The 72,089-nt window shown below is 39.7% G+C and overlaps 1 protein-coding gene across 2 annotated transcripts; it reads left to right on the plus strand.

Annotated features, from left to right (window-relative positions):
- The first annotated feature begins 11,483 nt into the window (after positions 1–11,483).
- LOC100495467 (cyclin-O protein B-like) lies at positions 11,484–35,597 on the plus strand. 2 transcript variants are annotated; one of them, XM_031892113.1, is made up of 4 exons: positions 11,487–11,752; positions 19,205–19,253; positions 30,216–30,260; positions 34,821–35,597. In XM_031892113.1, exons 1-4 carry the CDS (start codon positions 11,624–11,626, stop codon positions 35,228–35,230), a joined length of 633 nt encoding a protein of 210 aa, XP_031747973.1. In that variant the 5' UTR covers positions 11,487–11,623; the 3' UTR covers positions 35,231–35,597. The 2 variants fall into 2 exon arrangements, with proteins under 2 accessions (XP_031747974.1, XP_031747973.1); XM_031892114.1 differs by lacking the exon at positions 30,216–30,260 and having other exon boundaries at positions 11,484–11,752.
- The last annotated feature ends 36,492 nt before the right edge of the window (positions 35,598–72,089 follow it).

Here is a 72,089-nt window from a genome sequence, read left to right on the forward strand (position 1 = left end):
TTTCAGTAAACTTAAGTTATGGATATCTAAATTACGGAAAGATCCCTTATCCGGAAAACCCCAGCATTCTGGATAACAGGTCCCATACCTGTACAAAGCTTATTAGTAAATAATTTACTAATGCTAACATATATCCTAATGCATTCTATGTCAGAATTGGGATCATATTATTCAGCCCAAAAGCACTGATTTCTATAACAGATTCAACCTTACTTTCTACTATAGATCATTACTTTTACTCTTACTGTTATCTAGATTGGAAGCTCTACGGGGCTTATTTATTGTTATACTTTGTATTTATCTATTATTATTTTAATAACCCCCTGTTTGTATTAATCTATTCTACTGTACAGCGCTGTGTACATAAGTAGCGCTTTATAAATAAAGCTATACATACTGTACATACATATATACTGTTACAGGGCAACTGATCCAAAGAGCTTTTATAGGAAATGTAGTATACAAAAAACAGCATTTTTAGTTTTCTTAGGCCTTAGTTGTTGTTTAAATAACATATCAATACAACAATTACATATCATATAAACTGTGATTTCAATACATATGATTATGTTAAAAAAGGCCCAGTTGTCCCAGGTCTAGTAAACAAACACTCAGCTGTTCAGTAAATGCTAAACCAGCAGCAACTTGTATATTACTCACTTATATGCCTAGAGGCAGACTTATCAAAATTTCGAATTTGTGTAATTTTCGTGGATTTTTCTACCACAAGTAAAATTAAAAAAAAAAAAATGTAAAAGGCACAATTGTTGACTTACTTATTTAAAGATCTGAATATATAAAACACAAATGAATACAAACGAATATGAATAAGAATACAAAAACTGAATGTCCATTGTTTTCTAAAGAATCAGGAAAGCCTCTAGAACCACATATTAAATAATGTTACAGTTTGCCTTGGACAGCTCCTATTGACTTCTAGTGTTTGTCGTGGTCTTTACACTTGATAAATAATGAAAATAAAAATTGTGTTTTTGACCCATTATTTAAATACTCAATTTTTAGCGTTAAAATACAATTTTGGGAAATAAAAAATTATGAACATTAATAAATCTGGCCCTTCATGTTTGTAACTGTGTATATTTATATATATTTATTGCAAAGTATCTATAAATAAAGATATGCATTTATCCCTACAGAGGTTACCTCAGGAATATTATCTGAACGTGATAGTTGGGCCTGGGGTTATTATGCACAGCTTTTAGCATCTTCAATAAGGAGATCAAATGTCTTAATGCTAGATAATGTTATATACTAATGCTTAATGTATATACCATATACTCCATATGCAATAGAAATGTTACATTAGCAACCAGACTGGCAACTTGTTCAACCTATTCTTATATAATATGGTACTGCTGATGCAGTGAACCTAGTTTGTGGCTACCTGGGAAAGCTGCTGGCAGTATAGCTGGTTGGCACAGACCCATTCTGCAAGTTGATGGCGTGTGTTGCCCCTAACTGGCAGATCCCCAGCAGATATTTCTTTGCCAAGAAGGCCGCCCCTGCCCTCCAACAGCAGGTAGTGGAGAATGTGCCCCTGTGGCTGGATCACACTGTCTCAGCATTGCATTGCATGCCACTTCTCAGGCCTTCACTACAGCTCCACATATTGAGCAGACAGGCAATAGCAGCCGAAGTCACCCCCAACAGCAGATAGACAGGTGTTACAGACTGTATTGTATAGGAGCACGTAACTGCCAGGAGTAACCTCGGTACAGGAGAGCCCTGCCAACCCCAGTATTCGCCCCAGACTTTCTGCAGCAAGATTGACAGGGATCCTACCCACGGCCAAGGTTATTTCTGGAAACGCGCAGAAGCAAGGTCAAAGTCAGGCAGCGAAGAATCGTAGTCAAAAAGTCAGGCAAGGAGTCAAAACCAGGGAATCAATCAAATACAAAGCTTAGCAAGGATCTAGAAACAAAAAACCAGCTTGGGCAAGGAAAATAACCTGAATAGCGATTTTTAAGTGTAAATTTGGTGCCAATAGTGATGTCAGCGTGTCCATTGATGTCATGAATGGTGCCAGCATCATTGCGTATGTGCTTGCTTAGGGCCATTGCGCCGGAGCACGCTGGGGATAGGTGCGCGCTGCAGTACAGGAGACTGGGAACTGGCACTTCTCAAGGTAGGGGCGTGCGCTGGTCTCCCAGTGTTCCTTACAACAGGTCTGTGGGTGTGCAAGACCCCATCCTCAGTGATGATTATGACCCCACAACTGAGTGTAGAGGGAAAGGAAGAAGTGTTTCCTATAAGTAAAAAGTAAGCACTTTTGGAGAAAATAATTTAGTTGCATTTGTATTTTTATATTTGTTCACAGTATAGTTAATTTTAAAATGATATGCATTTCTACACTTTAAATAGAAAGACATCTATCTTTGAGTCATTATATTCCCTTTAACTAATCACTGCTTGAAGCTGTTGAAAACCTTGCGATTATAAACACAACTATTCTCAGTCTCAGTCATGTAACATTACATAGTACAGGTATGGGATCCCTTATCCGTAAACCTGTTATCCAGAAAGCTCCAAATTACAGAAAGCCTGTCTCCCATAGACTCCATTTTAATCAAATAATTCAGAATTGTAAAACTGATTTCCTTTTTCTCTGTAGTAATAAAGCAGTACCTTGTAATTGATCCCAGCCATGATATAAATAATCAATGTTGGATGCAAAACAATCCTATTGGGTTTAACCTTTTTAGTGCCACAGGACGTAGAATCTACGTCCTGGGTACTAAAGGACCAAAGTGCCACAGAACGTAGATTCTACGTCCTGGGGCACTTCCGGGTTTGGGAGCGGAGAAGCGGCTTTTCAAGCCGCTTCTTCGCTCCCCGCTCGTTCCCCAGCCTCCAGACACAAGTCAGAGGTGGGGAACGAGTGGCCCCTGGGGCGCGATCGCCCAGGGGCCCCATAGGAAATGTCAGGACACGCTGTCTATGCGTGCCTGACATTTCCTGCTCTCCCTTCCCTCCCCCCTGGCCCCCCTTCTCATACTCACAGATCGGCGTCGCAGGAAGAAGCTGCAGCGTCTCCTGGGTCCTTCCTCCCACCTTCACACGATGTCTGTGCCTGCTTGTCCCAGGTAAGTGTAAAAAAACACACATACACACACATAATACACTAATACACACTTATACTCACACTTACACACAAACACATACATTTTGGGTAGTTGTTGGGTTTCACACATTCAGAACAGTTACACTTACACATACTTACTTGCACACTCACTTGCACACTCGCACACATGCACAAAAAACACATTTTACCATGTGTACACACTCACTTACACACACTTATGTAATTTTGTATTTTTTTTTTTTTTTCTATCGCATCGTTTTTATTCTTGCCTGAAAAAAATGTTTTATTGCCTTTGCGGATAGCGTATTCGCTAACCGCACTGCGCAATACCTTTTGTGTATTATTTTGGTGTTTCTACTACATGTTCTGTGATTTTGGTGCATTTTTGGGTTTTTTACTGCATGTTTAGCCATTTTATAGCATTTTCAGTTATGCATAGTTGTTGTTCGCTTGACTTTGTCTGTAAAACTTATTTGCCCAAGCCAAAATACTCAAACTGTTATTCTGCCTGCAGATATTATTAGGCAAAAAAAAAAAATGATTTTAGTGATTTCTTTTTTATTTTTATCAATTTTAGGGCTTTTTACATTGTTCTTTGTTACTTGTCTTTGCACATGGACATTTTGTCTGCTGTATTTCAATTTGGCATCCTCTGTACCCCACATAGTTTGGTAAATCTATTCATATTGGGCATCAAACTGTTCAGTAGACCCCTGGCGTTCATAGTTAGAATGTTTTATGTTGATACGTTACTAAATGTGGGGGTACATAATGGGGTAAAATGCAAGCTTTGTGACAATTTTCAGAAATGTCATAAAAACCGTTCTGTTTAGCATAGCTTTGTAGTTTGGTAGTTTGCAGTAGAAAGATGTATTTACCCATTTTTGTTTTGTCAGAATGTGTACTTTCGGAAAATATATGGTTTTCTAGGGTCTCTGTACTGTTAGGGGATCTTATGCCGCATAATACACATACCGGGTGCAAAAACTGCATGAGCCGGAGCGTCTTATGTGAAAATTCATATGCACTATTTTTACTTGGGTGCCCCTGTACCCCACATAGTTTGGTAAATCTATGCATATAGGGCATCAAACTGTTCAGTAGGCCCCTGGCGTTCATATTTAGAATGTTTTATGTTGATACGGTACAAAATGTGGGGGTACATAATGGGGTAAAATGCAAGCTTTGTGACAATTTTCAGAAATGTCATAAAAACCGTTCTGTTTAGCATAGCTTTGAAGTTTGGTAGTTTGCAGTAGAAAGATGTATTTACCCATTTTTGTTTTGTCAGAATGTGTACTTTCGGAAAATATATGGTTTTCTAGGGTCTCTGTACTGTTAGGGGATCTTATGCCGCATAATACACATACCGGGTGCAAAAACTGCATGAGCCGGAGCGTCTTATGTGAAAATTCATATGCACTATTTTTACTTGGGTGCCCCTGTACCCCACATAGTTTGGTAAATCTATGCATATAGGGCATCAAACTGTTCAGTAGGCCCCTGGCGTTCATATTTAGAATGTTTTATGTTGATACGGTACAAAATGTGGGGGTACATAATGGGGTAAAATGCAAGCTTTGTGACAATTTTCAGAAATGTCATAAAAACCGTTCTGTTTAGCATAGCTTTGTAGTTTGGTAGTTTGCAGTAGAAAGATGTATTTACCCATTTTTGTTTTGTCAGAATGTGTACTTTCGGAAAATATATGGTTTTCTAGGGTCTTTGTACTGTTAGGGGATCTTATGCCGCATAATACACATACCGGGTGCAAAAACTGCATGAGCCAGAGCGTCTTATGTGAAAATTCATATGCACTATTTTTGCTTGGGTGCCCCTGTACCCCACATAGTTTGGTAAATCTATGCATATAGGGCATCAAACTGTTCAGTAGACCCATGGCGTTCATATTTAGAATGTTTTATGTTGATACGGTACAAAATGTGGGGATACATAATGGGGTAAAATGCAAGCTTTGTGACAATTTTCAGAAATGTCATAAAAACCGTTCTGTTTAGCATAGCTTTGTAGTGTGGTAGTTTGCAGTAGAAAGATGTATTTACCCATTTTTGTTTTGTCAGAATGTGTACTTTCGGAAAATATATGGTTTTCTAGAGTCTCCTAACTGTTAGGGGGTCTTATGCCGCATAATGCACATGCCGGTAGCTTATATTGCAGTATATACACTTTGTATGCACTAACTTCCTTTTGGGGTCTCTAAATGCCAGATACATCAGTGATCCTATGCACAATGGGCATCAAACTGTTCAGTGGACCCTTGGCTTTCATATTTAGGGTGTGTTTTCTTGGTACCTAATGTTATGTGGGAGATAAGGTGCTTGAAAGTGGAAGATTTGATGTGATTTTCAGGTATTTCACCAAAACTAGCAATTTTGGGAAAGCACTGCGACTCTGTAGTTTGGAGTAGAAAGACATGGGTACCAATTTTGAATTCGCCCGAATGTGTACTTTCCAAAAATATATGGTTTTGGGGGGTCAATGTATTTTTTTGTGTTTTTACCCCACAGAAAATGCAGTAAATGTGTTGAATTTTCAGTAGCTAAAGAGACCTCTGGGGCAATCTCTATGCACTAACTTCCTTATGGGGTCTCTAAATGCCAGATACAGTGGTGATCCTATGCACAATGGGCATCAAACTGTTCAGCGGACCCTTGGCTTTCATATTTAGGGTGTGTTTTCTTGGTACCTAATGTTATGTGGGAGATAAGGTGCTTGAAAGTGGAAGATTTGATGTGATTTTCAGGTATTTCACCAAAACTAGCAATTTTGGGAAAGCACTGCGACTCTGTAGTTTGGAGTAGAAAGACATGGGTACCAATTTTGAATTCGCCCGAATGTGTTCTTTCCAAAAATATATGGTTTTGGGGGGGTCAATGTATTTTTTTGTGTTTTTACCCCACAGAAAATGCAGTATGTGTGTTGAATTTTCAGTAGCTAAAGAGACCTCTGGGGCAATCTCTATGCACTAACTTCCTTATGGGGTCTCTAAATGCCAGATACAATGCTGATCCTATGCACAATGGGCATCAAACTGTTCAGCGGACCCTTGGCTTTCATATTTAGGGTGTGTTTTCTTGGTACCTAATGTTATGTGGGAGATAAGGTGCTTGAAAGTGGAAGATTTGATGTGATTTTCAGGTATTTCACCAAAACTAGCAATTTTGGGAAAGCACTGCGACTCTGTAGTTTGGAGTAGAAAGACATGGGTACCAATTTTGAATTCGCCCGAATGTGTACTTTCCAAAAATATATGGTTTTGGGGGGTCAATGTATTTTTTTGTGTTTTTACCCCACAGAAAATGCAGTAAACGTGTTGAATTTTCAGTAGCTAAAGAGACCTCTGGGGCAATCTCTATGCACTAACTTCCTTATGGGGTCTCTAAATGCCAGATACAGTGGTGATCCTATGCACAATGGGCATCAAACTGTTCAGCGGACCCTTGGCTTTCATATTTAGGGTGTGTTTTCTTGGTACCTAATGTTATGTGGGAGATAAGGTGCTTGAAAGTGGAAGATTTGATGTGATTTTCAGGTATTTCACCAAAACTAGCAATTTTGGGAAAGCACTGCGACTCTGTAGTTTGGAGTAGAAAGACATGGGTACCAATTTTGAATTCGCCCGAATGTGTACTTTCCAAAAATATATGGTTTTGGGGGGTCAATGTATTTTTTTGTGTTTTTACCCCACAGAAAATGCAGTAAACGTGTTGAATTTTCAGTAGCTAAAGAGACCTCTGGGGCAATCTCTATGCACTAACTTCCTTATGGGGTCTCTAAATGCCAGATACAGTGGTGATCCTATGCACAATGGGCATCAAACTGTTCAGCGGACCCTTGGCTTTCATATTTAGGGTGTGTTTTCTTGGTACCTAATGTTATGTGGGAGATAAGGTGCTTGAAAGTGGAAGATTTGATGTGATTTTCAGGTATTTCACCAAAACTAGCAATTTTGGGAAAGCACTGCGACTCTGTAGTTTGGAGTAGAAAGACATGGGTACCAATTTTGAATTCGCCCGAATGTGTACTTTCCAAAAATATATGGTTTTGGGGGGTCAATGTATTTTTTGTGTTTTTACCCCACAGAAAATGCAGTAAATGTGTTGAATTTTCAGTAGCTAAAGAGACCTCTGGGGCAATCTCTATGCACTAACTTCCTTTTGGGGTCTCTAAATGCCAGATACATCAGTGATCCTATGCACAATGGGCATCAAACTGTTCAGTGGACCCTTAGCTTTCATATTTAGGGTGTGTTTTCTTGGTACCTAATGTTATGTGGGAGATAAGGTGCTTGAAAGTGGAAGATTTGATGTGATTTTCAGGTATTTCACCAAAACTAGCAATTTTGGGAAAGCACTGCGACTCTGTAGTTTGGAGTAGAAAGACATGGGTACCAATTTTGAATTCGCCCGAATGTGTACTTTCCAAAAATATATGGTTTTGGGGGGGTCAATGTATTTTTTTGTGTTTTTACCCCACAGAAAATGCAGTAAACGTGTTGAATTTTCAGTAGCTAAAGAGACCTCTGGGGCAATCTCTATGCACTGACGTCCTTATGGGGTCTCTAAATGCCAGATACAGTGCTGATCCTATGCACAATGGGCATCAAACTGTTCAGCGGACCCTTGGCTTTCATATTTAGGGTGTGTTTTCTTGGTACCTAATGTTATGTGGGAGATAAGGTGCTTGAAAGTGGAAGATTTGATGTGATTTTCAGGTATTTCACCAAAACTAGCAATTTTGGGAAAGCACTGCGACTCTGTAGTTTGGAGTAGAAAGACATGGGTACCAATTTTGAATTCGCCTGAATGTGTACTTTCCAAAAATATATGGTTTTGGGGGGTCAATGTATTTTTTTGTGTTTTTACCCCACAGAAAATGCAGTACGTGTGTTGAATTTTCAGTAGCTAAAGAGATCTCCTGGGCAATTTGTATGCACTAACTTCCTTATGGGGTCTCTAAATGCCAGATACATTGGTGATCCTATGCACAATGGGCATCAAACTGTTCAGTGGACCCTTGGCTTTCATATTTAGCGTTTGTTCTTTTGGTACCTAATGTTATGTGGGAGATAAGGTGCTTGAAAGTGGAAGATTTGAGGTGATTTTTTAGAATTTTCATAATTTTTTATAGAAAATGCTAAATTCAGTAAAGCATTGCTGTTTGGTACTTAGGAGTTGGAAGACATAGTTACCCATTTCGGATTCGTCAGAATGTGTAGTTTTCAAAAATGTATGGTTTCCTGGGGTAAACCTAATGTTCCAGGATTTTTGGCTTTGGAATGTAAAGTATGCCGTATTCTGCTGTAATGCTTTGAAAATTTAGTAATTTACTGCTGGGAGTTTTTGATCTATAGAAGTCAGAAATCTCAATAAAACTATACATATCAGGTATTGGCACGTTCGGGAGACATGAGGCTTTCCAAATCAGTTGAATTTTTGTCCATAAAATAAAATATGTTTCTGGTAGAAATCCTTATATCATGAAAAATAGCATTTTTTCTTTTTTTTTTTGTATTTCAAGCTCTAAATCTTGTTCCAGAAGTGGAAATACACAAAAACTCAGGTAGATTTGGAAAGCTCATGTTCTCCTGAAAAAAACAATATATAGTTTGCCTACCTAAACTTAACCCTGCCCCCAGTAAAAGCCCCTACATTGAGAGAGCACAGAATGTTTACAAAACGTCTGGCACTGGGGGGAACTGAAATGACGAATTCGGCTGGCACTTAAAGGGTTAATTAATGTTTTATTGATTTTTTAGTAGACTTAAGGTATGGAGATCCAAATTACAGAAAGACCCCTTATCCGGAATACCCTTGGTCCCAAGCATTCTGGATAATGGGTCCTATACCTGTATTTCAGATTGAACACGCTTACAAACAAATATATAGTTTATTCATTTTGTTTGAGACACAAAACACACAGATATTATCTGTTGAATTTTTTTTGGAATATATGTTTTGAAAACTAACAATATATTTAATAAACTACAGGTATGAATGGTACATGTTTATTAAACAGCAAGATTTCTATTGCAGGTTCAACAGCCGGTGTTATTTAAAATGACAATGTCATACAGTGAAGTCTGTGGAGCATTTAAGTAGACTGGGGGCCATTAAAATATATATTGAAGGGCCAACCTGGTGCATGGCCCCCAGTTGGACAGCCCTGCAATTTGCAGCTGTTCTTTCTTTTTGATCCTTCTTATTTTGTTTTTTTTCTAGCTCATTTAACATTTGGTAAAATGGTTTTGATGCTTTCAGATTCTCCTCTGCCTTTCTAGTAGGCTGGTGACCATGGAACACCTGATACCTCAGCATTACAACATTGCATACATACAGAACAGGCAGACTTAGCCAAAGTACATATTTCTGTATATCCATTCTCCTACTGAAATCAATAGTGTTCTGTCTGTACAATGCACTATAAAAACCATTAAAGTCTGCTACACTGTGTATGCTTTACTGATCATATAAATCCATATGTATTGTCTCCACTAAATACTTGTTGGTACTGGTACCAGCTGCGCATGAAACGCATCAGGCGTAATGCTTTTAATGGATCAATAGAGCCGATTTTTTAAAAGTGGATATCCTGCTGTCCGGCATGTTTGGAGACATCTCTTTGTTTATGGTTTAATTCCCTTAGCTATGGGTTCGGGGCTTCAGGTACCCGGACCATACTTGGGACACAGTGAGTTATTTTCTGACTCAAGTAATCGTTAACTGTGCTGGGAATCTTGACTTCTGCTAATTAGCGACGGACCCGGGGTGTATACACCTGGGTCTTCCTTCTTACTTGGTTTGACCTGCCTAGCACTAATGGTGGCTGTATTCATTTAAATTAATTTCAACTGTTTGTTCTGTTTCATTCTTACGTTTATTTCTTTTCTTTGTTTGAATTAGCACTGGAACTGAGCACTGAGCAAAATGGCACCATCACCAAGAAATAAAGCAGCAAATGCATGGAAACGTCCAAATTATAGACAATTTAAAGAAATGTCCTCATTCTGATTCTGCCTCGCTAGCAACCCATTGTGCACGCACTATAAAATGGATCAAAGAAGTTGTCACTAGTGAACCATTTTTTCCTGCACAAGCATCACAGATTAAGAAAGGTAGCATGCAACTTTTTCCACCACATCTCACGCAAGCAAAATGTTCTGTAAATATTAAGGAACATTCTAAAAACATGTTATCGTTGATTTCTAAGAATTAGCAACAAACCAGATTCCTACCTGCAGTTCACCAGGGAAATGGCGTAGACCAGAATGTAATAACGCATATGACAAACCATAATGCCTATCTTGCTGTGCCATTTCAGTATCATAAAGGAGGACATTCTTCTAATGAATTTGGTGTCAAAGAATTTGTGAAAATATCCAACCATTGTACCCACCGTAAAGAAATCAACCAATAGCTATCAACCAAAAGGTTTTACATTATATAGCATCTGAAATCATTATGAAATAATAAATAAGGCTGAATACATACTTCCATCAGGTTCAACCCTACAACAATGAATTGCTGTTGAGTAAAAAAGAGGAATGTTTAAAATAAAAAAAAAGCGTAAATTATCATTCAGCGTGGCTTTTCTCTTTTTTTGTATTTGTGTGACTTTATGTAATAAAACAGTCAGGTCTTGTCTGATGAAGGAGATTATGGTGGATTAATCACAGATCAATTAACTCCATGAATCCATTACATAATTCATTATTTTCTAAAGGAAATGATTCCATTACGCAAGACACGTCTGCTGGCAAAAAGCTACTTTTTTACAAACTAGTTAGTGCCTTTACCTACAACTAAATTGCCATGTAATGACATGTCTTTCAATACTGATTTAGGAGTGACTCACAAGTGGATACCACTAAGTGACATGATCCTAATCTGAATTTATAATAAGTGGAATCACACACAGGGCACTTTCATCACTGTGGGTCTCTCAGGAAGAAGTGCAATCACCTCTCTCTTCTGGAAACTCTTTTCCATTCAACTGTAGGCAGGTACAGTAATTCTCAGAAAAATAAAGGCTGAATTCATAGAATATTTATATTTATATTGGCTTTCATATACATTCAACCTTCTATCTATTTATCTATCTTTCCCTACTATATTTATTACCTTTTTATCTTAGTCATGACATAAGCCATTGCATAATGGGATCCCATATATGAGCAGGACAAACCTGGAAAAAAAATGGAAGTAGGCAGATACTTTTTGACCAAACATCTTCAGGGAAACTTGTAAAATATTTCTTTGTTCCTTTATTTCTTTCTTTCTTGCTTTTTTTTTTTATAAAGGTTCTTTAGTTTTTAAGAAAGAGGTGGAGAAACCAACCAAGGAAAAGGGTGTTTTGATTTCTTCTAAGTAGAACAATGATCTGGGTAGATAAGCTACACTGTGGGAGTTTATATGGTGACTGTTTCTGCTGTTGGAAGACTAAAATAGCTTATTGCAAAACGTATCTTCCTGCACAGAGGATCTTCAGAAGCTGAATATAATGGAACCACAAGGCAACGTAAGCCAGGAGCTGCGTGCAATGAAAAAAACACTGTGCTTTATCAGCATCATTGTTTGTGCAGTTTGCCTAGCCTGCACTGCTGCCACATTCACTCTTCTATGTCGAAAGGTAAGATTTCCCCTTCTTCCATAAAGACATACATTTTGGATAACATTTCTTTAAGAATGTTCATATTAAACAGCACTCCTATATTTGCCACTAACTAGAAAAAAAGCATACTCTAAAATTTACAAATAAACATTTATAATATTTCATTTTTCTGTATTTATGTGGGACTTTTTCAACTCTAGAGAATATTTCTGACATGCAAAGCAAATGTATTTTGAAAAAGCAGACTCTAGGTTATGAGAAGTGTAGGCAGCATTAACAAGGCTTGTATGCAGTGGCAAATATACAAATCCCCAGCTCTCCCTTTGACCCACTGCAGAGTTTTGCTGTTTTTAATGGAGAGTTGGGTCTAATACATCATTGGCCCTTCCTTCTTTGCATAGCTAATATATGTGATTGTTAAGGTGGCCATACACAGGCCAATAAGCTGACAACTCTGGCCGTGGGGCCCTCAGAGTTAGGTCTAATACATCATTGGCCCTTGCTTTTTTGCATAGCTAATACAGGTATAGGACCCATTATCCAGAATGCTCGGGACCAAGGGTATTCCGGATAAGGGGTCTTTCCGTAATTTGGATCTTCATACTAAAAAATCAATAAAACATGAATTAAACCCCATAGGATTGTTTTGCATCTAATAAGGATTATTTCTATCTTGGTTGGGATCAGTTACAAGGTACTGTTTTATTACTACAGAGATAAAGGAAATCAGTTTTAAAATTCTGAATTATTTAAATGGAGTCTATGGGAGACAGGCTTTCTGTAATTCTAAACTTTCTGGATAACGGGTTTCCCGGATAAGGGATCCCATACCTGTATATGTGATTGTTAACGTGGCCATACACAGGCCAATAAGCTGACACCTTTGGCCGTGGGGCCCTCAGATGGACCTGCCTGACCAATATCTGGTAAAAAATTGGGCAAATGTTGATTGGGCAGGTTTAAAACTCCTGTTAGGGCAAAGAGCGCATCGGCTTGTTAATACAGTCGTCACCCCCACGGCCTGTGTCCCATTAAGTGGGCGCCAAACAAGAGGATCTTTTAGTATATGACCAGCTTTACCCTGGCTAGTAAAGAGAAACTTGATTATTTCGGAAACAATGCCAAATCTTACATTGATTCTATTGATCTGATGATATGAATGAAATAATCATGTCTTTTCATGGTAGATCCCCTTTCACAGTATGTGGCGCACATAGTTCACTAAATCCAACCACGGTGGTCCATTTTGATAATGACTACACCTCTTTTATTAAAATGTTTGCTATGACGTGATGTAATGTCAAAACCAAAGTTTCCTCTATGTGTTTCCTTGGATTCCTGTTCACAATGGATGTGTCACATCCATAATCGCTTTGGGTCTCCTTTAGGAATAGTCAGAAAGCAATTTTCAGAATGTCAGGAGCCTAGTGGGTATGAGCAAGAATGCACACCAGTCCTGTGTAGTTATGCCCCTACTTTTATATCATTGCAAATACTATATTATTGTGATCAATATTAACTCTCTCTGATTGCATTCTGTGGTCCTTTAAAGTTCAGTTGGTGGATCCATTGTCAAAGGGATTTGTTTGCCTTTCTTCTTATCTTGTTAGGCATAAAGGGAAGGCAGAACTTGATCAAGCAATGCCTTTTTTAAACCTCTTGTGTCACAGGGGTTAAAAGGATATTCTCATATGTAATAAAAGACTCAAACTTTTGTCCATGCTCAGTAACCTTTAGCAACTAAGGGTTTGCTTTTAATAAGGTGATTGCTACCTGCTGATTGGATGCCAGGGGTTACTGCACCCGGGCTAACCTTGTTCATGTATTACATAACTATAATACTATAATAAAAATTTGTCCTTCTCTAGTAACCTATAGCAATCAAATGTTTGTATGTTTGTTTGTTTTTTAAATCTGAGCAATAAATGCTACCATAACAGGTAGCAAACTTAAAGGAATACTGTCATGGGAAAACATATTATTTTCAAAACTAAATGCATCACTTAATAGAGCTTCTCCAGCAGAATCCTGCATTGTAATCTGTTTTTTAAAAGTTTGAACAGAATTTTTTTATATTTCATTTTGAAATTTCACAATTTTCCAGGGTGTCACAGTTATGTGACCTGTGCTCTGATAAACTTTAGTTACACTTTACTGCTGCGCTGCAAGTTGGAGTGATATCACCACCCCCCTTCCCCCCAGCAGCCGTTTAGCAGAACAATGGGAAGGGAGCAAGATAGCAGCTCCCAGTAGGTATCAGAATAGCACTCAATAGTAAGAAATCCAAGTCCGGCTTGGGACTCCTCCTACCTGAAAGCAGTTCTAATGTGTAGTGCTGGCTCCTGAAAGCTCAGACTCAGGCACAATGCACTGAGATGGCGCCTACACACCAATATTACAGCTAAAAAAAATACATTTCTTGGCTCAAGAATACAATTTTAAATGGTAGAGTGAATTATTTGCTATGTAAACAGTTTAATTTAGAAATAGAAAATACACCATAAAACCCATGACAGAATCCGATAAAGACCATTTATTACATTACCCCACTGTATTTCTTTTTACATTGGCCTCAGCTGTAGTCTTTATAATTACATTTGCAGTCCCTTTGGAACAGGTATAGGATAGATTATCCAAACTGCTTGGGACCTGAGGTTTTCCAAATAATAGATTTTCCTGTAATTTGGATCACCATACATTATTTAAACATTAAATAAACCCAATGGGATTGTTTTGCTACCAATATGGATTTTTTAAAGAAAATTTGTTTTTAACAATTAGAATTATTTGCTTAATATAGACTTTCACTAAAACCTTTTATTAGGAATCTGGCCAAAAGACCAAATATGACATCTGTCATCTGCCAGTTACGATTCTTACAGAATCTTTGTTGAAAAGAGCTTATATCATGAAATAAAATGTCAGCATACTGAAACAGAAATACTTGGTATGGTTAAATTCAAATTAGAATTTTGGTTTACATAGACTTCATTTTCCTATAAAGCTTCAGTATAGAATGCTGACCCATGAAGTTCTGCCGTGGGGTTCTATCTCAAAAGTGTTATTTATGAGCTCCAGCACAATGCTGAACTTTGTCTGGCCAAGTTGTGACCCTATAGGGCCGATTTATCATTCTTTGTATTCTGCTTTTACAAGTAGTACTGCCTATAAATAAATAATAAAGCTTAATGATTTAACAGACTATTGGATGCCTTGGATTAGTTTGTTCAAGCACAGAAAGTAAACATGTGAATCTTGAAGACAAATGCATTCATACGAATTGGCCCGCATTGTCTCTTCCTTAAAAGTTCCTTGGCTGCCAGGAGAGTGATGTTAAATTATAAAACCTGAAAATATTGGACTGATGAGAATTTGAGAATTCTTCTGAATTCCTCAGCTTGACCTTCGTAAACAGTGTCGGACTGGGCTGCTGGGGCACTGGGAAAAAACCTGGTGGGCCCTGGCCCTAGTTGGCCCTAGCGGGCCAGACCCGAATGCGGGTCGGAGGGTGTTGGGGGCTCCTGCGGGGGAGGGGTGTGTGAAGGTGGCAGGGGCCATTGGGGGGTGCAGGGGCCCCTGAGGCTGTAGCCCTGCACCCCCCAGTCCAACCCTGTTCATAATTCAGCACCTTTCATTGGTGGGGGGATTTGTTTGACCGAACTAGTAAAGCTACTGTATATACCTTATTTTGTTTGAAACTTACTAAATATAACACTACCTTAAAGGACAAGGAAAGGTATAATCATTGATTGATGAGAAGGGGTTAGGCACCCCTCCAGCACATGACTAGAATTACTGGGGGGGGGGGGGGGGGGTAACAACTTAGCATCATCCATTGATTTTACCTTTCCTTGTTTTTTAATACCTAAAGAGGCCACCGCTCCTTGTCTTTTTTCTCAGCACCGCACCACCATACTGGATTTTTGGAAAAAGAGGAGCGCTAACTCTGGGTCGGATGTTAGTAACTGGAATCACTACCAACAACTTGGCACCCCCAGTGATTCTACCTCCTTGTCCTTTAAATCTGTATAATTTTATAAAAACCTATACAGGTATGGGATCCCTTATCCGGAGACCCCTAATCCAGAAAGCTCCAAATTACGGAAAGGCCATCTCCCATAGACTCCATTATAAGCAAATAATTCTAATTTTTAAAAATGATTCCCTTTTTCTCTGTAATAATAAAACAGTACCTGTACTTGATCCCAACTAAGATATAATTACCCCTTATTGGGGGCAGAACAGCCCTATTGGGTTTATTTAATGGTTAAATGATTCCCTTTTCTCTGTAATAATAAAACAGTATCTGTACTTGATCCCAACTAAGATATAATTACCCCTTATTGGGGGCAGAACAGCCCTATTGGGTTTATTTAATGGTTAAATGATTCCCTTTTCTCTGTAATAATAAAACAGTACCTGTACTTGATCCCAACTAAGATATAATTAATCATTATTGGGGGCAAAACAAGCCTATTGGGTTTATTTAATATTTAAATTATTTTTAGCAGACTTAAGTTATGGAGATCCAAATTACAGAAAGATCCCTTATCCGGAAAACCCCAGGTCCCGAGCATTCTGGATAACCCAGGTCCCATACGTGTATACACATATTAAAGATATAATACAATAAGTCTTTAAGTGCAGCATTAACATAACAAATTATTGCTTTGAAATTACCTACTGGAACTGCAATTACCCAAGAACTTCAAAATATATATATATATTAAATTGACAGGCTAAATTGACAGGCTATTTATTTCTATTCCGTACAAAAAAAGTAGTCCTATCTGTGTTTACCATAAACTTCAGTATGTATTGCCTATGTAAGCCCTACCTGTTCTATTGTGTTTAATGGGACCCTTACATCATATGAAAACAAACGTTTCCAGCATGTCTAGCAACCCATAGCCACCAATCCAATGTTTGCTTTTAAACCACTAAATCATTACTACTGGTTGGTATTATTACTGGCTGCAAATGTTATTACATTACCCCATTAGATTACTTAGAACAAGCACACACAAAATCTTACATGTACACCTATAATTCGGCAGCAGTTGCTTGGAATTCTGTACATGCAGCATTTTAAAAGTATCTACAAGAGTTTAATAAATTAGAATGTTGTTTCCAGTAACTACCAGAAAGATCGCCTAAAATGTTAAAGCTTGTGGCATATTTTGGTGTCAAACACAAAAGCAATGGTTGCCATAAAAATAGGGATTGTATCCTCTATGTGTATTCTCATAATTATATTTCCATGAGTACCTCTCCTAGTTCAACAAGCAAAGGTTGTAGAGTTTGGTGTTGTCACTATGGCAACTGCCTAAGCTCAACTGATCCTACTAGTATTGAGAGAGAATAATCATAATACTTGTAGGGTTTCCACCAGCCAGACCAGTACAAATGATGCTTGATGCCAGTGTTATTAATAGGGAAGAAATATATTTTTTTTACAATAGGCACCCCTATTAAGCAGTTGCCTCTATGGCATTTTACACCTGCCTTAAAATAGGTAGAGATCAGGAACTACAATTAGATTGAGAAAGGACCTGGTACCTTCACCACAATACCAGTCACTAGTATGATATGAAAGTGTTAAAATAAACAAGTGTTTGAAGTAGTAAAGACATGTTCAGACTTCACACCTTATGGGGTTTATTGTCAAGAAATGGAAGCAAATAAAGGAAACCACATATGAGCTTTTTACTGCAGCAGCTGACTGTATTGTGACCTTAACCGCAGGAACCAAATGACATCACCATGATGCCTGGAACATAACAATGCTGAAACCTACTTTAAAAAGTGCTTGTATTAAAGGAAAACTACAGCTTAAGTAGGCTTCAAATGAAAAATGATTTGGAATCATTAATGGGAAAGGCAACCTATTACAGCCCATGCAGTTGCCAGAGCTTAAGGAGTCACTCATTATATAAAGTATATATTAGTAACAAATTCATAATTACATACCATTATATTCTGTATCAGGATTTATAAGAAGCTCTAAAACTTCTTACTCGTGAGCCACAGTCAAATGTAAAAAGACTTGGAGAGCAACACAAGCATCATAAAGGTTCATGGAGGTGCCAAATAAGGGCTGTGATTGGCTATTAGGCAGCCTCTATGCACACTATCAGCTTACAGGGGGCTTTATTTGGTAGTAAATCTTGTTTTTATTCAACCAAAACTTGCCACCAATTCAGGGATTCAAAAATAACTACCTGGTTTGGGGGCACTGAGAGCAACATCCAAGGGGTTGGTGAGCAACAAGTTGCCCCTAAGCCACTGATTGGGGATCACTGCTCTAAAGCATCACCTTCTATAACACAGTACTCTGAGCACGTGCAATGTCACCGACACTCAAAAGGTAGGCTAACAAAATCCAAGATGGTGAACTCCTGGATTATTACTGATTTAGAGCTGCTGAATCCAGTCTGCTGGTAAAGTAAGTTCTGTAGATCAGTAGTAAGTTCAATAAGCACTGTTTGTAAGGGTATAATGGCTTCAAGGATATTCATGGCTCTTGTATATGTGCATATAAATGTATATATATATATATCTTATGTAGTATGTATATGTATGTATATATATATATCTGTACAAACTGGAGTGGATTTGGAGTGGAGTCTGACAACCTAGTCCGTAATTACAGACAATGTACATAGAAAAAACAAAACGGTCCAGACTTATGTGATGAAAAAAGGAAAACTTTACTGCATCATGCAGATCAAATACAATGTTTCGAGGCTCCAGCCTCTTTGTCAAGTAACAAGATAATGAACAAGTAGCACACAGGGTATAAATAGGGGCAAGTTCATAGACAACTCCCCCAATTAAAGTACTAAATGTAAAAGGAAACTTTGCAAATTTTGTATATATAAAGTATCCATACACCAGGGTTACTCATATCATTAGTCAGAACACAAGCCAAAAAGGAAACAGTATAGCAATCATAACCTAACCTAAAAAAGAAAACATTATACCATATATTAGTACCCTGGTTGAAAATAGTCAAAATGTAAAGTCATATATAACAACATCCTGTACATTTGAAAAAATCCCAAAGGAATTATATGTGAATAGCTCAACACACTCAACATAACCATCATGTTGGAATAAAGAATTTTTCAAATAAAAGCATTCAAGTCATATTCTCTATTAAGCCCCAATCTCTCTCTCTCTCTCTCTCTCTCTCTCTCTCTCACTCTCTCACTCTCTCACTCTCTCACTCTCTCTCTCTCTCCCTCTCCCTCTCCCTCTCCCTCTCCCTCTCCCTCTCCCTCTCCCTCTCTCTCTCCCTCTCCCTCTCCCTCTCCCTCTCCCTCTCCCTCTCTCTCTCCCTCTCTCTCTCTCTCTCTCTCTCTCTCTCTCTCTCTCGTGTGGTTACTAAGAAGGTGCAGAAGAAACACCAGTTGCCTCCTGAAGTTCCTCATAGCAAAAAAGTGTTGATTTTTTTATTCTTATTCTTAGGACTTCTCTAAGGAATCGATTGGAGCAGCCAGTGCACAAACAGTTCAAGGTAAGAATGCAATCTGTCTTTCTGACTACTAATCCTGTGAAGCATAGTACAGGTATCGGACCCCTTATCCGGAAACCCGTTATCCAGAAAGCTCCGGATTACGGAATGCCCGTCTCCCATAGACTCCATTTTAATCAAATAATTCAGAATTTTAAAACTGATTTCCTTTTTCTATGTAGAAATAAAACAGAACCTTGTAATTGACTCCAACTAAGATATAATTAATCCTTATTGGATGCAAAACAATCCTATTGGGTTTAATTAATGTTTTATTGATTTTTTATTAGACTTAAGGTATGGAGATCCAAATTACGGAAAGACCCCTTATCCGGAATACCCTTGGTCCCGAGCATTCTGGATAATGGGTCCTATACCTGTACCTATTGTAGGTCTGAATACACTACAGATATTGGATCTATTATCCAAAACGCTTGGGATCTGGTGATTTCTAGATAAGTAATTGAAATTATCATTCCTCAAGTCTGCCAAAAATCATTTAAATAAACCCAATAGGATTGTTTTGCCCCCCATATGTTTTCATGCAGCTTCATTCCTATCAAGTACAAGGGACTGTTTTATTATTATTAATTGGAATTCTCTGTTTAAAATGGGCTGAATGGGTGATGGTTTTCTCATAATTCAGAGCTTTCTGGATATGGGGTTTCCAGAGATTCTGTACCTGTATATAAAATCTTTGCCTCTAAACATTAAACTGTCTGTAATAAAAACTCCCATATGTATTTGCAGCCACAGCCCATCTATGTCCACAAGAGAATCATAACTTATACTTTTTGTAACTAAAAGAGCCATTATATTATAATAATGTATAGTAATATTAATTAATATACAATGTATTATTACTCCTGTTCTGCAACTGCTCTACTTAAAGCTAAATGTGGGCCCTGCAATTTGAACTGTTCTAATTAGAATTTACAAGGATTTTAATTATCTTATATTATATAAAACCAAATTGCATGTCTCTGACATTGTTTGGAATTTGATTTTTAAATTTAAATCACTTCTTATATTTTCTGTTTCTTGTCTTCTGCTTTATCAGCCCCTTTCAATTCAGAGAGCTCAGTTTGCTCTGTACACTGGTGAGGCTGCATTTGGGGTCTCAGCACTCTCTGAGCCCCCTTGGACATACCAAAAATCTTACTTGGAACATGTATGGTTTAAATAGTACCACAGCAAAGCATGAAGTATAACAAAGGATAAAAAAAAAATCATACCAATTTCTAAATGTAACTAGCTTTGTAGTATGTTAAGGTAGCCTTTCCTACTTCAGCTTGAAATCTGATAATAAATGCAGTTTATTGCCATTCATTATAGGGTGATATGTACAGCTTAAGTGCTATGAATGTATAGGATAACACACTATCCGCCTTTTGTGAACCATGTGAGGTATCTTCATTCCTATGTACATTTTCACCCTTCCCCCCCCCCCCTTTTTTTCTGCTATATATATTTCTTTATATTTTTTCTGATATGTAGTCTGAGTGAACTATACAAAAGAGTAAGGGTTAATGAAACAGAGATCGGTATTGGGTATAAAATAAAGCAATCGAATGTGTGATAGTAGTTCTTGAAAAAGGACATGCGTGTGAAACGCGTCAAATTTTTGTGGAGTAGGAACCTGCAGTTCCAAAGGCTCGTGACGTCAGACACCAAAGGAACAGCCATGGAGAGGGAGTGGTAAAAGTGAATGAGACCTACCTAGTCCATGTAAGTTCCCAGCCAGGACATATATGCCAATTTTAAATAGGTGTTGCTAGAAAAATATTGGAGTTATCTCCATCATAATTTTATCTGATTTTACCCTATCTGAATCCATAGCGTACTCTTCTTGTATGGTTCACTCAGACTACAAATCAGAAAGAATATAAAGAAATATATATATAATGAAAAAAAGGGGGGGAAGGGTAAAACTGTGCATAGGAATGGGGATACCTCACATGGTTCACAAAAATAACAGGAAATACATTAGAGCCCAATGGATCCGGTACCTTGATAAAGGGACTTGGATACTAGACCCATGGGGGCTCTTATTGGCTGTATATGAGGCTAGCAAAATGGTCTGAATAGTAAGTAACCTCTTATCCCTGTTAAAATCAATCTGTATCTATATATACCTGTACTGTGTGGTTTCCCACTTAAAGGGTTAAACTGTGTCTGAGGTATGCCTCTATTGTGTAGAAGAAGAGAAGGCTCTATATCGTTGTAATGTGAATGCTGTATCTAGAACGTAACCAACTCAATACATGTGTTTTATAAAAAATAAAGTGACACATGTTTCTAATATATAATCCCGGTTTGTGAATTTGTTGAGAGCACCAACTCTACGTTAATTAAATGCAGTTGTGTAGAATGAGCTGCTGCTGCTTCACTGTTTGTAGAACAAGCAGGAAATCTAAAGCTAAAGGCACGTGCTTCTCTCTATAACCAGAACATCACATATGTACTAGAAACATGCAGTCCTGTCACAGGCTTTGCACAGAAAGCAGACTAATGCGACGCTTCAAGCAGCTCTCAGGATGTGGTTATACCAGGCCAGATCAAGCATTTGCCTGGTAAATATATGTCTGTAAACAATGTACTTTATAAATGTGTAGAACAATATGTCAGAAAACTCCCAGAGAGTATGCAGACCCTCAGGAGATACCAGTTTTAAGAACATTACCAGCTTTCTTGGTAATAAAACTATAAAACCATGTATATACAGTGTATATAATATACCATTCAACCATTTGTAAAGAGTTCATAATGCAGTTATATATGAATAGGACCTTCCTTAGTGAAAAGAAACAGGTGGGATAGAATCCTTTGTTCAGAGAGTTTTTGACAAGGAACCTGCCTTGCAGAGTGTGTGTTTTCCCAGTATCACACCAATGGTGACAGTGTCTGGTGAACCCTAGCTACCCAGCCTACATATAAGCAAAGGGATAAGTCATAATCATGTTTTGGATTTAAAAATAGAAAATCACATTAGTGAAGGGATGAGCCACTAGTGGTTGTATTTGTGTTTCTAAGCACATTCATGGTTCTATAGCTCAATACTTGATATCTAAGTTCAGTTGATGAGTGTTACTGGGGTTAATTATCACAGTTTTAAACATCAGTCAGGGACTCAAGTATTATAGGCTTTAGGAAGAGGTCATGTCTGTTAGTTTGTCCTTTTAGGGCTCTGGCACTCGGGGGAAGTTGCCTCGCGAGGCAATATCGGCGATTTGCTGAAATCGCCTGCGCAGTGTGTGCCATACCACCGGCGACTTACATTTTCGCCGGTGGGATGGTAGTTCGGGGAGATTAGTCGCCCGTGACAAGGGAGATTTGTCGCGGGTGACTAATCTCCCAGTGTGCCAGAGCCCTAAGAGCTGAACGTGGCAGGAGTCACATGACTTGCTGAAACATGTTTTATAATAAATAATGTACCCTTGTTTGGGGACGAGGATAGTCACTTTAAAATTTCATGATCTGTATAAAAGCACTTAGCCTTCAACCTCATTCTTTATATGGTTATGGAACTCCTTAGTATAGCCTTATATCCTACAATAGGGGGTAAAATATTCCCTATAAAATCTACAATTTGGTAATTTTTCTGTTGCTTAAACTGTAAAAGACAAACATATAAATGGTGTGTTTTGACTCATAGAACATGCCATTTATAACTTCGAGAGACACACACTGATTTGTATATGTGTTTTGTACACCAAGTAAAACCCACAACTACCCAGTGCTGCTTCCCTCCCTGCTGCCCGCCACCTCTGCCATTACTGCCCATTCCTACCACTCAGGTTTTTGGCAGGCAAACAAAAGCAAATGGAAGACAGCCTGTCTATGAGAAGAGGAAAGGAGCAGATGGCAGAGGGGAAAGGGTGATGGGAACTAGTAAACGTTGAATGGACAGACAGGTGGGAGCAGAGGTGTGAAGGGTGGGGAGGACAGCCGGGTGAAAGCATACAAAGGTTTAATTTTTGGATGGGGGAGAAAAGGTAGAAGGGACAGGCAGAAGGCAGCAGGGGGGAATAGTTGGGCATACAGAATCAGATTTGGAACAGAGCAGCCGCAGGAAGGAGAGTTAGAAAATATGGGTAAGAGTAGATGGTGGAGTTGTTGAGAACCTGGAGCAAAGGCAGAGACCTCTCATAAACACTTAAAATGTAGATCATAATGTACAGTATAATGTACCCCTTCTACACCTCATATATAATAAGCTACCTTAATAAAAACACTAGGCCTGCAGCATTTATATGGTCGCGTAATTCCTTGGTGAAATCTTATACATGGTGGCAATAAATAGGAAAGCCCTAGTTTGAATTAGCTGTCCTTTCTTTTTAACATCTGGCTCTTGTAAAAAGAAAAAAGTGAAGGAAAAAAAGTTTTTTGTAATGACAGAAGTGCAACCAGCAGAGGGCAATATTTATCATTTCAAGAAAATGCACATCTGTAGACTATACTTTTTGTTGGCTTTTGGCACACAGTGCATCACAGGAAATACAGTTACTGAATGTGACACTGACAGCTGGCAAAACCCAAGTGTGCTGCCTCAGCCCTGCGTTGTGTTTACAGGAATGGTGAGATGCTCTCCTACGTCACTGCCAACCCATGGGCATACAGGAAGCAATAAATAATGTGAATTATGCAATAGTCAGTTCTAGCAATTACACAAAGCTTCTCTATATTGGCAATAAGAAATTGTTCAGTTTGCCTGGTCAAGCAATGCATCACTTTACATACAGTTATTATCATCTCATACTTTGCATGCCCTTTGAGAATAAAGCTGCTGACTTGACCCCTCCAGATCAAGTAGGCAGCTGATCGGCCCATATATAGGCCCTTGGGAGACCTTCCTGATAATAGATATCATTTCTACTGGTCAAGGATCGATGCAAGCATGTTGATGCATGGCAGGTCTCCTTTTGCCCACTATAAGATTCAATCACTGATCTAATTGTTGGCTCAGTTTCCCATATAATCAGATCTCATTGTCTTAATTATATAAGACAACGGTAGTTTAAGACAATAACCATTTAGTCTTCAAGTTTTATTGTTTACCTTTCTATTTTGCAGCTCTCCGATTTGGAATTAAAATGGCTACCTAGTTGCTAGGATCTAGGGCCTCACAGTCACAGTCTACAGTCATGTAGATGAATAGGAGAGGGTTATAGACGAATGAGGTATTAAAAGTAACAACAACACTGTAGAAACATTTTGATTGATAACCTTCCCCTTTATTTTACAGACAAATTATATCAAAGTATCCGTGTGCCTATACATGTCCCCTTTCGTTTCAAGAGTGGCACTCCAGTACTCTGCTGACACCAGGTCTTGTGCAGTGGGGTTCACAACTGACCAAAGGGTAGGCAAAGGAGCGAAACATTTACAGTAGGAAGAGGCTGGAGTTCAGAATAAAATCACAATAAGATGTTACATATTTATAAAGCCCCATCAAGATAAATTGCACATTTATATAGCACCATAAAGATAGGAATAACATTTACCTTATTTCTTGGCATACTTTTAATACACCAGTGTAATTTCCCAGGCAAAAGAAAGTTATGGCACACTCAGAGGAATACGTGCTTTGGCAACAAAATTCTCCAATCTCAACAAGCACAAACATTGACATATTCCAAGCATTTGGTCCTGGTTACATTTACCCGGAAAAAGTCTCAGAAACAGAGAAAACACAAACTGTTCACACAACAATCCAAACAAGCATTCCGGTTGATTTTCATGGGTAATATAAAATAGTTTCAATATTCTTAGCAAATAGTGCTGGTGTGCACAACATTTTGAGGGTTTCAACTTAATTTTATTTTAGCAATATTTTCATTATAGTATTTTTTTGATGATTGCAGTACCTGTACATCTATTTGTGTCTGTGCTGCTGCTAAGGTCTGAAAAGAAGAGTATTTTATTAGGGAAGATAAATTCATATGTAATACCTGGCCTGGGCTAACTAATATATAACACCTGAGCAGATGTTACTTGTCAAGAGGATATTTGTCACTTATATATGGCTGTTCGACCAATGGCCTACTGAGCTGTGACACATGATGCTGCCGCTTTGCAGAGCGATTTGACAAAATTAGAAAACTGGGCAGCAAACTGGAAAATGAGGTTCAGTGTTGATAAGTGCAAAGTTATGCACTTTGGTAGAAATAATATAAACGCAAACTATCTACTGAATGGGAGTGTGTTGGGGGTTTCCTTAATGGAGAAGGATCTAGGGGTTTTTGTTGATAACAAGTTGTCTAATGCCAGGCAGTGTCATTCTGTGGCTACTAAAGCAAATAAAGTGCTGTCTTGTATAAAAAAGGGCATTGACTCAAGGGATGAGAACATAATTTTGCGCCTTTATAGGTCCCTGGTAAGGCCTCACCTTGAGTATGCAGTGCAGTTTTGGGCTCCAGTCCTTAAGAAGAATATTAATGAGCTGGAGAGAGTGCAGAGACGTGCAACTAAACTGGTAAAGGGGATGGAAGAGTTAAACTATGAGGTGAGACTGTCGAGGTTGGGGTTGTTCTCTCTGGAAAAGAGGCGCTTGCGAGGGGACATGATTACTCTGTACAAGTACATTAGAGGGGATTATAGGCAGATGGGGGATGTTCTTTTTTCCCATAAAAACAATCAGCGCACCAGAGGTCACCCCTTTAGATTAGAGGAAAGGAGCTTCCATTTGAAGCAGCGTAGGGGGTTTTTCACGGTGAGGGCAGTGAGGTTATGGAATGCCCTTCCTAGTGATGTGGTAATGGCAGATTCTGTTAATGCCTTTAAGAGGGGCCTGGATGAGTTCTTGATCAATCAGAATATCCAAGGCTATTGTGATACTAATATCTACAGTTAGTACTAGTGGTTGTATTTATAGTTTATGTATGTGAGTGTATAGATTGGTAGGTGTGGGTTAAGTGTGCTGGGTTTACTTGGATGGGTTGAACTTGATGGACACTGGTCTTTTTTCAACCCTATGTAACTATGTAACTATGTAACTATGTAACATGGGCCAGAGAAGCCTATTGACTGCATTCACAATCTAATGTGTTTCTTTTTTAAGTGGACTGTCCACCTAGCTGTATCAGTACCTAAATAAGCCCTTAATGCAGGGGTGTTAAACTCAATCACATAAGGGGTCCGAAATCTAAAACACAGGCTAAGCCACGGGCCAAATTTTTTTTATTAATATACTTAGTAAGATACTAAGGGGTATATTTATCACAATGTGTAAAAAGTGGAGTAAGATGTTGCTCATAGCAGCCAATAGATGCTTTGCTACTGTTGAAATCTGATTACTGATTGGATGCCTTGGACAACATTACTGGTAATGCTTCACTCCACTTTTTGCACAGCATGATAAATATACCCCTTAGTCTTAGTTACTATGTGAGGAAAATGGAAATTGATCAGGCTGGATGGTAAGGCCTATTTTTTGACTCATGAGCTTCTAAATTGGAAGCCAATATCTGCCTGTGTATGGGCACTGGGAACTTATTGGTTAAGACTCTTTTAAAACCAGTATATAGTAAGCCAATCCAGGACAAAAGGGAATCTACAAAATTTAAAGTTATCTTAAAGTTGAACGTCCTCTTTATTTTGTTTTGACAAAACTTGGTGCTCTTCCTTAATAACACAAGTGTCCATTAGTGATTGTCACTCACAGTATCCACGTGTATTGCTCTCATCCAGTATCCATGTATTGCCACAGCTTGCAAAAGTGTAGGCAATGGAGCTGTATCTTTATAGAAGGAAAAGGCTGGAGTTCAGAATAAAAGTTGTATCTCCATTTGCCATATTAGTCTATGTAAATTGTTACTCATTTATAAAGCACCATAAAGATAAATTGCATATATATACAGCACTACAGCACCATAAAGATAGGAAGAAAATTGTGTTATTCTTTGACTTACTTTTAACACACTAACTGGAGAGGTGGTTACAGCACAGAGGAATATATGCTTTGACATAATCTTGAATAATCTTCTCCCACAAGCACAGACATAGGGGCACAGCTTTCTCTGACATATTTCAAGCACCTGGTTACATTTACTTAGGAAAAGTCTGCCAGGAAGAGGGTAAAGACAAAATTCCCAAGACAAATACACCAATCAACATTCAGGCGTATTCCCCTATAGAATAAGTACATTCTGTGCAAATTGTGTTGGTGTATATAATATTTCTCTGGGGCGGTGCAGGGCTCACCGGGGCTCCCACCCCAGGGGCCCTGCAGGTGCACCCATCGGCCACCTCCCCTAACCCCCCTCCCCCCCCCGCAGGGGCCCCCCTAACCCCCCTCAGGGTCCCCCAACCAACGTCCACCCCTGAGCACGCGTAAGTTAAACACGTCAGGGGAGGAACAGTTGGGCAGGGGGAGCGCCAGCAAGGGTCGGGTCTGGGCCGCCGGGGCCCAGTCCGACCCTGTCTTAATTTTAATTCAGGAATTAATCCACAGGATGCACTTTTAATGCATGGGAACTGTGGCACCCACCTTCATTTTCATTATAGTCTCCCTTTTGATAATTGCAGTACAGTTATTTGTGTTTGTGCTGCTGCTAACAGCCAGTCCTGGAAAGAAGAATGATTCAAGAGGGAAGATATATGTCCTTGATCGGTCACTAGAGTCCAAGGGACTGACCAGCAACAATCTAATATCTAACATATGGGCTTACATTTCCAGACTTTGCCAGTCTCATTTGGTAGTTCATATTTGACTGGTCCAATCAATTGTCTTGTCAGTCACGATCAACCACATAGGCCCACAGTTCTCATTTAGGGTCACTGTCCACTTGGCCTTAGTATGAGTATCTGAAAGAGCCTTGAATAGATATTCCGTTGATCAGGGCAGGTACCTTGTGTCTGTGTGTGCAAGATGAGAACTAAAATCACAGGGAAAACCCTAACCAAAGCACACACAGTACTGTCTCCGGTTCTTAGAAAAAACACAGTTACAGGGTTCCCACCTTTCTGATACACATCAGTGCAGCCTGCAGGGGGAGCTGATGCTCAATGATGTCACAGGGGCAGGAATGGGTGGGCCGGTGATGTCACAGGGTGGAAAATGGGTGGGTCTGTGATGGAGGGTTTTAAATGGAAGGTTTAGCAGAGAAAATGCTTTAGGGAGGGGAGGAAACGATAGGCAATTACAAATTTAAAACCAACTACATTGCCACTATATTTGTAATACTGGCCCAACTATAGCTGGTGATTGACCGCGCAAGTTACTGGCTGCACAAATACTGGCTGGGTGGCAACTTTATATTTTGTAGAAAAACATTGTATTATTAGTCATTCAGAAATTAATATTTACTAACCAAAGCTACCCCCAGCCAAGGATCTGGGCCAGCTCCACAAACTAAGAAGCACTGCTCTAAGCTGCTGTCTTGCACCCTGGTCTGTATTATGACTACAACCCCAAGTGGTTGAAGCCATCTAGTGGACAGCCCTGGTAATGCTTAACTATATACATAATAAAACAAGTTGTATTATACAGGTACGGGTAATATTATTCAGAATGCTCAGGACCTGGGGTCTTCCAGATCTTTCCGTAGTCTGGATCTCCAAGCTTTTAAGTTTACCAAAAATCATTCAAACATTAAATAAACCCAATAGGATTGTTTTGCCTTCAATAAGGATTAATTATAACATAGTTAGGATCAAGTACAAGATACTGTTTTATTATTACAGAGAAAAGGGAATCATTTAACCATTAAATAAACCCAATAGGGCTGTTCTGCCCCCAATAAGGGGTAATTATATCTTAGTTGGGATCAAGTACAGGTACTGTTTTATTATTACAGAGAAAAGGGAATCATTTAACCATTAAATAAACCCAATAGGACTGTTCTGCCCCCAATAAGGGATAATTATATCTTAGTTGGGCTCAAGTACAAGGTACAGAGAAAAAGGAAATCATTTTTAAAAATTAGAATCATTTGCTTATAATGGAGCCTATGGGAGATGGTCTTTCCGTAATTCTGAACTTTCTGGATAACGGATCCTTTACCTGTACCTTCTTACAAAACAGTAATGGTATAAATAATGATACTTGTATTGTTCCATTAAGAATATGATGACTTCATAAGCAAGTACTTCTAAACCTTTACCTGCCACAGTACTTAATAGCATTGCAAATTTTACTTGTTTAGTTTTTGTTAATTGTATGTTGCCTACATATAGGGGCATATATATATTTGAAATAAGAGCTCGCCACAGTAAAAATTCAATAGTTTAATTGTGTTAATAGGTGTTTTATAATTGGACCATGAGCACTCACTTACACCTCTACAATTCCATTTGGCTCACTTATGGCCCGCATGCCTGCCTTCTAAAGTGAATAAATGTAGCTGAATAAGGAAAAGTAAATGGGCAGCAAAAAACTTCTGGGGTTTTTTTTGGATATATATATATATTCTATTTCTAGGAGATAGATTTCAGATAAAAAGTATAACAGGAAAATCAGATATTTACATCTTAAATACATTCAAAATGTGCTATATTTTGTTTGGGCTCGCCACCTTGCTCATTAAAACAGTCACTGCTACCCCAACCTTGACCCATATTGTTTGTAAATATCTCTGGAATTCGCTCCCACAAACTATCAGACTTTCTCCCAATCTCTCTACCTTTAAGAGATCTCTAAAAACACATTTATCTAGAGAAGCCTACCCTAATCTAGTTTAGCAATACCCTGTGCCACACCTCTCACAACTCTGGTCATGCCCATTCCCACACCTTGTGTCTCAACCCTTTCTCCTTGTAGATTGTAAGATCTTTTGGGCAGGCCCCTCTTCACCTCTTGTATCGGTTATTGGTTGCTTTATATGTTACTCTGTATGTCCAATGTATGAAACCCACTTATTGTACAGCGCTGCGGAATATGTTGGCACTTTATAAATAAATGTTAATAATAATAATAATAATATAGAGCTTCATGTATTTATTTATATATAAATTCATTTTTTCTAGAGTCCATGCATCACTACGAGGCAGTTGCCACCGCTCAGCTTAAATGTAAGTAGTAGATTCAGGATTTAAATGCCTGGCGATAGAGAAAGGATGGATATAAATGTATCACAAATATGGTGTCACCCTTTTCAAATACATTAAAACAGCCTGCCATTACTACAGTTGAAGCTTTTATTGTCATATCTTTGGAGAAACTAGACAAAACTCAATATAGGGAAATTCCACAAAAAGTCCAAAAGATAAGTCACAGTTGTTTCACAAGGATTTATTAACAAACATTTTGTTGGTAGTTTGGGCAAAAAACCCAGAACATTTATTGCCAAAGAGTTTTCAGCAAGTATACAGCTATTTGTCTAAAATTGTGACCATTCAAGAAAAGATTAGAGCTTGTTAATATATTGAAATTCCCTTAGAACCAGGTAAGATACAGCAATAACAGAGATCAGGCAATAGGAAAGAGTTCTAGAAAAGATCTACTGGGTTTGGGTTGATAGTGTGGTGTTCTGTGGTCAGGACAATAATTATGTTACTACAAACACACCTTTGTGGAAAAGAAATTGTTCTTTATGCGCTGGATAAGGTGAATTTGATTTCAACAACTTATACCTATGACTGTCTCAGATAAGGACCCCTTAAAGGGACACTGACACCAAAAATCATAATGTTTTTTTTAAACCTCTCATTGCTTTATTATTGTATTAGCTTTTTCATTTCAGTGTAAAACGACTTGACTATTACGCTTATATTTCCCCTACTATCCCCTATTTAACTGCCTGAGGGTGCTGCCATGTTTGTGCTGCAATAGTCCTTGCATTCAGTTTGAAAAGTGTAGGCAATCACAATCTTGCTGCTTTCCCGACTCTACTGCCCTTTTTGGCTTCAACCCATACTGATGTCATTGTGGAAGTGCACACCATGCAGGCCCGGATTTGTGGAGAGGCCACAAAGGCCCAGGCCTAGGGCAGCCGAAATTATGGGGAGGCATGCCGCCCCGCCGCAACTAAATTTTTAAATTTTGCCCCCATACGGAGCAATGGGGAACTCTTCCTACTGCTCCGTATGGGAGTTTAAATGTTTGCTCTTGTGCACTCATGCTCGCTGCCGCGGTGGGGTTGGTGTTTCCGCGCATGCGCGCTGGGGGGGTGCGATTAACGGGGACGGCTGACACCATGTCATGCACAATATTAACATGGAGTTTTCCTAACAGTGCTGTGAAGAGTTTATGGGGCACATTTACTAAGATCCAATGGTTTTCTGGGCTAAAATCACGATATGGTAAAAATTCGTAGTAACCACGATAATTTATGATGTTCTAAAATGTCACAAATTCTTTTATCGGTCATACAAAAATATTGTAATTGCGTTTTGAAAGTCACTAAATTTTTCGTGCCAAAAAGCCACAGAAACCTTTCTTGCTTTGATGCCTTCCATTGGACTCAATGGTTCTCGAAAAAATTAAACCTGGCGAAAAGATAGTCCCGAGGAAAGTGTAACCAAAACTTTAAGGAGTTCCGAAATGTTCATAGTCTTTATACAAAATAAAATTAAAAAGTAGTGAAATTTTAACGAACTTTTCGCATACATTCCGAAATGTTCTATAAGTTAAAAAAAAAAGATTTAAGTAAAAAAAATGTTTAATAAATGGGCCCCTATGTTACCTGCATAAGAATGGCAAGTGTCCCATACCCAAACGTGATGTTTATACTATTACTATCCTGCTGAATTATAATGATTCACAGAAGCGTTAGTTGGGAATGTTCCATCTCAGACTGAGCTATGAAGCAACAACAATAAAGAGCATGATTAATAGACAGCAAACTCCCAGTGCAGATATCTATCTGCACTATCCTTTTTTTTTTGTTGAAGGGTGTGGTTACAGTAAACGATAGAAATATTTTAATAACAGTGATCTCTGAAAAAGCTAATATGCTTATTGGATTCTTCTCCCGAGCATATATAATAAAGGAGGGATTACAAGACCTACTCAGTAGTAGTACAGAAGGCTTAGCTCAAATAAATGAATGTGAGACACAGAATCTGGTACATAAATCTTTAAGAAATGGGAACAAGTCCCCCCGGACCTGATAAAACACGTATCCCATCCAGCGCTGGATTACTTAACCAAAGCCCCCCCCCTACATTCGCCCCACAGTATGACTATGAAGATTTTCATTCATCCAAGTCATGTTAAGGGGCCTTTGACACCATCTGTCTGCTACATGCAATGCTGTTCCAACATCTGTACCCCAGCAGTTTCAGAACTCTTCACACATCCATTCATGCAACTCTAACAAGTAACACCTGTCTGTATGAGTTGCATGATACTTTCATGGATTACGAAAGTATCATGAAACTTATACAGACAGGTAACTCAAAGTAACTCCATAGCATTCACAAATCTGTGAGTTTCAGGTATCACCTCTCTAAAGAGTTACAATGTGCCTTTGTGATTGGATTAGTGGAAGAGTTTATGATATAGTCGTTAGGAAGCTGGGCATTGAGGTTTTGATCTAAATTTTGCCCAAGCTTTTGATACAGTGCCGCATAAACTTTCTAAACAAATGTGTGTTGATCTTGGTGAAGCTGTTTGCACATGAATAGAGAACTGGTTAAAACATGTGATGAGGGATGTACGGCGTCCGTATTTATTTCATCCTAAATCCTATCAGAATCTAGACAAAGTTTCAATCTGGGTGACAAAGGTTCAGGTGAGCTTCTGTTATGCTAAATGTAAGATTACAAACTTGGAATTTAAAAACATACAAGCTACTTATACTCTTAATGAGGACAAATCCTTAATGAAGGAGGACCTAGGGTTAGCAAGCAATCCCCATCAACAGAAAGTGTTAATAAGAAATTGCCCTGCATTAAAAATGAATAGATTTATACAAGGGAGGGTATTTCTTCCAATTTGCAAAGTACTTATAAAGCCATTTCTAAACTACTGTATATACTCGAGTATAAGCCTAGTTTTTCAGCACCCGAAATGTGCTGAAAAAATCACCCATCGGCTTATACTCGAGTCGGGTGCCATGGGTCCCTCTAGACTAGCACCCTCTCTCCTTTGTGTGCAAATTAGGCCACCCGCAACCAGACCCTCCAGTGCCCTGGCCCGCACCCAAATTCATCTTTATCTACCATCCTCACCTGTCCCATTCTGCACTAGGCATGGCACTTTATATTCTATATAAACTACATACAGTTTTGAAGGATTGAGCTAAGGGGTGTAGTACTCTTAAGTTATCATTGTTGATACCATATTGTTTTTGTTGACCCTCTTCTCCACTTACAGAGCTAGTTTACTGTTTTTCTTTGAAATAAATATTTAAAAACATATACCCCACTGATGCCTCAATTAATGTAATTTTATTGGTATTTATTTTGATTATTGAAACTTGGCAGTAGCGGCTGCATTTCCCGCCCTAGGCTTATACTCGAGTCAATAAGTTTTTCCAGTTTTCTTAGGTAAAATTAGGTACCTCGGCTTATATTCGGATCGGCTTATACTCAAGTATATACGGTATGTATTGTGGCTTTGATCCCAAGTACTTATAAGGGTCATTATTGCAATAAAGAAAGCCAACAAAAGTGTGAATATGATGAGAAAGGCCCAGTTACAATGAAATGCTTGCCCAATAGTCATTGTTTACATTGGGCACATAAAAGGGGGTGTAAAATCCCTATGCATTATTATATAATGCAGGGATCTCCAATCTGTTTTCATTGTGAGCGAAATTCAGATAAAAGAAGTGTTGGGGAGCAATACAAGCACAAAACGTGTCTTTGGAGATGCTAAATAAGGGCTGTGATTGGCTATTGGGTATTAGGGGGACTGCTGGCCTGCAGGAGGTTCTGTTAGAGTAAAACTGTGTCTCTGTGCTTCCAAAACAACCCCAGAAATATAAAAATGAGTACCTACTTTGAGGCCACTGGGAGCAACATCAGAGGGGGTGATAAGCAACATGTTGCACCCAAGCCACTGGTTGGGGATCACTGATATAATGGAACCATATAATAAGCTTTCTGATTCCTAAAAGAAAGGAGATATTTATTGAGTTGAAAAAGGGGTTTTACAGTGAGAGCTGTGAAGTTGTTCAATTTAATCCCAACATTTGATTTCAAGAGAGGGTTTTTTTTTGCCTATATAGCAAATGAGAAAATAAATAATAATAATAATAATAAAGTGGTTCCAGGGCCTGGCCCAACTGCCAGTTTAGAGTCCAGAAGAAATTCTCCCCACCAAGGCAAATTGGAGATTCTTTAAATGCAATGTTTTTACCTTGAGGGATGTTTGACTTTTTTCAGCCTTATCTACTATGTAATTACAAAGAAAAAAAGTAGCGGAGCACCACAAGGATAAAAATAAAAATTCAGTCTTTATTCCATCAACAGTAAAAGGCACATGTACATCCCAATGGACGAACGCTTTACACGTTTTGTGGCATCCTGCCACTTCCTCAGAAGCATCTACTATGTACTATGAGTCAGAAATTCTTGTTAGTAGACCGAGAAATACCAAAACAAGGCACCTTTCTGTGTTTGTGTATATATGATATTAAGTCTGTGTTTAATTCATATCTATTTTTTTGTCTTTTTTTTCCCCAGTGACACAGAAAGAACCATACTCAGCCAATCAGATCCTCTTGTGGCAGGAGAATTATAAGTTAAATGGCATGAAGTATCAAAATGGCAACCTAACCATTTTAACCAAAGGTCTTTATTACATATATTGCCACCTGCACTTTATTATAGAAGAGTGTTTTGATTATGAAGATTTACATATGATTCTGAATGTGAATAACAAGCCAAGGCACCAAGTGTTCCATACCATCATCCAACAAAGCAACTGTACAGTAAGAATGTACAGAGACCAATACCTGGGCCTGCAGTTATACCTCAATGCCTATGACAATGTGTCAATTGAAACTAACCATGTTACATGGCTGAATAGAAACTACCTGCCAGATGACATCCTATTCGGCGCTTTCAAGTTAAATAACTGGTCTGCACGATAGAGCACAACTATAGATTTGTCTCAAATATCCTTTTGAATAATGGACCGATTTCTTTCTCATCCAAAAAGACACACATTTGACCTGGATGTACAAATAATAAATGCAGATGGCACCAAACTGCAAATACATTCTCAGACTGATAACACAACTCGATGTAACAACGACAACTATACAAGCAGGAAACAGACTTTCCAAGAGACAAATTTAAAAGAAAATAATAAAATAAATAACAACAAAGCAGTATTTATTGGATTTCAAGAAGCCACTACAGCCAGATTTTGGGCCATATTCTTTCCAAATGTAAATTGTATTTATGAGCCATTTTGACTAAATAATATATATAAAGAGACTATATATTTAACATAAATAGCATTGCACAATTTCATTTTTGCCTATAAATAATTTTGGTGTAATAATTAGACATTTTGCCCCTACAACCTTCTTCTTTTAAAAATGTCCTTTTCTGTTGAAGGCAACAAACATTAGATGTCGATCCTTTGTAACAATCAAAGACAACGACAGCGTGGGTTGTAATTTTTTTTGGAAATTCCCCATCCTGATGTGATGTAACAAGTCTATTGCATAACACTTTAGCAATGCTTTGTACTATAGAAGCTGGAGAGTGTGTCATCACCCCAGGGACTGACCCAGCAAGCACTGGAAATGGTGCCTGCCCAGATTCATGAAAGTAATACAGCACATAAAAGGGGAACTGTGGGAATAAAAATGAAGTGATAACTATATATAATGCTTATTTAAACACAGTGCTTTAATAGCACAGTGACTTCCCTTGTATGACTCAAAATTTGGAAATAATGCCTCTGCAACTCAAAATGAACCAAAATTTACGTAGTGCATTTCTATACAGATTCATACAGATTTCTGTATGAATATTTTGTTTTCTACGAACGCATCAGCCTTCTAGTGTTGGCATAGCATGGTAATCCCTTTTCAAATTGGAACCCTACATTTCATGGTGAGTTAAAAATGTTAAGCACATAGGAGATGTTACAAGTGAACATGGCCTAGAAGCAGCAAGTGGAAATGGCCTAGAACTTTGTACAAGAGCCATTGAACAAAGGGGATATTTACAAAGGCGTGTAAAAATTGTTATGCCAATAGGAAACAGAGTCAAGTTGCAAAGTGCATAACACAGGCACTATCTGCATGTTTTTTGTATTTAGCTTTATGCCTTTCTTTAAATTTTTGTTTGTCTTTGCACTCCAAAATGAAGCACAGAGATTTGTATTTTGTCTATAAATAGAGCACCTTTTCATGAATGATGGGTGCAGGGTGGCATGTAAGCGCTCATTAAGTCATGTTAGCTAGCCCAGGCCACAGTGGCGCCCTATAGCAGGCAGTAAGGATAGGACTGTGTTGTCCCACCAGCACTACACTCTGCAGAGCACAAATGCTTTATAAATAAGCACTATGGGGCTACCTTTGCACTCCTTACCCCTACTATAAAACCAGTAAAATAAGTGGCCTTTTTACACTTTTGTTCTTACACAGTACAGGTATGGGATCCGTTATCCGGAAACCCATTATCCAGAAAGCTTCCAATTACGGAAAGCCTGTCTCCCATAGACTCTATTTTAATGAAATAATTCAGATTTTTTTCTCTGTAATAATAAAACCGTATCTTGTATTCAATACCAACTAAGATATAATGGATCCCTATTGGAGGCAAAACAATCTTATTGGGTTTAATTAATGTTTTATTGTTTTTTTAGTAGACTTAAGGTATGGAGATCCAAATTATGGAAATCCGGAATACCCTTGGTTCCGTGCATTCTGGATAATGGGTCCTATACCTGTGCCACATATACCGCAGTAGCCCCCATATGTAACAAAAGGCGCTAACCCACACATGTAATAAAAGACACTGTTTGCTTTAGTAGCAGTAACCCATAGCAACCAATAAGATGTTTGCTTTTAAAAAGGTGACCAGTAAATTCTACCTGCTGATTGTTTGCGATGGGTTACTGCTCCTGGGCAAACCTAGCACCTTTTATTACATAACCCCTGCTCTGGTGCAGTAACTCATATCAACCAATAAGATTTTAAACAGGTGACCAGAAAATGCTACTTGCTAATAGGTTGGCAATAGGCAATAAGAACAGTAGCAAACTTTGCGATTTACATTACATAACCCCCAATGCCTGTCGTAACTTAAGCTGGCCATACACGCACCTCGTTTCGTACGATATTCTGTGCGTGTATGGCATGTCCGCGAGTCGACCCATATCGCAGGAAGCTGCTGATATTGGACGACTCGCCGATCGGCCAGGTTAGAAAATTTTGATCGGGCGCCATAGAAGGCGCCTGAGCAAAATCTGCCGTCAGGGCTGAATCGGCAGAAGGAGGGAGAAATCCTATTGTTTCTACCTCCTTATCTGCTGTTTCAGCCCTGACGGTGTGTGGCGGATCTGACGATGTTTCGTGCGACCGATGGTCGCACGAAACATCGTCAGATCGCTACGTGTTTGGCCAGCTTTACTGATGTCATTGGGCTCATTTGGTGGCATATAAGTTCTTTTGTGAAAAGTGATGTAAAACCACATGTAAACAGTGTGGCACTCGACTCCGGTTATTCACGGCTCCAAGCCAATGTATTCTGTTACAGTTTTACTGTCATTGAATTGTATTAAGTAAATATCAATTAGCTTTATACGGCATTAAAGTGATAACGTTTGGGCATATATAGGTGTCGATTTTACACACCATTTTAACTTCATCCCCTGTTATTTTACATTTAGCAAAAGGTTGTTTTTCATTGTCCTTTTAAGGCTAATTTTTTATATTTAATACTGTTTTTTAATTATAAAACACGTTATACATTGCTGTTCACACTATAGGAATCCCAACAACATGACAATCCAGTTTTCTATTTTGTGGCACAGAAAGTTTAAAGGACATGTAACCCCACCCCCTCACACACACGAAATTTTTTATTAAATATTTTTTTAAAATACCCGCCATTCTTGTTGGTCAAAGGTTAATAGTAAAGGTGGCCACACATATGGCGATTTCCGATATTTCGTGTGACCGTCGCACGAAAGATTGTACAACCGGCCACTAACCGTTCAGGGCTGAAACGGCAGATAAGGAGGTACAAACAATAGGATTTCTACCTCCTTCTGCCGATTCAGCCCTGACGGCAGATTTTGGTCAGGCGCCTTCTATGGCGCCCGATCAAAATTTTTTAACTGGCCCGATCGGTGAGTCGACCGATATCAGCAGCCTCCTGCGATATTGGTCGACTCGAGGTTTCGTACGATATTATTGGTGCGTGTATGGCCAGCTTAAGGCTGCAGCATCTCCTTAATCACTTGGGATTCCTTCTAACTCACTGGACTCCCCTCCCTTAGGAACTGACTTTGGCTCTTGGCTAGAGATGTAGCGAACTGTTCGCCGGCGAACTAATTCGCGCGAACATCGAGTGTTCGCAAGTCCGCAAATTCGCGAACTTTCGGCGATGTTCGCCATTTTGGGTTCACCGCGGTTTTTTTTGGGCATTATTTTTTGGCGTTTTTTTTTGCGTTATTTTTTGCCGGTTTTTTTTTTGGCGGTTTTTTTTGCCGTTTTTTTTACAAAGTATTTTTCAGAGAAATTTTTGCTTGATCCCCCTCCTGCATGCCACTGTCCAGGTCGTGGCACCCTTTAAACAACTTTAAAATCAGTTTTCTGGCCAGAAATGGCTTTTCTAGGTTTTAAAGTTCGCCATTGAAGTCTATGGGGTTCGCAAAGTTCGCGAATATTCGCGAGTTTTGCCGAAAGTCCGCGAACGGGTCCGCGAACATTTTTGGCGATGTTCGCTACATCCCTACTCTTGGCTACTGAGCATGCTCAGTTCCTTTCAACTCAGGTTACCAAACACACCCTCCAGTTTAGCAGCCAGTGAAGACATGGCAATGTGGTTTCCATAGAAACAGTGCTCTAGCTGTGCACTCTGCTGGAGAAACATGTTTTTTTCTCCTAACCTCCTCTACTGAGCTCAGTTTAACCATTTCAGGGCACAATCCAAGCAGGACTTTCCATCAAAGTAAGTTCTGCCTGTGTAAGCCTGCATTTTTGATTGCATGAACTTCACAGAGCACATGCAATGTTTGCAGATGTAAATGTCACTGAAGATGTGTGAGAGGGAAAATGGCCGCCAGGTGAAAGCTGCTATTTGTTTTAGGAAAATGTGATGGTGCTGGCGAACGGAGGGAATATATGCAATACAAATGGTGTGGTTTGGGTGGAGGACAGGTGCCCAACTTACAACTGTACATGGTAGGAAATGTAGGATTTACATGTCCTTTTAATGACTTTTCAAATGCCAGTGTTTCTTGCAAACTGAAAATGAATACAAGTATATTTATTTATTTACTGTATAACTGAATAAATTAAAATTTTTGACTGTTTCGACTGTTTGACTGCACTATTTATTAACAAGAGACAGACAGATTTTTACTTTGACTTAATAAAATATTTTTCTATTTATCAACTGTCGTTGCTCCTGGAATTTTTATTGTACTTGTAACAGGCATCAGAATTAACACGGTCAACAGCTGGAGGATTTCTTGCACACATTTTTACTTTGTGGAGCAATATCAAGAGTATTTCATTAAAGGAGAAGGAATGTAATTTTGGCGTTTTACTGCCAATAGATTCGCCATATTAGTGCCACCTTGAACACTATATTTATTCTGCAGAAAACATTACCATACCTCAGTAAACAGCCCTAGAAGCTGTCTCTTTTTGTTTAAGATTGCAGCTGCCATATTAGCTTGGTCTTCATAGCTTCCTGCTTCTAGTCTAGCTCAGATTACACATTCCTAAGGGAGGGGGGAGTGAGTTGTATGAATTATTATGGGAGGGAGAGAGGAAAGAACTGCGCAGACTCTGGCCCCGGTAATAAAGGATTTTTCTGAGAGAGGGCAGATACCCCAAGAGCATGTTTACAAAAAAGGAGACAAATCCTGTGTTTCTTTTGATAGAGGACTCAGTGCAGCATTTCTGTGAGTGCTTATGGCTGTATTTACATAGGCCTTTCTAAAAAAGCTTACGTAGTTTTTACCTTTCCTTCTCCTTTAAGATTTTTTTTATAAGCAAAGCTTTGCACTTGCCTATTAAACTTTCCTTATAAGGAAATAAAGAGAAAACAGAATCTAATGATATCATTATTTTGGCTAAACTGAATGGTAGCTAAGGATGATATACACAGACATAAAACAAATATATCCAGTTATTTGACTAAGATGGCTTACCATCTAATATCTTAGGAGTTTTATGGAGTACCTTTTGTGTCCTGTGATGTTGAAAAGTCACGGATAGACTTTTGATGGGCTAGGCGATACACATCTTAAAGGTGTATAGGTGACTATTTTAATTGCCTGGTACTATTTACACAGGAGCAGGGCCAGAACTAGAGCTAGGCAGAAAAGGCAGCTGCCTCGGGCACAAGTACATCTTGGCTCTGGCTGAATGGAATGTAATAAAGCCATTTTGCAGTACCCTAGGCTGTTGAATATGTTGTAGCTTTATATATATATATATATATACATTATATTAATAATAATAATAATCTAATAAAGGGGAACATCAGAAAGCTTAATGCAACTTTTCCCGATGCCTTCCTGCACTCTATCGCTGTCTAGAATGAAAAATGCACATGAAGTAATCCCAAGGGCATGGCAGATACTATCAATGCAGTTCTGCACATTGTTTGGGTTTGCACATACCTGGTGAAAGGAAGTTGAACTTCCTGAAATGTTACACAATAGGAGATAATTATGGGAGCCCCATGTGTCATTGCTTCATATTGCAGCTGGATAGAAGCATACGGCACGTAGCTGTGCCTTGAAATACACACTCAATGTGTTCAAGAAAGGAAGACTTGTTTGTTTAGCATTCAAGTAAAATGTTTATGGCCAAGAGATAAAATAGTCAGGGAAGTGTGACTCTAAAGTGTATATAAAGCCTTATGGCTACAATTCAAAAAGAATATTAACTGTTTAACATAAGTGGTGTAACAGCTTTAAAGTATAGAGTAGAGGGTATTTATGCAGGCCCGGATTTGTGGCGAGGCCACAAAGGCCCGGGCCTAGGGCGGCAAACATTTAGGGGCGGCATGCCGCCCCGCCGCACCGAAGTTCTGCTCCCATACGGAGCAGCGGGGACCTCTCCCCGCTGCTCCGTATGTGTTCATATCGGCGCCCGCAAAAATGCGCATGCGTGCGCTGGGGGGGGGTGAGTTGCGCATGCGTGCTCTGGGCGAGTTGCGCATGCGCGGGGGGTGGCTGCGTTGGGTGGCCTCCGGGCGCTCGGATTTTAAATCCGGCGCTGTATTTATGCAGTGCAGAGCAGGGTGCAAAGTGCACAAAATGAGAGAAGATACGGGATAGAGTTTATCAGTTTTGGTGACAAGAACAGTTATCTGAAAACTGAGTTGTAAATAAGGGTTTATAAGGGTCAATATTGTAATGTTTACTAATTTGATTAATTTCACTGGTTTATGCTAGAAATGCCTTTTTATTAAGCTTCAAGAAAGATGTTCTTCATTCTCCCATCGGAAATAATGGGATTCTACTAGTCCTTTAGCTACAGTAAATTGAACTCCTTTATAAACAGAGCAGAATGGCAACATTACCTTTCTATAAAGGGGGACTTTTCATCTTATACACACTGCTGTTAGAAAAGTATGTTCCCCTTTCAATTTAAAAATTCCTCCAGGCTAAAAGACTGTCCTAGCTGCCAGTGCACTTTGTCATTTTAGTGCAATAAGATGCAGACTGAATATGGGGACTATGGGGACTGCCCTAAGGGTTATCACTTAACCACTTATTATATGCATTTTTCTGTGCTTGGTAACATACCATAGTTAAATAGTAATTTAAGGTAAAAAAAAAGATACAGGTAAATCAAGTTTAACCTTCTGGTGTAAATGAAACCTTACTAACTACTAGCTGATGTAATGGAGGGTGGAAATCCCAGCTGACGGGATGGGGAGAACATAGTAAAATAGTCATTTAAGATGAAAAAAGACACGAACATCAAGTTCAACCTTTTGGTCTTAATGAAACCTGACTGAATGAAACTACTAGCTGATGTAAAGGAGAACATGACTATAAGAGAACAATCAACCCAGTCTCTGGATCAACTATGTACTAAAAGCTAATTCGATAACCTTTATTTTCTTACTTGTTTAAAAGCTACTCTGCCCTTCTTGAAGCTATCTAATGTATCTGCCAGTACGACTAATTCAGGGAGGGAATTCCACAACTTCACAACTTTCACTGTATAAAAACCTTTTTCAAATACTGTATATTGATGGACCCTCCTGTTTAATCTCAGTTGGTACCATCATCTCTGCTTAAGGGACCAACTGGTGAATAAAGCATCACAGAGTAGGGCACTCTATCAAGGTCTGGTAATCTTTGCAGCAGACTAGTGATGAGCAAATCTGTTCCGTTTCGTTTCGCCGAAAAAATTCTTGAATCTTTCAAAAGATCCGCGAAACGGCGAAAATGTTGTGCGGCAAAAAAATTGTCGCCCCGCGACTATTCTTTTGTCGCCCGTGGCTATTATTTTGTCGCCCACGGCTATTATTTTGTCGCACGGCTATTCTTTTGTCGCCCATGGCTATTATTTTGTCGCCCGCGGCTATTGTTTTGTCGCACGGCTATTCTTTTGTCGCCCGCGCCTATTATTTTGTCGCCCACGGCTATTATTTTGTCGCACGGTTATTCTTTTGTTGCCCGCAGCTCTTATTTCTTTGCACGGCTATTCTTTTGACACCCGCGACTATTCTTTTTTGACACCGGTGACAATTTTTGGACGTGCAGCGAATTTTTTCGCCGCGAATCCATGCCTGGCGAAACATTTCGCCCATCACTACAGCAGACCCAAGGAATCCTTCATAGTATGAAGTAGAAAGTGAAGTCACCTCTGTCATAAAAGTTGATGCTACAGGATTTATTATTATTAAATTCTGATGCAAACTGTACTTCTGCGCTGCCATGTGATAGCAATTTGAATTAATTACTGATCAGCCTTGTACTGTGACTTTTCAATTCTATGGCTACGGTGTATTGGAAGTTGGCCCCTAAACTTAGGTGATGGACAGCAGAAGAGAGCATTTCCTGTGAATTAGAAGAAAAGAATATAGGGAGCTACTGGGGTATCTTCCCTGCTAAAGAACCATGGTTCCTTTGGTTACTTTGCTTTGCTTCTTTATTAAGCTTTAGTTCTCCTTTAAAGCTTTAAAGGTTACTAGAGAGAGAAGTGATGTGTTAGTACAGATACATTATTGAAATGTTAGTAGATTTATACCAACTTATACATCAAATTTCACAGTAAAGGGACTATTTTTGCCATAAGCGATTAATTTGCCATTATTCAAAGCCAGCACTGAAAAAAAGAAGAGGTACCGTATATACTTGAGTATAAGCCGATCCGAATATAAGCCGAGGTACCTAATTTTACCTAAGAAAACTGGAAAAACGTATTGACTCGAGTATAAGCCTAGGGTGGGATATGCAGCAGCTACTGCTAAATTTCAATAATCAAAATAAATACCAATAAAATTAAATTAAATGAGGCATCAGTGGGGTATATGTTTCTAAATATTTTTGCAAATAAAAACAGTAAACTAGCTCTGTAAGTGGAGAAGAAGGTCAACAAAACAATATGGTATCAACAATGATGCCTGAAGAGTACTACCCCCCAGCTCAATCAGCAACCAAGCTAAAACACAAAGAGTTAAAATCCTTCAAAACTATGGTTTATATAGAATATAAAGTGCAATGTATAGTGCAGAATAGGACAGGTGAGGATGGTAGATGAAGATTAATTTGGGAGCGGGCCAGGGCACTGGAGGGTCTGGTTGCGGTTGGCCACATTTGCACACAAATGACAGAAGGTGCTAGTCTGGAGGGACCCATGGCACCCGACTCAAGTGACAGTCCTACCGAGGGTGAATTTTTCAGCACATTTTGGGTGCTGAAAAACTAGGCTTATACTTGAGTATATACAGTAAATTATGTAGAAATAAGGAAGCAATCTCCTTGCATTATTCACACCTGATGGTGCCATTGTGTACAATCCTTTCACAGCAACCAGTTACTTTCCTCCAATATACACCATCTTCAAATCAAAGCAATGGAAACTGGGGTATTAGTGTTTGAATTGGTTTTGTAATGCCATATGTAACTCCTATGCTCCCGAATCCTTAGCTTAACCTTTATAGTGGTTTGACCAAAATATCCTAAAACCACTCACACATTTGTATTGGAAAACCACAAAGATGGAGTGATAATGATATTGGATCAGACCCAATTCTATCACCTGGAGACACCCACTGGGGGGAATGGGGGTAGGACTGCCACCAGGAATACAAGGGAGGTGCTTTGAACCTTAGTAAGGAGGATGGTGGGTGCAGGATCACCTAGGTCTGTAGTGGTTAAGTTACATTACTGTTCCCATTGTTGTCAACAATAAACACCTTGTGGCACATAGGGAGTATTATCATTTCTTGTAACAATGATCAAAATCTGGTGTCATACCATTGAGTAAAAAATGCAGTTGCTATTTGAAAATACAATATTAGTTATTAGTGAAGCCATTGTGCAACATGTTTGGCACTAACTGGAGACATAACTAAGGACACAGAGCTTCTTGTATCACATTTGATGAGAAATTTCCCACGAGAAGAGGAATTAGTCTAGAAATTAAAAACTCTTTTGCCATCGCTCTCATGCAGTTGCATCAGTTTGAAACATTTCTCACTTAAAAAGGAAGCAGTGCAATGAACGATATAATCCATAACAGGTTAGATGGGGGATTACATATTAACAAGCCCACATAGATTTCTATGTTCATGTGCCTATTGCGTATTTTTTCTTTTATCATTTTGAACTTACTGTCACATGGAGTAATTATATACAGTCAACATTTCTGATGACTATATTTTCCCAAGGTTTTAGGCATTTCCTGTAAATTGGATGATATAATAACAAGTTCTCACTTGGGATTCCTCCCAAAACTTCCAATAATGTTATTAGTGACTCATTATGACACCACCACATAACTACAGCAAGTTTCTTATCTACTGACAACATACATCTGTATATTATCAGTGCACTGTAGGGAATTACTGGGAGCAAATATATCATCTGATTTAACAACTTCAGCTTACAAACAGATGCCACCATCCATCATCAAAATCCTATTACTGTATGCTTACTGATTTCCTCTCTTAGTTTCTTGGACTTTATCCAGCTGTAGCAATTTGATAGGTCATTCGTTTCTTACTTCCTATTTAGCAGCAACAAGTGAACAGACTAATCTTGAGTACTTGGCAAGCTTAATTCAGTTTCAGCTGGGCCATGTTATCTGATTTTTTCTGACTCACTTTCATCTGGTATGGTACCTATTGACCAGAGGAAAGCAATTTTAGCTTTTTAGTTTGACATCTGTGGAGGGCAAGTTATTTATTGTTTGTTATAAGATCACATTCAACCATGGCACAAAAGTAATTGGTTTTTATGCTGAAGTTAGTACAAAGTTTGTATGTGGGGTTACAATAGGTATGATCTAGTTAGATTTTGCCATTCAGTGCCACAGACTGCTTTCTAAACTAAGGTCTGTTGGTCTTAGTGAAGTTGTTTGTACATGGATAGGAAACTGGCTACAGGATCGGGTATAGAGTGTGGTTGTCAATAGTACAGTCTATTTGTAGTAGGGTTCTTAGTGGGGTCTCACAAGGTTCTGCATTGCTTTTCATAACTTGGGGTAATCATTGTAAATAATGTATCAGTGTTTGCAAGGTGATTACGAAGGGATTTGGACAAACTGGCAATCTGGGTGGCTGATAAATATTAGGCCATGCATCTGGGATTTAAAAAATATGCAAGGTACCTATACCCTTAATGGGATTACATAAATCATTGATGGAGAAGGACCTGGGGTGCTTGGGGAAAATAATAAAGTCCAAAATAAGGGCAACTAAGATGGAGAAGAGGTGCTTAAGTGGTGATATGATAACTATGTATAAATATATAAGGGGATCATATAATAATCTCTCAAATGTTTTATTTACCAGTAAGCCCTTCCATTCAAATTAGAAGAAAAGAGGTTTCAGCTTTATATTCTGAGCTTGTTTTTTACAGTAAAAACTGAAAAGTTTGGAATTCACGCCCTCATTAGGTATTTTGAAGAAAGGGTTGGATTGCTTCTTGTTTATGGAGAAAATACAGTGTTCATTTTTTGTAGGAAGTTGATCCCGTGATTCATCCAGTTGCCATGTTGGAGCCCGGAAAGGATTGTGTTCCTACTATGAGGCAAACTGGGAGAAATAGAATTAATCTTGTAATTATGTATTTGGAAATAGCTTAGAAATGAATTCCCAATGCTATGCAAAAACACAGTGTTTGGGTGGAGATCACAATTAATATTAAAAACAAAGTGAGGCAAATCCCACAGAAACTGTTAATGGTCTAAGGAATATGATGTGGTAACATTGTCAGTAAGTCTGGGCTAGTTCTTTAATGATTTCTAAAATGGCCATTCACCAATCCAATAGACAACCACGAAGGGCCATGATTTTGCAATTATTTCCAAATTAAACTTCCAAAATGCCTGTTTTCCCTATTCTTTTGGCATCAGTGTTTCCTGTGTGCCACACAGTGCCATATAGTATATAGAACACATCAAAGGCTTCAAAACATTCTATAAATAAACCTTAATCCCTTGTACTCATTATGTTAAATAATTTCCTATTTTTGGTTTAGATTTACATAACAGTTTCACATTAATATGGTTTGCACACATCTTAAGAAATCCGAAACCTTTTTTTTCTTTTTTAATCCTTTGACTTGATTTTCTTACACTGAGGAAACTGACATGAGAGGTTTTCTTTAGATGAATACCTAAACAGCTGTATGTTTATGATTTATTCAGTTTAAAAACATAAAATGTACTGCAGTGCGCAAAGTACAGTTTTAGACACTAAGGGGCACATTTACTAAGCAATTTTGAGAAAAGTTGTTTTTTTTTTTCTTCTAATTTTGAGATTTACGAATGGGTTTTGGCCAGTTCTCGTTTTTTCTGATATTGTTTCTCGAAAAATTCAAGTTTTCCGAAAGTAACTCCCATAATTCGGGATTTATTAATCAAACTTCGTCAGGTCCGATCTGTCGAGTACCATTGAGTCCTATGGAGGCTTAGAATAGTAGATGAATAGAATAGTCAGTGACAGCCTGTCCTTCAAGGACTTCTCCTTGAAACTGGGTGAAACAGAAAACAATGAGGGATTAACTTCTACTAAAAGCCTGGGGAAACAGAAAACAATGAGGGGATTCCCTCATTGTTTTCTGTTTCCCCGGGTTTTAAAAATAAATTAATCCCCTCATTGTTTTCTGTTTCACCCAGTTTCAAGGAGAAGTTAATCCCCTTATTGTTTTCTGTTTCACCCAGTTTAAAGTAGAAGTAAATCCCCTGTTTCACAGATTTTCAAAGGGAAGTAAATTTCCTCATTGTTTTCTTTCTCACGCATTTTCAAAGGGAAGTTAATTCCCTTGAAATCTTTAAATCGTTGTTTTATTTTTCCCCCAGTTTCAGGTTAAACTTAGACACATTATTGTTTTCCAAGAATGAGTGCCAATGCTCCTAAAATGGCCGCTGGAGCAATTCCTGTTTGGGAAAAAAGGACTCATGGAAATGAACTTCCGTTTAAAATTTTTTGAATTCGAACAACACTTTCAGCTCGGAAAATTCGGGATTGTTAAGCATTATCGTGACATTTTATAAATACAACAATAACCAAGTAGTGATGGGCGAAATGTTTCGCCAGGCATGAATTTGCAGCGAATTTCCGTGTTTCGCCATTGGTGGATTGTTTCGTGAAATGGATGAAAAAATTTGCTGCGGAAAAATTTGCTGCACGTCCAAAAATTGTCGCTCGCGTTGAAAAAATAGCCGCGGGTGACAAAAGAATAGCCACGGGCGACAAAACAATAGCCGCGGGTGACAAAAGAATAGCCGCGTGACAAAAGAATAGCTGGGCGACAAAAGAATAGCCACGTGACAAAAGAATAGCCGCGGGGTACAAAAGAATAGCCGCATGACAAAAGAATAGCCGCGTGACAAAAGAATAGCCGCGGGCGACAAAAGAATAGCCGGGCGACAAAAAATAGCCGCGGGCGACAAATTTTTTTTGACTCGCGACATTTTCGCCATTTCGCGAATTTTTCACTGATTCGCAAATCTTTTGAAAGATTCGCAAATTTTTCAGCGAAGCAAAACGGGACAGATTCGCTCATCACTATAACCGAGTTTAATTCTAAATCATACCATGTCCAGTTTATATGACTTTCAAGGTTAGAAAAAAAGCTAATTTTAGTAATTCAGCTCCTAAGTCAATAGAATGCAGTGTTGTTTTCCCATAATTCCAGCGTAATTGTAGTTGTGACACATGTGTGGTCTGTTACAATTTTGCTGTTAGCATTATTTTCTAGAGGTCTGAATCAAAATTACGTTAGTGCCCACTCTTAAGGTGCAAGTCTAGTGTACCTATTGACAATGGGCACTTTGGGAACCCTGGAGCAATTACAGCAATACCTACATGACTATACATGCCTAACGGGTGCCCAGGGGGCAGCTGTTGGGACAAGCATAAACTAGGCATACTTGGAGCTGTAGGCTATTTATATGTGTCCCTGATGACATCAGTTTGGGGAATACAAAAGTGCTGCAAATTCGGTGAAATGTGATTCCCTCATTTCGCTTCTGCTTTTTACATTTATTTTGATATAGAGAGAAAAGAACTGCACATATTCTGGCAGAGTTTGAAACTAATAGTATCTAAAAATCCCCTGTCATCAATGAGATTTTGGCTGCTCACAATATGAATCTTCAACGTTGGGAAAAAAAAAGAATGGCCAATGGGTACAGAGACAGTCCAGAGCTTATTCACCTAAAACAGATTTACCCTAACTGGAAACATGTTCTTGGAAAGTTAGTTCACAGTTGAAATAACAAAATAAAGACACATTATACATGTCAGACAGGGGAGTACCAGTCCAAAACCATTGGAGGTGGGTTCTTGAAACCCAGGAAACAAATCATGCAAGAGATGTTTGAGTTTTTTTACAAGCAAGGCACCTCCTTTTTGTGTTGCAATCTGCCTGTTTAGTTTTGTTGACGTATATGCAAGCGTGTTACAAAAATGACATGTATTTTTATGCTCTTCACTTGGTTTATTACATGGTTATTAAAGCATTTGATACTTATTAAAACCAGATAATGCAACCACAGATAAACCCAGAGTAAAGCTGCTTATAATTGGAAAGCACATATATAAATAATAAATAATGGCACAGCATTATTTCCCGTAAGGAAACCATTACCACTGTGCTGTAGTTTTGCTCTGTACTCCATACTAAAGTATTTACAGAACAATTCAAATCATGTATGCAAAAGGACATCTTGAAAATTGCACATCACAGAGCTCCAGATGTTTCCAATTGGTATTGTAGCTATTGTGTGGTGCAATAGTTTGAAAAATGTGCTGGATACTTTTTCAGCAAGTAAGAATACATGTCTACTGGAATTACAAATCATTGTACAATGTTGACTCCTGGTCCATTTGCCACTTTAAAGTTAGGAAGGAGTTTATATCAAAAATGGCAAATGAACTAGCTCTTGAATTGACATTGTAAACCTTTTTTTACTCACTATGGTACATCAGAATTCTGTTACAGTGATATTCAGTCTCTACCCCTATTCCTGTCACTTATGGTCTTCATTCTGTTTGGCCTCCTGGTCCCACTTCACTTTTCCCTGGACCAAAGAGCTGCACTTTACTTGTATTGTTTTGCTGCTATGACAGCATCTCATTCTTTTTTGTATAAGGGGTCTTTCTGTAATTTGGATTGGATATTAGAACTTAATTAAGAGAAGGAAAGGTAAAAACTAAGTAAGCTTTATAAAAAGGTCTATGTAAATAAAGCCATAAGCACTCACAGAAACGCTGCACTGAGTCCTCTTTCACAGGATTTCTTGTCTTCTGTTTTGGGAACATGTTCTTCAGTATCGGACTTCCTCTCTTTTAGGGCTCCTTTAGGTTTGGGGCTTGAATCTGCTCAGTTCTCTCCTCTCTCCCTCTCCTCCTCCCTTCTCCTGCTCCCCCTTCCCATAAGAATCCATAAGAACTCACTTCCCCCACCCTTAGGAATGTGTGATCTGAGCTTCCAATGGCTATAACTGCAGCAGGAAGCTACCAAGACCAAGCTTAAATGGCAGCTGCTATCAGAGAGAGCTTATAGGGCTCTTTACTCAGGTATAGTAAAGCTTTCTGCTTAATAAATATAATGTTCTAGTTGGCACTTATGTGGCAAATCTATTGGCAATAAAATGCCAAAATGACTTTCCTTTTCCTTTAAGTCCGCTAAAAATCATTGCAACAATAAATAAACCAGATACAAATTTTTGCCACCACTATGGATGTATACAGCTTAGTTTAGATCAAGTACAAGCTCCTGTATTTCTATACAGATAAAGGAAATCAAATAAAAATTAGAATTAGAATGATTTGCTTTATATGGAATCTATGGGAAATGGCCTTCCTGCTTTCTGGGTAACATGTTTCCTGATAGTAGGTTTTATACCTGTACATAGTAACGTAATAGATGAGTTTGAAAAAGACACACATCCAGAGAGTTCAGCCTTTGTGCCTAAATGAAACCAGCCTAACTGCTAGCTGGCCAAGAAGGTGAAAAAACTCATCTCATAGCAAACTGCCTCAGAGGGGTAAAACAAAAATCCTTCCTGACTCCAATAACCAGTCCCTGGATCAGCTTTGTACTAAGCATTCATTTCAGTTTCAGTTTGAAGTTCCCTTTGTAGTTTATCAGTTACTGGCACTTTGGCACTCTAAGCACATAACTAAAATAACTTTCCATTTATTATAATGTTTTCATTTATTATAATCTAGCTCCAAGCGTGAAATAGCAGATAACTGGCCTACCGCATACAGCATTTTGGACAGCACTATAAAAATGCACTACTATTTTGTTTTTAATTTGGAGAATGTTCCAAGGTCATGTTATTTGTTTTGTCTGATGTGGGTATGTTTTTATAAATGAAGCTGGCAAATTTTATGGAGGGGAAAACTCCATGCAGAGCAATTGCTTATTGTAATCAAACATATTTCCCAGAAAAGGCCAATAATGTATCATGTCAACTCATGTCATATTGCTATTACTATAAGTGAAGGAATCAGAGTGTTAAAATCAACTTTAAAACATAGAAATATAGAAAATAGTAATTGTGGCATGTATAATCCATTTTCCAGTGATAAAGACAGTACTGTTTTGGCAAGGTCCCTAACCTTAATTAGCTCTTTATGCATTAATGGTCAATAAGAGTTGTCACCTGTTGATAAACCTAGAGCTTGATAAAATCTCTGACACCCCATATTGTGGACTTGCACACAACAACCATGGGCTTCTCTAAGCAACTGAGTAAGGATCTATAGATAAAACCACTTTATGACAACATAACACGGGGTAAGCTACACAAAGACAGCAAAGTGTGTCTAGCTTGCAATTTGCACTGTCCATATTGCCATCAAGAAATGTTAGATAAGAGAACAGTGAAGATTTGTCCTTCCAGGACCTTTGTCTCCCAGGATACACTAGAACCTCCTTTGTACACTCTACCTGTATCAGGGTAATTAATGCAAAAAACCCTATTAGCCAGGCTGTATATGTGACATTTAAAAGGCATACATTTGAAGGTGAGAAAGAGAGATGTTCAACATTATATGTCCCAATACCTGGAGCTTAACATTTACCATGAACACCACTTACCCATTTGCTGACACTGCTTAAGAGAAATGCAAGGTAATATATTTGTGCCTGAGATATTAAAATTATACAGAAAAAGCTACACAAAGGGGGAGATTTATTAATCCACGAATGCTCCAAGTGTTCGATTGGTGTATTTTTGGCGACTTTTTCGTACCTGCTTGACTTTTTCGTATTTTTCACGAATTTTTTCATACTTTGCGACAAAATTTGTGCGACAAATTCGTATTGTCGCGCAGAGTACGAAAGTTTCGGATTCATTCAAGCTTCGGTATTGTGACTGTCCTTGGGCCAGGTTGGAGCTGCAGAGTGCCATTGAGCCCTATGGGAGACTTTCCTTGGGCCGGGTTGGAGCTGCAGAGTGCCATTGAGCCCTATGGGAGACTTTCCTTGGGCCGGGTTGGAGCTGCAGAGTGCCATTGAGCCCTATGGGAGACTTTCCTTGGGACGGGTTGGAGCTGCAGAGGGCCATTGAGCCCTATGGGAGACTTTCCTTGGGCCAGGTTGGAGCTGCAGAGGGCCATTGAGCCCTATGGGAGGCTTTCCTTGGGCCAGGTTGGAGCTGCAGAGTGCCATTGAGCCCTATGGGAGACTTTCCTTGGGCCGGGTTGGAGCTGCAGAGTGCCATTGAGCCCTATGGGAGACTTTCCTTGGGCCAGGTTGGAGCTGCAGGGTGCCATTAAGCCCTATAGGAGACTTTCCTTGGGTCGGGTTGGAGCTGCAGAGTGCCATTGAGCCCTATGGGAGGCTTTCCTTGGGCCGTGTTGGAGCTGCAGAGTGCCATTGAGCCCTATGGGAGGCTTTCCTTGGGCCGGGTGTGAGCTGCAGAGTGCCATTGAGTCCTATGGGAGACTTTCCTTGGGCCGGGTTGGAGCTGCAGAGTGCCATTGAGCCCTATGGGAGACTTTCCTTGGGCCAGGTTGGAGCTGCAGAGTGCCATTGAGCCCTATGGGAGACTTTCCTTGGGCCAGGTTGGAGCTGCAGAGTGCCATTGAGCCCTATGGGAGACTTTCCTTGGGCCAGGTTGGAGCTGCAGAGTGCCATTGAGCCCTATGGGAGGCTTTCCTTGGGACAGGTTGGAGCTGCAGAGTGCCATTGAGCCCTATGGGAGACTTTCCTTGGGCCAGGTTGGAGCTGCAGAGTGCCATTGAGCCCTATTGGAGACTTTCCTTGGGTCAGGTTGGAGCTGCAGAGTGCCATTGAGCCATATGGGAGGCTTTCCTTGGGCCAGGTTGGAGCTGCAGAGTGCCATTGAGCCCTATGGGAGACTTTCCCTGGGCCAGGTTGGAGCTGCAGAGTGCCATTGAGCCCTATGGGAGACTTTCCCTGGGCCGGGTTGGAGTTGCAGAGTGCCATTGAGCCCTATGGGAGACTTTCCTTGGGCCGGGTTGGAGCTGCAGAGTGCCATTGAGCCCTATGGGAGACTTTCCTTGGGCCAGGTTGGAGCTGCAGAGTGCCATTGAGCCCTATGGGAGACTTTCCTTGGGCCGGGTTGGAGCTACAGAGTGCCATTGAGCGCTATGGGAGACTTTCCTTGGGCCAGGTTGGAGCTGCAGAGTGCCATTGAGCCCTATGGGAGACTTTCCTTGGGCCGGGTTGGAGCTGCAGAGTGCCATTGAGCCCTATGGGAGACTTTCCTTGGGCCAGGTTGGAGCTGCAGAGTGCCATTGAGCCCTATGGGAGACTTTCCTTGGGCCGGGTTGGAGCTGCAGAGTGCCATTGAGCCCTATGGGAGACTTTCCTTGGGCCAGGTTGGAGCTGCAGAGTGCCATTGAGCCCTATGGGAGACTTTCCTTGGGCCGGGTTGGAGCTGCAGAGTGCCATTGAGCCCTATGGGAGACTTTCCTTGGGCCGGGTTGGAGCTGCAGAGTGCCATTGAGCCCTATGGGAGACTTTCCTTGGGCCGGGTTGGAGCTGCAGAGTGCCATTGAGCCCTATGGGAGACTTTCCTTGGGCCGGGTTGGAGCTGCAGAGTGCCATTGAGCCCTATGGGAGACTTTCCTTGGGCCGGGTTGGAGCTGCAGAGTGCCATTGAGCCCTATGGGAGACTTTCCTTGGGCCGGGTTGGAGCTGCAGAGTGCCATTGAGCCCTATGGGAGACTTTCCTTGGGCCAGGTTGGAGCTGCAGGGTGCCATTGAGCCCTATGGGAGACTTTCCTTGGGCCGGGTTGGAGCTGCAGAGTGCCATTGAGCCCTATGGGAGGCTTTCCTTGGGCCGGGTTGGAGCTGCAGAGTGCCATTGAGCCCTATGGGAGGCTTCCAAAATCATGCACTGAAGGAACAAAGTCGGAAAGGTTTTCCTGCATTTTACAATCGTTCGGATACGAAAATTTCATGACTTTCAGATCGCCAATACGATATTATCGTGACTAATACGTTTTTTTCATACGCATATTCGTGATATTTGCGATCTTAAGAAATTATCGTATCCAATCCGAATTTATCCCATTTGGGATTTGAACTCACGTTTTCATGAATGTGCCCCATAGAGTTCACAGTGTGCTCTGGGGTCCAGGTTTTCTTAAAAGCACATTACCTTTTAGTAAAACCAATAGGAGTCACCTTTTGCTTGAATTAATGCAGCTGTTTAGAAGTTAAAGCCATTAACCAAAAGCAACCTGTTTTGCTAGAAAAGTCTGAATATATTAACTAGATGGGCCAAGTAGTATTGGCACCCCAGGCTTACTAACAGGCTGGTGGCTGACTGAATCAACTGCTTTTTCAATTCAACAAAAAAAAGGGATAAGTATTTTTTATTAACTTTATTCAGAATCACTGTTTTCTAACTGTTGGGTTTAAATTTTTTCAAAAGTATTTGCTCTTTTTGGTGCCAATTTCCAAAGTTTGGTTAACTATAAGGCTTACAGCAGGTTTGCCAGAGTTACATTCCTTTGTAATTACCCTCAGTTTGAGGGGGTGGGGTTTGATTAGTTGACCTTAACAGACTGTATAAATAGAACCACTGGCACTCCAGTGGAGCTTGCTCTGGTGGTAGGTGCTCTGTAAGTGATTGCTCTTGAAGTGGGGGCTCTATAAGTGGAGTTATAATCACAGGAGTTACAAACTAAGGGAGTTAAAACAAGGTAAAAAAAAAAAAAAATTTTTTTTGTTTATTTAATAGCCTTTTTTCACCAATTTTTGTTTAACTGTTTCTGTAACTGGGAGAATGAGTGGCAGCAACATTGAAGGTATGACACAGTGCACAGCCTGCCGCATGTATGCAGTTGTGGAACAACAGTTCCAAAGTGCATACCTCTGTTGTGGATGTGAGCGAGTTGCCACTTTAGAGGCTCGCGTTAGAGCACTAGAGGAACAAGTTGCAACACTGCGTTCTATTGACAATCTTGAAAGAAGTCTCTTGCTAACTGAACAAGAACTAGCGGGGTCAGATAGTATGGGGGGAGGGGAGCAAGGAAAGGATGATAGGGCAGTAAGCTGGGTGACAGTTAGAAAATCGAGTGTGGGGAAAAGAAAAAGGGAGGCTGCTCCAGGGTTTGCGCATCCCAACAGATTTGCCAGATTGTGTGAAGAAGATGGGAGTGTGAATTCTGGACTGGCGGTTCTAGATGAGGCTGATCTCTCTAACAGCCGGGAGACCAGTTTCTCTAGTAGTGGTGGGGAGGAGAGCAGAGCTAGGCCTAAACAGATGGTGGTTATAGGGGATTCAATCATTAGGAAAGTGGACAGGGTAATCTGTCGAGCGGATCGCTTCAACCGGACAGTTTGCTGTCTTCCTGGTGCCAGGGTTCGGCATGTGGTTGATCGGGTCGACACATTATTGGGAGGGGCTGGGCATGACCCGGCTGTCTTGGTACATATCGGTACTAACGACAAAATGAACGGTAGGTGGGGGACCTTAAAGAGTGAGTTCAGGGATCTAGGCTCTAAAATTAAGCAAAGGTCCTCCAATGTAATTTTTTCGGAAATTTTGCCGGTGCCGCGTGCTAGTTTAGGGAGACAGCGGGAGCTTAGGGAGCTTAATGCGTGGCTAAAGTCTTGGTGTAGGAAGGAAGGGTTTGGGTTCCTAGAGCACTGGGCTGACTTTTCTTTGGGGTACAATCTATACAGCCCTGACGGATTGCACCTCAATGGAAGGGGGTCTACTGTGCTAGGGGAGAGAATGGTTAAGAGGCTGGAGGAGTGTTTAAACTAGACAAGGGGGGGGTTGGTAAGCTAGATTCTTATGGGAGAGCTAGTGTAGATGGGGCAGTGGGACCAGTAAAGGGTTGTGGGGGAGGAGTGAGGGGGGCATATAGTTTATCAGATAAGGAGCTTCCATTGTTACAAGGGAAACAGACTAATTTTCACCTTAGCTCTAACTGTCCTTTAGCTAATGTAAGCTGTAGAGGGAGAAGTAATAATCTCCGCTGCATGCTGGCTAATGCGCGTAGCTTGTCGGGAAAAATAGGGGAGCTGCAGGCTATTGCATGTATTGAAAATTATGACTTAATTGGTATCACTGAGACCTGGTGGGATGAAAAATGCGACTGGGCAGTGAATTTAAATGGGTATACGCTTTTTAGGAGGGACAGAGGGATTAAAAAGGGTGGAGGGGTTTGTCTTTATGTAAAGTCAGATTTAAAGCCATGTAATAAAGACATTACCAATGAAAACGTTGAATCTCTTTGGGTAGAAATTTCAGTAGGGCTGAAGGTCACAAAGAAAATGATCATTGGTGTATGCTATAAACCACCCCGTATAGATGAGGGGGATGAGTCCCAGCTACTTTTGCAAATGGAGGAGGCTTCAAAATTGGGTCAAGTTGTTATTATGGGGGACTTTAATTATCCGGACATTGACTGGAGTAATGGGGTGGCTAAGTCAGAAAAAGCTAGTAGGTTTGTAAATATGCTAAATGACAACTTTTTATTTCAGGTGGTTCAAGAACCTACTCGGAATGAGTCTATTTTGGACCTGGTAATATCTAATAATACTGAACTTATCTCTAACATTTGTGTGGGTGAGCATTTGGGGAACAGTGATCACAACATGGTCTCCTTTGAGATAATGCTACAGAGACAGCTCTATAAGGGAGTAACTAAAACGCTCAATTTTAGACGTGCAGACTTTGCCAGTTTAAGGGCATCTCTGCAATGTGTCAACTGGGAAAGGCTTTTCATGGGGTTAGACACAGAAGGAAAATGGAACATCTTTAAAACATTGCTTTGCAGGTATACACAACAGTATATTCCCCTTGTAAGCAAGGAGAGGCATCGCAAAGCAAAACCCTTATGGCTGAATAAAAGAGTTAAGGTCGAGGTTGGTAATAAAAAACGTGCTTTTAAAGCATTCAAGTTAGCTGGGACAGCAGAAACTTTCATCAGGTACAAGGAAGCAAATAAAGCATGCAAAAAAGCTATCAGGCAAGCTAAAATAGAGATGGAAAGGGATATTGCAGCTAGGAGTAAAAAGAATCCAAAATTATTTTTTAATTATGTGAATAGTAAAAAAATGAAGCAAGAAGGGGTGGGAACTTTATTATCACGGGGGGGTACGTTGGTTGATGAGAACGGGGAAAAAGCTGAAATTTTGAACTCTTATTTTTCATCTGTCTATACATCTGAGGAGCCAGATAATGAAGGCTTCCCTTTTAATATACCCAGTGCTAGTAATTTAGCTACTGGCGCATGGGTCACTCAGGAGGAAATTCAAAAGAGACTTGAACATGTAAAGGTAAACAAAGGTCCAGGACCGGATGGGATTCATCCCAGGGTATTAAATGAGCTGAGCGCTGTGATTGCCAAGCCTCTTCACATAATTTTTCAGGATTCGTTGAGGTTTGGCATGGTGCCGAGAGACTGGCGGATTGCTAATGTGGTGCCGTTATTTAAAAAGGGATCTCGTTCTCAGCCTGAAAACTATAGGCCTGTTAGTCTGACATCAGTAGTAGGAAAGCTTCTGGAAGGGGTAATAAGGGATAGGATAGTTGAATACATTGCAGTTCACAATACTATTAGTTTGTGCCAGCATGGTTTTATGCGTAACAGATCTTGCCAGACTAATTTAGTTGCCTTTTATGAGGAGGTGAGCAGGAACCTTGATGCTGGAATGGCAGTTGATGTCATCTACTTAGATTTTGCTAAAGCGTTTGATACAGTACCTCACAGAAGGTTAATGATCAAATTGAGGAATATTGGCCTAGAACATAATATTTGTAATTGGATAGAAAACTGGCTGAAGGATAGAGTACAAAGAGTGGTGGTAAATGGAACATTTTCTAATTGGGCCAGTGTGGTTAGTGGAGTACCGCAGGGGTCAGTCCTTGGTCCTTTGCTTTTTAACTTGTTTATTAATGACCTGGAGGTGGGCATAGAGAGTACTGTTTCTATTTTTGCTGATGACACTAAATTGTGCAAAACTATAAGTTCCATGCAGGATGCTGCCGCTTTGCAGAGCGATTTGACAAAATTGGAAAACTGGGCAGCAAACTGGAAAATGAGGTTCAATGTTGACAAGTGCAAAGTTATGCACTTTGGTAGGAATAATATAAACGCAAACTATCTACTGAATGGTAGTGTGTTGGGGGCATCCTTAATGGAGAAGGATCTAGGGGTTTTTGTAGATCACAAGTTGTCTAATTCCAGGCAGTGTCATTCTGTGGCTACTACAGCAAATAAAGTGCTGTCTTGTATAAAAAAGGGCATTGACTCAAGGGATGAGAACATATTTTTGCCGCTTTATAGGTCCCTGGTAAGGCCTCACCTTGAGTATGCAGTGCAGTTTTGGGCTCCAGTCCTTAAGAAGGATATTAATGAGCTGGAGAGAGTGCAGAGACGTGCAACTAAACTGGTAAAGGGGATGGAAGATTTAAGCTATGAGGTTAGACTGTCGAGGTTGGGGTTGTTTTCTCTGGAAAAGAGGCGCTTGCGAGGGGACATGATTACTCTGTACAAGTACATTAGAGGGGATTATAGGCAGTTGGGGGATGTTCTTTTTTCCCATAAAAACAATCAGCGCACCAGAGGTCACCCCTATAGATTAGAGGAACAGAGCTTCCATTTGAAGCAGCGTAGGTGGTTTTTCACGGTGAGGGCAGTGAGGCTGTGGAATGCCCTTCCTAGTGATGTGGTAATGGCAGACTCTGTTAATGCCTTTAAGAGGGGCCTGGATGAGTTTTTGAACAAGCAGAATATCCAAGGCTATTGTGATACTAATATCTACAGTTAGTATTACTGGTTGTATATATATAGTTTATGTATGTGAGTGTATAGATTGGTTAGTATAGGTTGTGTGCTGGGTTTACTCGGATGGGTTGAACTTGATGGACAATGGTCTTTTTTCAACCCTATGTAACTATATAACTATGTAACTATGTAATATACATGCCACCACACCCCGCCAACTTGCCCCCATGCACACTAGCAAAAACTCACTATTAGTGATGAGTGAATTTTTTCAGCAGGCGTGGATTCGCAGCAGATTTCCGTATTTCGACATTGGCAAATTGTTTCGTGAAACTTTAGTGAATATTTGCTGCGGAAAGATTTGTCGTGCATAAAAAAATGTTGTTGCACGGTCGCGTCACAAAACACTCCTTCTTTGACAGGCATAGTTGCCACTCTGGTGATTGCTGCATCCACCATGGGGGTAGTATTACAGTGCTTAGCATCCTCATCCCTTTTTAATTTAAGGGATATGGATAACCTTCTCAGGATTTTCCCATTCTTCAGAGATCGATCCTTTGATCCCATTATGCACTGGAAAAATGTGCTTTTTCTTTACAGCAGTTTTAAACATCTTGTCTTGTTTTAGTGGGTTTGCTTTATCATCCAGATCCAGTGTTTGATGTAAGGCTTTTATAAATGTTTTAAGATGACTCTTCCATAACTTTCTTCTCTTTATCTGATATAAGACATTTATCTTCCTCTTCATTAGAAGAAAAATGTACATAGCAACCAAATCATTGCTGAATAAAATCCATATTTATTAAGTCCATTTAAAAACAAGTTGTGCATGTGCAAAACAGGACCATACGCTTGACGCGTTTCGTGGTGTCACGTCACTTTCTCAATAGCTGCATGGAACCCACCACAAGAAGGTACTTTTTATACAGACTAAAACTCCTCCTACCACATATTAACCCCTTAATAATACATATGTCAATGAAATAAAAACAACTACATTTAATCATAAAGTACGGTTAGAAAAAGGCAGCTATTTACAGAAGGAGGGATCATATATTAATCTTCCTCTTCATTCACAAGAATGAATCCAGTAGTGTGTTCATACACCACTGTCTGGCCAAGTCATCTGAGCACATTATCAGTAACACCATATTGATCATGGATTTATTAAATGTATCTTTCATTCACTTTATCATTTGGGAAACTGTTCTAATGAGGAAGGGCCACATACTTCTTGTAAACACTTTCTACTCTGGCAAAGCAGTATCCCTACAGGATATGCACTCTTCCCTTTGCATCTCTCTTCACAGAATTTTTCTCCCTACCAGGAGAAATCCTAAAGCAAAACACAGAATTTTTCTTAAACACTTTGCCCCTGGAGCCGGAATACGAGCATTTATAGTGCTATAGTGCATTAGTTCATTAGAATAGAATGTCACATTCTTAAATACTGGCTGAAGAATTATTTTTGCTGCACTTACACCCTAACCCCATCCCACAAAGGCAACCAATATCAAACTGTCTAGCAGAAAGTAGAGGAGGATACAGACTCAAACCTCTACTACCTGTGCACGCGCTGCCGGAACAGTGGTCCTTCGACAGCACTAATGGCAACATATGGCCATGAGTGCCAGCTCTCACAAGGGATGCACACCTCGGAGGAGAGGCACTTTGCTAGTATACTTTGGGGGGTTATGGCAAGAAGATAGGATTGAGGAATGAAGCAAGGAACGGCCCTTAGATTTATTTCCTGCCCTTCCTACATGGCTGGAGGGATTAGATCTATTATGCCCACTGCCCTGTGGAAAGAACAGGAAACACATTCTACAGCGCTGCGTACCCTTGTGGCGCTTTATAAATAAAGTTATACATACATACATACATTCTATAGATTTCAATCCCATTAGGTGTAACATAGTTTAAAGTGTAAGCCAGTGATTTGGGACTCAAAAGTAGATATGGTGCACCCTGGAAAAACCAAACTCATTCTGGTAAAAGACAAGAACCTATGTTTGACTCATGGAGTGGCAGTTCAGGGTGGCAGTTACTCCATGCGCAAAGGAACACTGGAGTAACTGCCACCATTAATGTGGCAGTAATTCCATTGTTCCCACATCAGACAGCATTATTATATGAAACAGGCTTCTATCTAAATAAATTAAAATTTTAGCCTGTTTAATGAATGAACGTGTGTGCAATTGTGTGTGCTTTTCAGCAATTTTACAATTTGGTAACTAATATTTCTATCATGTAGAAAAATATGAGCAGTCAACAAGGGTTCCAGAGTAGATTTGTGTAAGCATTAAGAATTGATTTTTAGCACAAGCCACTTGAATTTTGAAATATTTTGTTATCATTAATGTATTAAAATTCTGGAAGCCCTGTGAAAGAATTCTGTGCAGTTTTGCAAGATTTCTGTCACATGAAACAATAGAATTTGATTGCTCATTGCTGAAAGCCTTTGATAAATGAGCAAAACCTAATGTTTTGGAATTTATCAAAAGAAACCTGCTTGGTAAAAGCTATGCCAGTGACAAGTGGTAAGAACTCTAGGCAAACTAGGAATGTCCCACACAAGTATCACATCAGTGGGCGGGCAAGCATTCTTTAGCTTCAGAAGACGTCTGTTATAAACAAAAAATACAAGCATTGTAAAAATGTAATTGAAAAGAAGTAATAAGGTTTATTGGCCTCCAAGTATCAAAATAAGTATTTTATGCACGTCCTTTTTCTGTATACAGTATGTAATTACGTGGATGCCACTAAACCTTTAACTGCAATTTCTTCTACTTGCAGTCACATTTTTACGAGGGTGGAAAATTTCAAACTGTAAAATTCTCTGGACTAGAGAGTGATCACATTGCCCATTAAAAAAAAAAAAAGCTTTGAAAGCAGATTTTATTGCCTCGTGTTAATAGGACCTTAGGAGATAAACAAACGTTTTGAATGTCGTTCAAGAGAGGCCATCTGGACCTGGAGCTTCAGTTTTTAATAAAATAAATGACTTTTTTTTGAAATGTTGAAATTTAATAAATTACTTTGCACATAAGTAGTGATAGCTAGGTATTTGTGAATTTAGGTATAGTGTAATCTGAGCTCTAAAGTTATGTGCTTCTGACTTATCTTCTTGGGATCCAGTAGGGGTCTGATAAATGATGGAGTTTCTAGCCTGCCTGATGTTGGGTTTTTTTTAGCTTTGTTGCCCTTTAAAATTGGACTAGTGTCTTATTGGTAAGAAACTACTCAGATGGGTTAAGGTAATGTTCTTGGTGATTTGGCTAGATTTGTTATTATAATTGGTATAGGGGTTTTCTCTATTTCATATATTTATTATTTTCCCTCATATTACAGCTTTGTAGGCCAACCATTGTACACGTTGAGATTCGCTCGCTTGGTGAGATCGCCAAGCGAGCGGATCTTCACCCGATATCCCCACCTACGGGTGGCCAATATCGGGGAGAGTGTAGGTGAAAAAAAAATAATTTGATTGTTTGGCCCTGGGGCCAAACTATCGAATTATATTGGCGGCAATGGGTCAGTCGGTTCGGGGACCGCATCAACGAGCTGATGTGGTCCCCGATCCGACTGAATTTTCTAACCTGCCCGATCGATATCTGCCCAATTTTAGGCCAGATATCGGTCGGGCAGGCCCTTCGTTTCTGCCCCTACACGGCCCGATAAGCTGCCGAATCAGTCCAAGGGACCGATATCGGCAGCTACTATTGGCCCATGTATGGGGACCTTTAGGGATGTAATTTAATAAGAAATAGCCTTTGGTAGCTTTACTGATGTGTCACTGGTGGTATGCATTACTAACCCTTTATGTAGTGTGCTCTGATTCTTTATGCCATATATTGCCACAAGCAATTGCCTAGCAATTGATCATGGTGACCAGTAAAACCCCTACATACTGGCAGCTCCACCCTTGCCCGGTATAACAATTCTGGAAGACTGACAACCCTGTGAAAGAATTCTGTTCAGAGAAACTTGCTTGGAAAAAGCTAGGCCAGCGACAAGTGGTAAGAATACAAGGCAAACTTGGAATGTCCCACACAAGTATCACAACAAATAAAGCTCAGTGGGTGGGCAAGAATTTCTTTAGCTTCTGAAGACGTCTGTTAGAAAAAAAATTACAAGCATTGTAAAAATGCAATTGAAAAGAAGTAATAAGGTTTATTGGCCTCCAAGTATCAAAATTAGTATTTTATGCAACTCCTTTTTCTGTATACAGTATGTAATTACTTGGATGCCACTAAATCTCTAACTGCTACTGGGTGGAAAATATCAAACTGTAAAATTCTCTGTACTAGAGAGTGATCACATTGCCCAATTAAACTGTACCATAATACACTTTAATGCACACAAACAAGCCAAAGCCCACATACATGCTAGGCCTCATCAGCCAATTAATGAACAGAGTTCTGTCTTTTACTTCCACACTAATTCATGTTACAGTTAGAGCTGCATTATTTCAGCCCATCATTAAATGGTGGATCAAGGAAAAGGATGTAAAGGACAATATTAACTGATATACTGTATATATATATATTCCAGTTTGACGAGATTTTTTAATATGACATAATATAAACTGTCCAGGGTCGGACTGGGAGCTGCAGGGCCCACCGGGGGTTCTGCCTCAGGGGCCCCTGCATTCCCCAATGGCCCCCGCCATCCGTCTAACCTTGTCCCCCGAGCGCACGTACCTGCAGCGCGTCAGGGGAAGGAGACCAGTAGATTGTTTTTATACAGACCCATACCCGTGTCTCATCTATCATTCTACCACCTCTCTCCTTCTTTTGCTCCTTTGTTTTAGAGGTGCCTAGGAAATATCAACATTTTCCTAAAGAATAAAGGTACTTGGGTTCAGATATCATTCTTTTTTTAGATGTATCATTTATTTATTTAGCTTTCAAAGTCTGTTGTTTGCCCAGTCTCTGCAACCATGTGATGCATTATTATTATTTTTTTATTTATTCAACTTTTTTTTTTTTTTTTTGGACTGTGTCTTTTTTTTTTTTTTTTTTCCAATAAAATTTTTATTGATTTTAATAACAAGAGGGGAAGGGAACAGAAAAAAGAAGGGGGGATGTACATATATAGGTAATTTGCATACAATATTTGTCAAGTTGTACATTAATGAACTTATTACTGTAAGGGTGAGGGGAGGGGGGGAGGTGGGGGGGGGGATCCCTCTAGCGGACTAGCTTATGGATTGTTTATAGAAGTCCGATTCTTTGAATGATAGCCAGCGGAACCAGATTGTGCTATAGATGTCGTAGTTTTCTGGGGATGTTAGGGAGCGTTCTTCAAATCTGTGTATTTCCTCAATTTTCCTTTACCAGTCTTGTAGTGTCGGCATAGCAGTTTGTTTCCATTTTTGTGGTATCAATATTTTGGCTGCATTTAGTAAATGTGGTTCAAGTGAGTTTCTAAAGCTGGACAATGGTTTATCTATGTGGAATAGCAAGACATACTCAGGAGCATTGGGTATTTCTATATTTGTAATATGGCGTATTGCTTTCCTGACATTCTCCCAGAAAGGTTGGATAAGTGGGCACGTCCAAAATATATGTAGCAGTGAGCCTTTTTCTTTGTTGCATCTCCAGCAGGTATCGCTGGTATGTTTATAGATAAGTTTCAATTTGGAGGGGGTATAATACCATCTCGTGACAATTTTGTAATTTGTTTCTTGGATCTTGCTACATCTGGAGCTTTTGAGTAGTTTGTTCATTAGGTTGCTTAACTGTTCCTCTTGGAACTGTATTCCTGTGTCTCTCGACCAGGATTCAAGAAACCCAGGTTTTGTGAATGCATGTGGTTGCCTTAAGTTCTTGTATAGTTGGGAGATGGTGTGTGTAGGTGGTAATGACATGGCATTTAAGGTTTCAAACGGAGATAGGGATCTGCCCAGTGTGGATGTGCCTCCTAGACTTTGGTAATAGTGTTTTATTTGTGCGTATTTCAGGTGGTCCATATTGGAGAATGGTTTGATTGCTTGGAATTTCCGTTTATCTATAAATTCTCCTTTATCCATAAAGTGTAGTAGTTGGAGGTTGTCTTCTATCAGCCAATGTGTAAAGTAGTTTGGTTGTTGTCCTGTGGGGAAGGCTGGGTTATTGATTAGTGGCAGGAGGGGAGATGGGAATTGTGTTAATTTGTATTTTAGGCGACATCTATCCCAGATTGCGAGGGTATTTGCTAGTAATGGGTGGTCTGTGTATCTAATTCTTCTATATCTTTTGTCTAGCCATGGGAGGTGGATTAAATAGCTGTAGGTCGCTTGTTGCTCTATTGCGATCCATAGCTTGGTGTCGGCATGGTGGGACCAGTCAATGATACGCCCCAGCACAGAAGCTAGGTAGTACAGTCTGCAGTCAGGTAGTGTTGCCCCGCCTTGTGTTCTGTCCTTTGTTAGTGTTTTGTAGCGGAGTCTGGGTTTTTTACCCTGCCATATGAATCTAGTGATGGTGGCTTGGATTGAGTCAAATATGGATTCTGGGATATGTAGAGGTAGAGTTTGGAAGATGTAGAGGATCCTGGGTATTATGTTCATTTTAATGACATTCATTCGTCCAAACCACGATAGGGGTTTGTTTAGCCAATTGTCTAGGTCTTTTTTTATAGATGATAAGAGGTTTTTTAGGTTGTTGAGTGTCCAGGTTTCGTAGTCTTTGGAGATTTTTATTCCTAAGTATGTTATGGTGTGGGAGGCCCATTTATATGGGAATTTTTGGGATAGGGCCTGTATGGTTTGTGGGGTAAGAGATATGTTTAGGGCCATGGATTTCGTGAAATTTATTTTGAAGTTGCTGAGGTATCCAAAGTTTATTAATAGTTGATTGAGAGTTGGGATAGATATAATTGGTTGGGTGATAAAAAATAGCAGATCATCTGCATATGCTGCGATTTTGTGGTGGCGGTTAGCGATGGTTAAGCCTCTTATATCGGGGTTTAGTCGGACGTGGCATAGGAATGGTTCAAGTGCTATTATAAAGAGTGAAGGTGATAGAGGGCACCCTTGTCGTGTACCGTTTTGGATGTTTATGTGGTTAGATAGGGCGCCGTTTACTCGTATGCGGGCGTGTGGGTTGTTGTATAGGGCTTGTATCCATTGTATTATTTTAGGGCCTAGTCCAATATGTTGGAGACATGTGAACATGTAGGTCCAGTTCACCCTATCAAAGGCCTTTTCTGCATCCGTTGACAGTAGCATTAGCTTGGAATTTTGTTTTTTGGCCATATATAGAATGTTTATTAATCTGTTTGTATTATCTCTGCCTTCTCTACCTGGTGTGAAGCCAACTTGTTCCGGGTCTATTATTTTGTGTAGTATATTTTTTATCCTGTTGGAGAGAATTTTTGCAAGGAGTTTAACATCTCCATTTATTAGGGAGATGGGCCTATAGCTGCCAGGTTCTTGGGGATTTTTTCCTGGTTTGAGTATTAAGCTGATGTGGGCTTCTAGGGATTGTTTGCTAAACCGGGACCCCGTTTGTATATCTTGAAATGCCTTAAGCATGTGGGGGAGTAATTTATCTTTGAATGTTTTGTAGTAGAGAGTGGTATATCCATCTGGTCCTGGTGCTTTACCTGTGGGGGTTGTTTTCAGGGCTGTTTCCAGTTCTTCTGTAGTTATATTAGAATCTAATATATCTGTGTCTATTGTTTGTATGCGTTTCATGTGGGATGATGTAAGAAATTCAGAGAGGCGTTTTTTGAAATCGGATTGTGTATTTGTAGATTCATCTGGTAGTTGATATAGATCGCTGTAGAATGTTTCAAAAGTATTGAGTATTTGTTCTGTGATATAGGCTGTGTTTCCATTTTTTAGTTTTATAGAAGGTATGTAGTTTTGGTTTTGTTTTTGTTTTAATACTCTGGCAAGTAAGCGGCCACATTTGTCTCCATGTTCGTATAGTTTATGCCTGAAAACTGTAATTGCTTTCTGTGTGAAGTAGTTGAGATTGTTTGCTAAATTTTTCCTTGCTTCTGTTAGTTGAAGGAGTATTTGGTCTGAGTGGGTGTCTTTATGTGTGCGTTCTAATTGTTGGATTTGTTTGATTAAGTCTGATCTCGTTTTTTCTTTTTCTTTTTTGCGTCTAGCTCCATGTTTGATCAAGTGTCCTCGTATTACACATTTATGTGCTTCCCAACAGGTTAGTGGGGTTGTGTCAGGGTTGGAGTTTTCTTTAAAGTAATTTGTTATTTGATTTGCCAGGTCTTCCCTGATATCTCCGTCCCTTAGGAGGGCTTCATTAAGACGCCATGTGTTATGCTTTGTATTGGGAAGTGGGGTTTGTAGTGTAAGGGTAGTCATTGAGTGGTCCGACCAAGTTCTGGTTAGTATTTCGCTTTTTATCACCTCGTGTAAGAAGTGGTGGGATATAAAGATGTAGTCAATCCTAGAGTACTGGTTGTATCTATGTGAGTAGAATGAATAGTCCCTCTCTCTGGGATAGAATATACGCCAGGGGTCTATTAATTGAATCGAGTGGAGGAGTTGTTTACAGCGGGCTATTTGTTTGTGTGGGATGCTAGAATGGCCCGTAGAGCAGTCTAGTTTTGGGTCGAGGGGTATGTTGAAGTCCCCTCCTGCCACTAGTGTGCCTTCTGCGAATGTTTGTAGAGTGTCAATTATGCTGGTAAGTTCTGTTGCTTGTTCCGTGTTAGGTAGGTATATGTTTGCAAAGGTGTACATGCGGTTCATATAGGTACCTTTTATGAAAATGTAGCGCCCCTGGGTGTCGCTTTTTTTGTCTGCTAGTGTGAATCCAAAGTTTTGGGAGAGGACAATTGCTACTCCCCGTACTTTGGTGGGTTGTGGTTTGCTGGTGTATATATCTGGAAAGTGTCTGTTATTCCATCTGGGGGTAGAACCCTCTTTGAAATGTGTTTCTTGGATAAAGGCCACATTGGCTTTGTGTTTCTGTAGATCTGATGAGAGAAGGATGCGTTTTTGCGGGGAGTTTAGGCCGTTTGCATTAATGCTGCTAATTTTGAACGTGCCCACTTTTGGTTTTGTTGGTTGCCACATTGTAGTTGTCCTAGTGGGTAGGTTTGAGCGTTCCGTCTAGGGGGGGCTGAAATGGGTGGAGGTAAGTGTTTTGGGGTAGGTGATTAGTGGAGGGTAGGTTTGGGGGGGGTGCAGGGTTCAATTACGTCACTACTTAGTGTAGGCCGTTGGCACTACTCCAGTAGGAACTACTCCGACGTTCCTCTGGGGGGGGGGTCTGGTGTTAGGTCCAAGGTTTCGTGTGCTCCGGGGGGCTCCTGCTCCCGGGAGCGATGGGTTTTGATCAAGGATGTCCTATATATGGTGGGTTATGGTATATGTCTGCTAAGAAGTTGGAGCTGTTTATTGGGGTTAGAGCTATATTATAGTTTCAGGGGTAGGTGAAACCTTGTACCGCACACCAGGCTGCACAAAATACAATCAGAGACAGGTTAGCATGTTTACATATTATTATAAGTGATGGGACAGACTAGCTGTGTCTCTTTTCCAATTAACCGCAGTGCTAGTAATATAACCTTAGGAAATATATCTGTATATATAAGGAGAAGAAAAAAAAAAAAAAAAAAGGGGGGGGGAGGGGGGGGGACCAGGGACTCAGTTATGATTAGCTATGTTTTGTAGTATGGTCTAGCAATGCTTACATTTATATGCATATCTTAAGAAATAGCTATTCTGCTTTCGGTGGTGTGTATCACACAGGTGTACCAGGCATGCTTTATATATATGGCATATAGTTATGTTGCTTTGTGGGATGATGGAGCAATCTGGCTAGGTCTCTTTTTTCTTGTCAATGGCAATGTTAATAGTACGGGGGAGTAGGGAGAGAAGGGGAGGGAGGAAAGGGGAAGGAAGAGAGAGGAGAAAACAGCAAAGAAAGAAAAAAAAATTCAAATGTGTACATTAGGTAATATATCCATTCTGCTACCGGTGGTGTTTGTCCCGCCAGTATAATTGACATTCTGTAGATTTACTTAACTATACCATACGCTTGAAGGTTAATGCGTCTGGTAAAGACTAAAAGGTGAATAGATGTGAAACATAGATATAACTTTGTTAAAGCTGAGCCTGATAGTTGCGACAGCATGTCGGTGGGCATATTAGGTAGTATATCCATTCTGCTGCCGGTGGTGTTTGTCCCACCAATGTGACTGACATTCTGTATGTTTACTTAACTATACCATACGTTTGAAGGTTAATGCGTCTGATAAAGACTAAAAGGTAAATAACTGTAAAACATATATATAACTTTGTCAAAGCTTAGCCTGATAGTTGCGACAGCATGTCGGTGGACATATTAGGCAGTATGTCCATTCTGCTGCCAGTGGTGTTTGTCCCATCAATGTGACTGACATTTTGTAAGTTTACTTAACTATACCATACGTTTGAAGGTTAATGCGTCTGATAAAGACTAAAAGGTAAATAACTGTAAAACATAAATATAACTTTGTCAAAGCTTAGCCTGATAGTTGCGACAACATGTCGGTGGAGCTGTTTAGACACTAGATCGCCCTTTCAGAAATTTATCCCAGGTTGCCGGTAAGTCTCGCATGTCCTGGTAGTTGCGGTGTTTTAAGTTCGTAGAGGATCCGTGTGGTTTCTGCGTTGGTAGCGCGGTTATCTGTGCATGGTTCAGGCCGGGTCTGTGTTCTCGGGTAAGGTTGGAGTCTGCTCTGCCCTTTGGATCCGCTGACCTGGTGGGTTTGGTGTGGTATCCATGCTGGGGTCATCTGAGTAGACAAATTTACTCCAATCTAGGATATCAAGAGGTGGGAGGTCGAGCTTGTGGGAAAATAATGTTGCATCGGATGGTTCTTTCAACAAATATGTTTTCCCTGCTTTCTGCGCGAGTAGGGCGAAGGGGAAGCCCCATTTATAGGGAATATTTCTTTCGCGTAGTAGTGTTACTACATTGCGTAGCATGCGGCGTTGAAGTACCGTGGTATAGGATAGGTCTTGGTAGATTTCTATCTTTTCTCCCTCTATTTGTAGGGTTTTAGCTTCGCGTGCTTTTTGTAGTATTTGTTCTTTTGTTGTAAAGTTGTGGAATGCGCACAATACATCTTTTGGCTTGTTTGGACGGCCGGCTGTTACCCTGTGTAGTCTGTCTATGGGGATATCAGTCCCGGCTTCTTGTCCTAGTAGTTGGTTAAACAAATCCATTAATACTTGCCGTAGTTCGGCGTTTGCGACATCGCCGGGGATTCCTCTGATACGGAGGTTGCAGCGGCGGCTTCTGTTTTCTGCATCCTCAAGGAGGCGGCGTAGGTTAAAGATGTGTCGCCCTTGCGTGGTGAGCCTTTGTGAGTTCTCTGTTACTGTTTGAGTAAGTTTGGTGTGCTTTTCCTCTAGGTCGGTTAGTTTCGTGTTGATTGTTTGCAGTTCATTTTTAAGCACCTGGGTTTCTTGCTGCTGACTCTTTTGAATATCGGTTAGCAGGCTTGCCATATCTGTCTTCTGTGGTAAGGCGGCAATTAGTTTTAGTATATCGGCATTGCTTGGTGGGGAGGTGGTAGGTGTCAGCGCATCAGGTGTATCGGAGGAGAGTTCTTGCTCCAGGGCCTCGTCCGCCATTCTGGATCCTTCGTCCGAATCTGGCGACGGTGGGTTTTTGTTGAAAAAGTGGCCTATTTCTTTATCTTTTTTTGTTTGGTTGGTTTTTTGGGAGGCAGAAGGGTTAGTGGACTTCTGTGCCTTCCCCATCGTGCGGGATAAGAGGCGATGTGAGATCAATATAAGTCCCGAGAGCAGGAGCCCATCTAGAACACGTCCGTCTCAGTCAGCCATCAAACCACGCCCCCTTTATTCAACTTTTATTGGTGGTATCAAGTGCATGCAATTACATTCCAGTAGACGTGTAAAATTACAATAGCCATTTTATGTCTATTTTCTATGATTATTGTTACATAGTTTGTCATTCTGCTTAACATTTATTCTAGTACACATATACAGAGTTATGACTTTATTTTGTTTAGCATAATTGTGACCATCGAAATAAAGAAGAAAAAGAATTAACCTGTTGACATTAAACATAGAAAACGTAAGGATTCGCCCTTTCTCATTTAAGTTGTAACGATTGCTTGTGGTTTTCTATTTTTCTCTATTTTTTTGTTGCTTTTTTAGGTATCTACCATCTGGCTGTTGTGGATCAAGGTAAGTTCTCGTTTTTTCACCTTTTTCTTTTTTTGTTTTTTTTATAAATGTAAAAATGTTAATGTTTCTGTCTCTTTGGGTCTCCTACCGGTGGTTAGGTTCTTGGACTCCCCTATGTGTAACTCTCCCAATAAATGGTAGCCATACAGCTGTAAAATCTAGGTATTTGTAATGGATTGATGATGTTAGGTCTTCCATCAGGCATATTTCATTTATTAGTTGATATCATCTCTCTATTGTTGGAGGGTTTTCTTTTCTCCAATTCATTGGAATTAGAGCTTTCGCTGCTAATAGTAATTGGAGTAGTAGATGTTTTTTTAGAATTTTCTTTAAGTTCATACTTGTGAAAGAGAATTAGTGCTTGTATATCTAGCAGTACTGGTTTATTAATTATTTCTGCGCATTTCTCTCTTATTTGAGTGACAGGTTTGGAGTTCCATTGAGAATAATCTAAGTGACTGAAGTAGGGAGGCTGTGAGTGTCTCTCCCTCTGTGTTGTTTCTGTGCAGGAAGTGGTAGGAGTCCCCTCCCCTGTGAGCTGACAGCAAGGAAAGCCAGAGGCAGTGCTGGGACAGGAGCAATGAGTAAGGTGAAGGTGCTGTGAGATCCCAGAGATTACTGTGTGTGGAAAGTTAGTAGGAAACCCCAGTGGCAGAAAAGTGCTCTCTGTTTAGGGTGTGGAAGAAAAGGGAGTCCTTGTCAGAGCTCTGAAGAACAAA

This window comes from Xenopus tropicalis, chromosome 8 (genome assembly GCF_000004195.4).
Source record: "Xenopus tropicalis strain Nigerian chromosome 8, UCB_Xtro_10.0, whole genome shotgun sequence".
NCBI classification, from domain to species: Eukaryota; Metazoa; Chordata; class Amphibia; order Anura; family Pipidae; genus Xenopus; species Xenopus tropicalis.

Coding starts and splice junctions, on each gene's coding strand:
- LOC100495467 (XM_031892113.1), top strand. CDS start 11,624: ATGGAACCACAAGGCAACGTAAGCCAGGAGCTGCGTGCAATGAAAAAA. Junction 11,753..19,204: donor TCACTCTTCTATGTCGAAAG/GTAAGATTTCCC, acceptor TCTTATTCTTAG/GACTTCTCTAAGGAATCGAT. Junction 30,261..34,820: donor TGCCACCGCTCAGCTTAAAT/GTAAGTAGTAGA, acceptor TTTTTTCCCCAG/TGACACAGAAAGAACCATAC.